The sequence below is a fragment of the Euphorbia lathyris genome, chromosome 1 (assembly GCF_963576675.1).
Source record: "Euphorbia lathyris chromosome 1, ddEupLath1.1, whole genome shotgun sequence".
NCBI classification, from domain to species: Eukaryota; Viridiplantae; Streptophyta; class Magnoliopsida; order Malpighiales; family Euphorbiaceae; genus Euphorbia; species Euphorbia lathyris.
This window is the reverse complement of record NC_088910.1, coordinates 115,952,475-116,024,563: the sequence shown is the minus strand read 5'-3', so window position 1 is coordinate 116,024,563 and position 72,089 is coordinate 115,952,475. Positions and strand designations below refer to the sequence as shown.

Sequence of the window (72,089 nt, the reverse complement as noted above, 5' to 3'; positions counted from 1 at the left end):
AATCCTCTACTGAGCTCTTTAAAGGTAGAGCACAAACCTTTTACAATAGAAAGCTGAGTATACAAGAGTACCTTCCTCTATTCCTCTACTCACTCCTATTTCTACCGCTGAGTACTATGACCGAGTACTCAGCTTCTCTTTTCTATACTTCTAGAAATGATAGGTGTTTGTTTGTCCTAAACAACAATTGCTAAGACACTTTAGATGAATAAGATCACTCTAGACTTTTACACAAGATTGGAATTGGTGTAAGATTTGCTTTGCTTTTCTCACAGAACTTCGAATATCAATTTGGTCAGCGTTTCGACTTGATTGAAGATCTACATCGAATGAAGCGTTTGAATGGCCTTTTTATAGTGACACTTGATGCACCGGTAATTTCGAATTTTGAAATAACCATTGGAGGGAAAAGGCTTCCTGTCGCTTTCACTCAGTACGTGGTCAGCGTCGTTGGCCAATGATATTCTTGCATCTTCTGTCTTCGACAGTACTCAGCAGCTTTTAGGCAGACCAGAATGTTTTCACATTTTTGGCAAAGTCTTCCAGACAACTTTCTGTGTCTTCTGAAATTTACCCAAAGTAGAAATACTTTGTCTCCAAGTTTGTTCAGGTCAGCCGCTGACATGACTTCCTTGTCGCACAACTCAGCAGCTTCGTCTTGAAACTTTTAGTCGAAGGTTTCTCGATCCTTCTCCTTGTTGGGCTTGCGTTTTGTTCTGCTTTAGCTGCGTTTTGGTCTGCTTGGGCCGTGTGGCTTTCATCTGTTCACTTGGGCTTGACTTTCTGTTATGGGCCTTTGGGCCTTACAACTTAATGTCTTATAAATTACTCAACATTGAACAAACACATTAGTACAAATAAATCAAAGCATTTTAAACTTAATGTGTTAGAATATTTTTATCATGGAGATCTAATTTCTGTTAAATAATTTTGTCAAATCAAAATAATGTGGAAAGGTGTTTCAACAAAGGATGGGTTAAAATTATTGATCAATTCATAGAGAATGTTCAGGATTGTATATCTTTTTGGACTACCACCCCTAAGCGGTATGAAAAATTTGAAGAAACGACCACCTAATGAGGATTGGTTTGACCAAAAAGATAACTTTGGATTCTAGGACTAGGTGGGACTCGACATATCATATGCTTAATGTTGCTATTCCATATAAAGCTGTTTTTAAACGCTTGAGAAGAGAGTCTAATTTTCAATGTTGTCCATTAGATGAAGATTGGGAAATTGCTCAAAATATTTATGATAAGTTGAAAATCTTTTATGTTGCAACTGAATTCTTCTCTGGTACTAATTATCCTACTGTTAATCTTTTCCTTCCTAAGATTTGTGAAATTAGAATGAGTTTGAGGACATGGTTGAGCTCTAGTATATCATATGTTAAAGAGATGGTAGAGATAATGATTAGAAAATTTGATAAGTATTGTGATGATATCAACCTTGTTTTGTGTATAACAACAGTTCTAGACCCTAGGTACAAATTCAAGGCATTGGAATGTTAGGTTCCATTGATGCATGGTGAAGTAATGACAAAGTTTGAAATGGAAAGAATAAGAACTGCTTGTTATGAATTAGTGGTAGAATATTAAGTTTAATGTTGTTGAAACTGAAACAAATTTGGAGTCCTCAATTAATGAAGATGCTTCTTATATGGGACATGGTGATGGCTTTGAGTAACAATGTTGGGATTGAATTTGATCATTATTTGGAGGAACGTTTGATGCTAAGAAAAAGTGAGTTTGATTTATTGGCTTGGTGGAAAAATTTCCCTAAATATCCAATAATGCAATTGATAGCTATGGATATATTGGCGATTCCTATGTCAAATGCGGCTTCAGAATTAGCTTTTAGTAATGGTGGATGAGTTATAAATTATTCTCGTAGCAGTTTATATTCTGATACAATAGAAGCATTAATATGCATCCAAAGTTGGTTAGCAGCTCAACTGAAAGGTATTAAATTTAAATACTTTTATTTGTTAATTTCTTTAGCTTTTAGTTGGATGTTAAACTTAAATAGCTTTTATTTGTGTTTTTAGATTCTGAATCAGTTCAAGGTTCGTTGATGCGGACAATTACTAGAGATATGAATGCTCTTCAGGTAATCTAAACTTATAAGCTGTTGGAAATAGGGCTAAGGTATAGCAGCGGAAATATAAAAATTTTAGCCTACTTCCTTTTAACCATAGGATCCGTTAATCGTTATTTCATATAAAGAGGGATAAGAAGAAATACCTTTCGATGATCAATCTACCGTTGCAAACGAAGTGCCCACAACTTCAAAGGAGATGTAAACTGTTTACCAATCTGCCCCTATTCGAAACAGACCTTCCAGACCTACGACAATCCCTTCGGTGGAAACGTGGAAGAATGTGTCTAGAAGCTACTGTCCAAAAATCGCGACGATCCGACGGTTCAATCTCCGGGAATCCTCGAAATAGTGAACTGACCTGATGTAGGCGAAGGAAAGAAAACGAATTCTCCCTTTTGTTTGTTTTTCCTTCTTTCGTGAACACGGTGAGATTAAGTTAGAATCAACCCTTATGAGATGCAACCAAAATAGATTGCCTCTAACAAACCAACACAAGATCAAAGAGAAAAGAGATGGAAGAGATTAATCGATTGACGGAAGCCGTATGAATTCTTGTCCACGAACTTGGGGATGGAATTCTTTCTTTCTCTCTCTAGAAGCAATTTCGAAAATCACATGTAGGGGGAGGGTTTGTGTGTGTCGAAATTCCAAAGGGAAGGGGTTATATATATTAGCTTGTCTCTAAACCGTAGTTAGATAGGAATAAGTTACTTAATAGGAATCCAATTCGGAATAGGATTTCTAATTATTATCTTACTATATATCTAATATAATTAGGATAATAATAAATAACCTAGTTAGATAATAATAGGAGTATATTAATCTAATTAAAACTCCTAACTTGATTATCTCTTAATTAATTTAATTTCACAATCCTAATCAAATTAGGAAGAGTGGAATAAATTAATTCCTTCCCCTAATATACATAAATTTTGACCCCCTCCTATATGTGGGCCTTATTGGGCTCAATTGGGCTTCCATCTATTAATCATATCCATCTCTCTTTTGTTTCCAAGTCTTATGTGTGATCCATTAGGTTCTTACTACTTCTGGCCGTATGCAACTATTAAATTAATTTCTTCAAGAATTATATTTAATCCTTGCATAACGGAATGATGAACAGAGCATGTTATCGGCATGTCCGTAATCATTCGCCAGAGTCCGTTAAGAAGACAGGTTGATTCTGCCATTAACCCTTCCGTATTAGTTACAGTATAATTCGATCCTTTATCAACTACATCCTTGAACTGAATCTTATGACTATGGATGATGTCAAGTCACATATAGCGAGACGTTCGTTTTACTTGTACAGGCCGAGTTAACTCAAATAGATAGGTTAAGTGAAATCTGTATTTCTACTCTTAAGCTATCACCTTGCAAGGATTTAGAGTCGAGTCTTCCACAAGCGATCCTTGGACGTATCTCCCATTCGTCGGGAGTGATAAATGCTCAATCCAATGTATAACTACCCTGACATTACCTCCTGTGACACCCAACCTTTGCAGTTCACACCCCAGAGTCATCTCTGTTAAGGATCGTGGGACCACGCGATCAAAGTCTCACATTCAGTAATTCAGGATGACCAATTAACATTCCTTTGAGTCTGAGGATTATTTATACCTATTAATACCAATGAGATGAACATGTGACAAGGACGAATCTACCCATCTTGTTATCTCAAATCGGATCCCCAATCCTAATGAACGACGTTTCATCGGATCTATGTAACTGTCCAGATATCTATATATATGAAGCTTGTGAGATCAGCTTTCTGTCGGACAGAAGACATTGTTACATACAAGTCTCAACAGTGATATATCAATCCTAAACATATCACTTGACTTGGGGTGGTTTTAAGTTTATTAGTTTATTATAAAGTTTTGTCTCACTTCATGCTTGTATGAACACTTTATAATCACTTTAAACAAACTTACGGATTTCCTTTTATTAGACTTTATTTAGTGCTTTAAAAGGGATTGCCTTTATATAGTTATAAAACATATATCTTATTAAAACAAATGATATAAAGAACAATTCATTTACAATAAGTTTGTATCCTGCAACAATTGTCTATAGGACACTAAACCCCAACATACTCCCACTTGGACTAAAACCAATTGTTTCTAAAACTTATCCCAGTAGAAGTTAAATGACGATCATGTACTTTCTGGGCAAATGGCTTTGTCAACGGATCTGCAACGTTGTCCTCGGTAGGTACTCTTTCTATTCTCACATCTCCTCTAGCCACAATCTCTCTAATGATGTGGTATCGCTTTAGGTAGTGCTTGGATGCATTATGAGACTGTGGTTCCTTTGCTTGCGCAATGGCTCCATTGTTATCACAGTACAGAGTAATGGGATTGACAATGTCAGGCACCACTCCTAGTTCTGTAATGAACTTTCTAATCCAAACTGCTTCCTTTACTGCTTCCGCAGCAGCGATGTACTCTGACTCGGTCATAGAGAAAGCTACGCTTCCCTGCTTGGAACTTTTCCAACTGACCGCGCCCCCATTCAAGATAAACAGGTATCCTGATTGGGATTTAAAATCATTCTCATCTGTGAGATGACTAGCGTCTGAAAATCCTTCAATTTTCAGATCTCCTTCTCTGTACACTAGGAACATATCTTTAGTCCTTCTCAAGTACTTAAGAATGTTCTTGACGGCAATCCAATGCTCATCTCCCGGATTCCCTTGGTAGCGACTCGTTACAGATAATGCGAACGCTACGTCAGGTCTAGTGCATAGCATAGCATACATAATCGAACCGATCGCGCTGGCGTACGGGACAACAGCCATGCGTCGTTTGTCATCATCAGTTTTAGGACATTGATGATTGTTTAACTTTACTCCATGTACCATGGGTAAGTTACCTCATTTCGATTCAAGCATGCTAAACCGATTTAGCACCTTTTCAATGTATGTAGCCTGTGAAAGACAAAGCAGTCTACGCGATCTATCTTTATAGATCTTTATACCAAGTATATAGGCTGCTTCACCAAGGTCTTTCATTGAGAAGTTACCGGATAACCATACTTTCACCGATCGTAATAGAGCAATGTCATTTCCCATTAATAGTATATCGTCCACATATAGTATGAGAAATGCTATAGAGCTCCCACTTGCTTTCTTGTAAATGCAAGCTTCTTCGCAATTTTGTTTGAAACCAAATTGTTTTATGGTTTCGTCAAAACGCTTATTCCAGCTTCTAGATGCTTGCTTGAGTCCATAAATGGATCTCTGAAGTTTGCAAACTTTATTTGCATCATTTGATATGAAACCTTCAGGTTGCATCATGTATACATCCTCAAGCAGGTTTCCGTTTGGGAAAGCTGTTTTCACATCCATTTGCCAAATCTCATAATCAAAATGAGCGGCAATTGCAAGCATGATTCTGATTGATTTGGACATAGCAACGGGAGAGAAGGTTTCGTCATAATCAACGCCTTGTTTTTGACGATATCCTTTCGCTACCAACCTAGCCTTGTAGGTGCTAACCTTTCCATCTATGTCAGTCTTCTTTTTGAAGATCCACCTGCACCCAATGGGTTTTATCCCCTCGGGTGGATCAACCAAAGTCCACACTTGGTTAGTATACATGGAATCCATTTCAGAATCCATGGCCTCAAGCCATGCTTTAGAATCTGGACTAGTAAGAGCCTCTTCGTAGTTTTCGGGTTCGTCGTCTAACACGGGAACCTCATCATCATCTCCCACTAGAAAACCATATCTAACTGGGAGTTCACGAACTCTTCGTGATCTACGAATAGGTGCCACTGGAGTCTCATCTAATGGGACTTCTTCGGGTACCTCAACCGCTTCTGTTGTTTCATCCGGTGTCTCTTCCCCTTGAACTTCGTCGAGTTCAATGACGCTTCCCTTTTGCGTTTCTTCGAGAAACTCTTTCTCTAATAAGGTTGCGTATCTGGATACTATTACTTTCTGATCATCTGGATGATAGAAGTAATACCCTATGGTCTCTTTGGGATATCCAATGAAGAAACATTTATCAGATTTAGAATCCAATTTGTCGGACGCAATGCGTTTGACATATGCTGAACAACCCCATACTCTCATAAATGAGAATACGGGTTTCCTACCAACGAACAATTCATATGGTGTGGAACTAGCGGATTTAGTTGGTACTCGATTTAGGGTGAAGAGGGCAGTTTCTAAGGCATAGCCCCAGAACGTCTTTGGAAGTAAGGCCATGCTCATCATGGACCGTACCATATCTAATAGGGTACGGTTTCTCCTCTCGGATACACCATTGTGTTGTGGTGTATAGGGAGGTGTCCATTGCGAGCATATCCCACATTCAGTTAGATAATTCAGAAAATCATCTGAAAGATATTCGCCACCTCGATCGGATCGAAGCGTCTTTATTTTCTTTCCTAATTGATTTTCCACTTCATTCTTGAAGCATTTGAACTTGTCAAAAGCTTCTGATTTGTGCTTCATCAAGTAGATGTAACCATATCGAGTATGGTCATCTATGAAGCTAATGAAGTATCTGAATCCTCCTCTTGCTTGGACTGACATAGGACCGCATACATCTGAATGAATGAGTCCTAGAGTGTCTGATACACGCTCACCTTTATTGCTAAAGGGTGTCTTTGTCATTTTACCTTTTAAACATGATTCGCATGTTTCCAATGATTCCGAATCAATTGAATCTATAAGCCCATCTGAATGTAGCTTTAGCATGCGTCTCTTGTTTATATGACAATGCCACAAGTAAGTTGAATTATCTAGCTTATGTCTTTTGGTATCAGTTGCGAAAACAGAAATCAACACATAAATCCCATTTTGTGATATTCCTGAGAAATAGAAAATCGAATCTCTATAAAAATTGCAATGTTTGTTCTTTATAGAACATACCAGACGTTGGAGTACCGGCTTTTCCCTTCTGGAGGGTAGCTCGGTACAAAGAACAATTTCTCTTCCAATGCCCCACGTCACCACAATAGTGGCACTTTCTTTTAGGCTTCTTCACTTCCTTTCCCTTAACTTTAGTGGGCATGGCTTTCTTACCTTTCTTGGGATGTTTAGGATTGGGAGAATTCCCTTTCCACTTCTTTGATCCCTCTATGACAATAGCCGGTATTGCCTTGTCTTTCTTCATATTGGGCTCAACTGACTTGAGCATGTTTGCAAGCTCTTCAAGAGAAGTTTGCAAGTCATTCATCTGATAGTTCATGATGAACTGTGAATAACTCTCTGGGAGGGATTGAAGAATCAAGTCTATACTTAATTCGTTGTCCATCACAAATCTAATACTAGAAAGTTTGGTAATGTAGCCAATCATCTTGACACAATGTGTCATTACAGATGTGCCCTCTTGCATCTTGCAACGATATAGCAACTTGGATATCTCGTAGCGTTCACACCTGGTCTGTTTCCCAAACAGTTCCTTTAGGTGCATGATGATGGAACAGGCATAGTTGCCTTTGTAATTCCGATGTCATCGATGCAAGTATGATGCATCCGGCATGATCGTCATCAACCTTGTACTTCTGGTAAGCATCGATTGGGAGCATCATCCTCAGGGATAGGGGGTATCGATGTATCAAATACATACCCTATTTTATCGAACTTCAAAACAATTTTGAGGTTACGAAACCAGTCGGTGAAGTTTGAACTATTCAACTTGTTATCGGTAAGTATATTTTGCAGATTGGTGTTAGTCATGATTTTAAGAGTGTTTAATTAAACTTGAGAGTGAGAAAGAGTAGACGTATGTTATTCATTTGCTTTAAAGTATATCAATCTAAAATTATAGGCCTTTTAATTTATTTCAGATTGCTCCCACTATTTTGCCAAATTAATAAGCCTCCATCTTAATTCGAAGAATTTCACAAATCCTTTAGTGAGCTAGGATCCTAACTCCTGAGATTTCACCTTTAGCCAACAAACTAGTCTCATTCGTTAGGTAGATTCATTCAATCAATCATATCTCGAATGTGATTCCTAGGTTATTGGGTTACTAACCACATTAGTAACTAATATGTCATTCATATTAATCCCAACCATTTTGCCCATTAGTGTATGACAACATGAGTTTGCCCATCCAATTATCATACTCTAATTTAAGTACTACCCCATATTCATGAAAGAACTATTTTCGATAATCCAGGTGTTACCATAAGACCCCGAGCTTGACTTTGGCCAACAACCCAAAGGCCCCTAGTACTGCCGGCTGAATTATAATATTAGGGAGGGGCAACCGATTTTAATAACTTATTTATTTACTTAACTTTTTAATGAGGGATTTTTATTTAAGTCTCATAATCTAACTTAGTCTTGATTTGCTTTAGCATACATCAGACACACATTCACACATACATTGGCGTTATGGACATATCATCTAAATTATTCCGTCGAGCCAGAGACGGAATAAAAGGGCAAACCTAAGGAAATACTAACTATTACATATTTCTCTTCAGGTCCTCCGTCTTCTCCATGGCGCTTTGAAAATTACATATTAATTTTCTATACTACTAAAAGAAAACTTCAATTGAATTGAAGGGAATCAGATGAGAAGAGAAATTACAATAGATAGTAGAAAGGCAGGACGCGCAGGCCCTATTTCAAAAATACCAAAAGAATAAAAGAGGGTCCAAATATGTCCATAACTCCAAACATGCAAAGACTCAATTAAATAAATTTAATTGGTTGATTACATAACTGATTTATGTAATATTTATGTTAATCACATTAACTTATCAAATTAATTTCATCCAATTTTACTTCTAATCGTTTTGTATCTTTATATTAATTCTTAGATTAATATAACCATATAAAACGTTGATTATGCATGTCCCAATTATTTTTGATTTCAATTCATTTAACGCTTTGATTTACAACTTGATAAAACAAACTTTTAAACGAATTTTTATTCGATAATCAAAACAGAAAACTATTAATTTCCGAAACATGTATATATATATATTTTATATTCAAAACTAATTTTAAAGTACATATATATATCAGATTTTCAAAACGGTTGAAAAGCGATTTTCAGAAATAGGAAAAACTACAATAGATTTCCGTTTTATCTTTAGAATCAATAAAACTAATTTTATTAATCTAACCATAAAACTAATAGATTTTATTATAATGATTATCAACCGAAATAATTAGGAACATAAGCATAATCGGTCTTAATTAACAATTAATCAAAACTTTATTTATCTTTAGAATTAATCAATCAATACTATTTGTCAATTAATCCTAACCATAAATATTTATTCAATCCTATTGAAAACTTCTATATTTTCATATATGAAATAACGGATTTAACGATGGCTCTGATACCACTGTTGGAAATAGGGCTAAGGTATAGCAGCAGAAATATAAAATTTCTAGCCTACTTCCTTTTAACCATAGGATCCGTTAATCGTTATTTCATATGAAGAGGGATAAGAAGAAATACCTTTCGATGATCAATCTACCGTTGCAAACGAAGTGCCCACAACTTCAAAGGAGATGTAAACTGTTTACCAATCTGCCCCTATTCGAAACAGACCTTCCAGACCTACGACAATCCCTTCGGTGGAAACGTGGAAGAATGTGTCTAGAAGATACTGTCCAAAAATCGTGACGATCCGACGGTTCAATCTCCGGGAATCCTCGAAATAGTGAACTGACCTGATGTAGGCGAAGGAAAGAAAACGAATTCTCCCTTTTGTTTGTTTTTCCTTCTTTCGTGAACACGGTGAGATTAAGTTAGAATCAACCCTTATGAGATGCAACCAAAATAGATTGCCTCTAATAAACCAACACAAGATCAAAGAGAAAAGAGATGGAAGAGATTAATCGATTGACGGAAGCCGTATGAATTCTTGTCCACGAACTTGGGGATGGAATTCTTTCTTTCTCTCTCTAGAAGCAATTTCGAAAATCACATGTAGGGGGAGGGTTTGTGTGTGTCGAAATTCCAAAGGGAAGGGGTTATATATATTAGCTTGTCTCTAAACCCTAGTTAGATAGGAATAGGTTACTTAATAGGAATCCAATTCGGAATAGGATTTCTAATTATTATCTTACTATATATCCAATATAATTAGGATAATAATAAATAACCTAGTTAGATAATAATAGGAGTATATTAATCTAATTAAAACTCCTAACTTGATTATCTCTTAATTAATTTAATTTCACAATCCTAATCAAATTAGGAAGAGTGGAATAAATTAATTCCTTCCCCTAATATACATAAATTTCGACCCCCTCCTATATGTGGGCCTTATTGGGCTCAATTGGGCTTCCATCTATTAATCATATCCATCTCTCTTTTGTTTCCAAGTCTTATGTGTGATCCATTAGGTTCTTACTACTTCTGGCCGTATGCAACTATTAAATTAATTTCTTCAAGAATTATATTTAATCCTTGCATAACGGAATGATGAACAGAGCATGTTATCGGCATGTCCGTAATCATTCGCCAGAGTCCGTTAAGAAGACAGGTTGATTCTGCCGTTAACCCTTCCGTATTAGTTACAGTATAATTCGATCCTTTATCAACTACATCCTTGAACTGAATCTTATGACTATGGAAGATGTCAAGTCACATATAGCGAGACGTTCGTTTTACTTGTACAGGCCGAGTCAACTCAAATAGATAGGTTAAGTGAAATCTGTATTTCTACTCTTAAGCTATCACCTTGCAAGGATTTAGAGTCGAGTCTTCCACAAGCGATCCTTGGACGTATCTCCCATTCGTCGGGAGTGATAAATGCTCAATCCAATGTATAACTACCCTGACATTACCTCCTGTGACACCCAACCTTTGCAGTTCACACCCCAGAGTCATCTCTGTTAAGGATCCTGGGACCACGCGATCAAAGTCTCACATTCAGTAATTCAGGATGACCAATTAACATTCCTTTGAGTCTGAGGATTATTTATACCTATTAATACCAATGAGATGAACAGGTGACAAGGACGAATCTACCCATCTTGTTATCTCAAATCGGATCCCCAATCCTAATGAACGACGTTTCATCGGATTTATGTAACTGTCCAGATATCTATATATATGAAGCTTGTGAGATCAGCTTTCTGTCGGACAGAAGACATTGTTACATACAAGTCTCAACAGTGATATATCAATCCTAAACATATCACTTGACTTGGGGTGGTTTTAAGTTTATTAGTTTATTATAAAGTTTTGTCTCACTTCATGCTTGTATGAACACTTTATAATCACTTTAAACAAACTTACGGATTTCCTTTTATTAGACTTTATTTAGTGCTTTAAAAGGGATTGCCTTTATATAGTTATAAAACATATATCTTATTAAAACAAATGATATAAAGAACAATTCATTTACAATAAGTTTGTATCTTGCAACAATTGTCTATAGGACACTAAACCCCAACATAAGCACACAAAATTGTAATATAAACTTATAAGCATAGAAAATTGTATTTCATTTATTTTATATGTATCTAAACATTACGTTTTGTTTTGTATCTAGATTGATAAAAATTGGGGATTGGGAAATTTTTTAAGTTTAGTTTGGGGGATTGGGATTCCCTGTTACGCGTGGGGAACCATGCGGGCGGGTGTGGGTTTTAAAAATCCCTAAATATTATTTTGGGGATTCCTCGAAACCGCTCCCAAAAATATTGGGGGCGGAATGGGGGATGCAAAACCACCATCGCCCCTTCCCATTGCCACCCCTACATGTTGAACATAGTTGGCATCTCTTTGTGGGATGTTCGTATGCGAAGTAGTGTTGGGAAGCAGTTCAATTACCAGCTCCTGCAGCTGAATGGGAGCAAGTCGAAGATTGACTTATTGATTTGTGTGAAGCAGCGGATCTGGGATCTGTATGTGTTTCTATAGTAGTTCTCTGGTCGATTTGGACATAAAGGAATGATCAGATTTGGTCGAGGTCATGTCAGGACTCCAGCGACGGTGTAAAAAGTTCAATGCAGTTTTTACATGATTAGCAACAAGGATAAAGGACCAATATTGAATCTAGGTTGACTGGGGATCAAAATAGTGAGCAGAGGTAGAATTTTTAGAGAAAAACAATAGAAGGGCGGGTGAAATGCAACGTAGACACAACTATTTTTCAGACCTCTTCTCGTTTTTGTATGGGTGTTGTTCTACGTAATCACGAGGGCATGTTTTTAGCTTGTTATAACTCGGTCTCGAATGGCTTGATATCTTCCAAGCGGGCTAAAGCATTGGCGTTACGAGACAGTATTACTTGGACGTCTTCCTTAGGCTACACAAATATCGATTTTGAAGTTGACACATAAGGAGTGATGAATAGTTGGTGTTCGAGCCACAAGGATTATATAGAGTATGTTGGAGTAGTTCAAGAGATAAAAAAAAACTTCTTCAAAATCGCCCAACTTCTTCGGTAGCATTTGTTTCTCGATTAGCGAATAAAATTGCTTGTGAGTTAACTTGTCATTTTTATCCCAATACATTTGTTTCTCGATTAAAGTGGGTGTTCTCCAACTAAAATGTCTAAATAAATTTGCCCTCCATTGAATTAACAAGAAACATTATCTAAAAAAAGTTTCCAAATTGTAATTAAATAACTAAATAATAATAAATTTAAAAAAATTACTTTACCCGCAGGCCACTAAAAAAAGTGGATTACTAAACCTAGCCACTAATTTATACTTCTAGCCCCGTGAATAGACCGAACTACCCTTTGCACTAAATTTGAAAAAAACCGAAAACCTCTCAAGAACCCTATACGGTTTTTGCTCAAATCCGGACAAATTAGTGAACCGAATCATGGATGGTGATAGAAACCGTAAAGGAAAAGCTAAAGTGGTAAGATTTACCGCTTTCTTTCGTTGAATTTTAGATCGAAATAAATTTGTGGGGTGTTTTTATAAATTCGCCGGAATCGCAGTCAGGCGTATGAGAATCACGCCCGATCTGCGGTTCGGGCGTATGAGTATCACGCCCGACCAGTGGTGCGGGCGTGATAGCCACACGCCCGCACCAATGGTAGGGCGTGATACGCATACGCCCGAACCTCAGGTCGGGCGTGATGCTCATACGCCCGCACCACTGATAGGGCGTGATGTTCATACCCCCGACCAGTGGTTCGGGCGTGATTCCCTTACGCCCACGTTGTTTTTTTATAAAAATTTATATTATTTAAAATTTTAGTAATTTAGCGTAATTTTATAATTTTAGTTTAATTTTAGTATAAATTTAGTATAGTATTAGCATGATTTTTACAATTTTATTAATTTAGGGTAATTTTGTAAATTTAGTATAAATTGAGTATAACTTTAGTATAATTTATTATAATTTGTATAATTATAGTATATTTACAATTGTATTAATTTAGTAGTATTTTAGCATAATTTTATAAATTTAGTATAATTTACATTGTTTACAATTTTATTAATTTAGTGTAATTTTTTTTGTAGACGGAGCGGCCTACTAGGGGTGGGAAATCCATCCCGTCATCTGCTCGTCGTCTAGATATGGACGGCGAGGATGATACACCACGACATACGAGATTGCGTGGTATTGATATTTTCGGTCGTAGGCGGAGAGGGGCTGCGACGGACCAGTTGAGGAGGGGATCGATTGTGGAGCAGCCCAATATTGATGGATCGGAGGGGGCGACCGATTTTGATGACAGAGAGCCTGATAGCGATTCTTTTCAGGACTACCTGGATGTGGCAGCCCGGGCAGTGCGACGGTCTGCAATTGCACATGATCGCGAGGTTGAGGAGAGCGATGAGCAGCCGACCCCGGGGAGACAGCCGATCCAGCGCGTAGGAGGTCATTTTGCGAGTACATGTATTTTTTATAATTTTAGTACAATTTTAGTATATTTTAGTATATTAGTATATTATAGTATATTTATAATTTTAGTATAATTTAGGTATATTTTAGTATAATTTAGTATAATTTAGTATAATTTTAGTATATTTTAGTATAATTTAGTATATTTTAGTATTTTAGTATAATTTTAGTATAATTTAGTATATTTTAGTATTTTAGTATAATTTAGTATAATTTAGTATATTTTAGTATAATTTAGTATAATTTAGTATATTTTAGTATAATTTAGTATATTTTAGGATATTTTAGTATAATTTTATAACTTTCAGGGATAAGCAAACGTCCCAAAGCTAGTGAGGACGAGAGCTGGCTAGTTACTGCACCGGTGGATGGTGGCTCCGTTGATGGTTCCGTGATTCCTAGTTTTCTAGGACATGTTCCTCACGGATGTTGGGAGGAGAGATTCAGTCGTTTCTGAAATGCTACAACAGATCATCAGCATGCCGAGATTTGTGTCAGTGGTTTTCTGGTGCGTCACCCGAGGTAAGAATAATATAGTGTGTCAACATTTATTGTAATTTGTATTTTTAACTATAAACATAAAAAACATTCAGTAATTGTATAAATTGTATATGTGTCATTTTACAGCTGAGGGAGATGATCGAGAGGACTAGTTTGTCTCACCTTCCATATGCCATGTTTAAGAACCTCGACACTCCGCTGTTGACTGCGTTCGTGGAGCGGTGGCAGTCCGATACAAACTCCTTCCACATGCCGTTCGGGGAGATGACTATCCAACTGCATGATGTGTGACAGATTCTTCGGATCCCGATCGACGGTTCGATGGTGTCCGAGTCTCCCCCTACTGACGGGCTTCATGTCATGTGCATGATGATGTTTGGGGGTGAGTCAGGCTGAGCTTCTGTTGCCGACCCGAAATTTATGGGGTGGTGGAGGTGTATTTGTTGGGGTTGTACACGGACTTCTCAATGAGGGGAGGGATGCCGCTACTCGGGCCACAGCGTGGATGTGGCTTATGCTTGGATCCACTCTGTTTGTTGATAAGAGTGGAGATAGGATTAGGCCGGCCCATCTTGCCGAGGTTTACAGCGGTGTCAGCGGGGCAGCTGGACTATCATGGGGGTCTGCTACACTAGCCATGTTGTACCAGCAGCTAGGGATAGCGAGCAGAGGAGACTGTTCAGGTATATCCGGATGTTTGACCCTACTGCAGGCATGGATATACGAGTATTTTCCGGTGTTCCGGCCGCATAGAGGAGCTCACTTGATCCCAGCTGACCATGCCCGTGCACTGAGATGGGAGGTCGGGGTACCAGGCAAGACGACCATCCGACTAGATACTATACGCGGACAGCTGGATCGTATGACGACGGCAGAGGTATTTTATAAAATTTTAGAATTAATGTAAGTATTATTTATAGTATATTATTATTTTTTATTGAGTATTATTTTTTTTCAGGTGACGTGGTTGCCTTATGGTCCTGTCCCCGATGATGATCGGCTTCGAGTGTCATACGTCGGTTGGATACGGTGTAGAGACATCGTCGAGCCGTATATGCCCGATCGAGCGCTGCGACAGGTCGGAATACTCAGCCTATCCCAGCTGAGCGTATTAGACCTGTTAAATCAGTACGACCATGGAGATCTATAGCGTATAAGCTCACGCATTCCTTAGTCACAGTTGAGGATACCTGGCGGAGATTTCCATTGGCTCGGGGCATTGATCGGAGGAGATGCCGACCAGTTGGATACGATCCCACTGCCTGTGATCCTGCTTATATGGACTGGTATAGGCGACATTCGCATCCCCATCTCCTTCATGCACCACAGGCTGGACCGGTACAGCATGCTCGCGCCAACAGCGAATTTGTAAGTTTATTATTATTTAATATTATTATTTAGTATTAGTTTATATGTGTTTAATTGTTAATATTTATTTATTAATTTTTTTTTTTGCAGTGGGTTAGCTGGTTGTGGCGTGTCACCCAACTATCGGACATCCACCGATCTGACGAGGATGTTCCACGCATTAAGAGGGAGATGGATGAGTTTATGGATGCGTGGCGTCGGGCGAGCTGAATTTTTGTTGTAGAAATTCATACATTTTAACACTTTTTGTTGTAGATATTATATTTACTCTTTTACGTTTATAAATGTTTATGTTTATTAATGTTTATTTTAATTTTTATGTTTTTAAATTTTATTTGTTAAGTACAATTCTGTAGTTACGGGCTTAACGGCCTATTTACGGGTTTAACGGTCTATTTACGGGTTTAACGAACTATTTACGGGGTTAAAAAGCTTTTTTTTTTTGCCAATCCGACACGCGGGCGTGTGGATATCACGCCTCACCGCGTGGTCGGACGTCATAGACACACGCCTCACCGCGTGGTCGGACGTGACAGCCAACTGCCCGACCTTGCGGTGAGACGTGAGGCGATCATGCCCGACCACGCGGTGATGCGTGTCTATCACGTCCGACCACGCGGTGAGGCGTGATATCCACACGTCCGTGTGTCAGATTGGCAAAAAAAATAGAAATTCCCCTTCCCAAAACCCATGAAAGGGCATTTTCATCCTTTCATGGGGTTATGGGTGGGAATTTGGGGCTGGATTTAAGAACACCCTAAAAGAAAAATAAAAACAAATTTCCCTTGTTGACGATTGTAACCTCAGAATTGTCCAATAAAAAGATGAAAAATTGTATTTTTATTTATTTATTTATTGAGTGGGATTATATTGCAGGCCCCAACAGTGACAAAGGTGGTCGGTCAAGGATGTTTTTTTTTTTAAATAACCTTTTCCAAGAATTTCAGTTAGTAATATTATCCTCTAAGGATCTATTCTGTGTCCATCCATTTGTCACTTTTTCCTCTCTCTTTTTCTTTTATGTTTTACAAATATAAAATTAAAAACAGAAGAATATGTATTTCCATTTTCCATTTCAGTGTGAGATAAAGCTTAATAAAGAACAGATTGAGTTGTCAACGCAACTATAATATAATTTCCCCTTTCGGTCCAAATTAGATGGAATATCTCCTAAGTTTCCAACTAGAATAAAGTTTATTTATTCCAACCTTAATTTGTGAATTATGGGTAAAAATGCCACCTAAAATATCAATTTAATCCAAATTTGAAGTTTGTCAATGTTTAAATTAGGCGTAATATCTATTTGGATCCCTAAACTAAAACTTCAAAGTCAATTATGACTATAAACTATCAAAATCATCAATCAGATTTCTGAACTAATAAAAAAAAATCATTAATTGAATGAATCTTCATTCTAAATAAAAATCTTCAGGTGAGGTCTTATCCAAAATCATTCAGTTGAATAGTTTTAGACTTTCTTTCCTAAACCCATTTTGGACCAACATAGAGATTATAGTATTTACCAAATAATCACAATTTCTGATTTTAGGATAGGATGATGACTCAATTGATGATTTTTGGTTAGTTCAGAGACCTAATTGATGATTTTGATAGTTTATGGTTCTAATTGATTTTGAAGTTTTAGTTTGAGAATCCAAATGTAATGCCTTTAAATTAATATCTAAAATTCAATTTGAGTTAAATTTATTCCAATTGATAATTTTAAAAAAAAATTGGACCCATTTGTTTATCTACTATTTGTTGTTTGTTATCACGGTTTATTGTTTGTTATTGGAAAAAACTAAATTTTCAAAAAACAGAAATTCCATGTTTTTGTAAAATGTTATTTTTCCTGTGTAAAAAGTAAACAAGATGTTAGTATCCGAACACCTAAATTTCACCATTTTGGAGTGAAAATGTAAAAAGAAACATGAAAACAAGCAATCAAACGCCTCATTTGTTTACTTCATTTTCTTCAAATATTTACCTTTTTATATCATGAGTATTTTAAATATTTGATCGGTGAACCACTATTATTGTTTTATACATGAAAAATAATTTTTTTCCCAACGGTAAGAAATCTATGCTTTTTGGGTAAGTAGACAACAAACCGTAATATCGAACAACTTTCCAAAAAGTCTTTTTCATCCTTGATTAACAATTCTTTTTTTTTTTTTTTTTGAATTTCTTTCATATTTTTTTAGTTTTAAATTCGTTTTGAGCCACTTTTTGGAAAAAGTCCATCTAGAAATAAGTTAATTCCAATCCATGTCCCACAATTTAATAACTCCTTAAAACCTCTCCATTTAAACCTCATTAACTTCATTCTTTCAAATCCCAAACCCAATAAAAAAAACCCCCCCCAAAACCCCATTTCTCCCTCCCCAATCTCTCTCTCTCTCTCTAAAGTTCATAAACATGGTAGACTTAGACCATTCAAACAAAGTACAACAAGAACACCAACAACATCAATCTAACATGTTAACTCCTCTGCTCCCCAATTCTCCAACATCTCAAAATCCCCAATTCCAATTTCATGAAAAAAAATCTCATCTTTCTTCTTCAATTTCAGAAGCCAAATCCATAGCCAACATTGCCTTTCCAATGATACTAACCGGTCTTCTACTCTATTCTCGCTCTATGATTTCAATGCTCTTCCTCGGCCGCCTCGGCGACCTTGACTTAGCCGGTGGCTCCCTCGCTATTGGCTTCGCTAACATCACCGGATACTCCATTCTCTCCGGCTTAGCCATCGGAATGGAACCCATCTGCGGCCAAGCTTTTGGTGCTAAAAGATACAAACTTCTCGGCCTAACTTTACAAAGAACAATTCTTTTACTTCTCTTAATCTCAATCCCCATCTCTTTTCTATGGTTAAACATGAAAAAAATCCTTCTTTTTTGTGGCCAAGATGATGATATAGCAACAAAATCCCAAACTTACATTCTTTTTTCACTTCCTGATCTAATTTTACAATCTCTTCTTCACCCACTTCGTATATACCTCAGAACTCAATCCATAACTCTCCCCCTAACTTTCTGTGCAGCTCTTTCAATTCTTTTTCACATACCCATTAACTATTTCCTTGTCTATGTTCTAAATCTTGGAATTAAAGGCGTTGCTTTAAGTGGGATTTGGACAAATTTCAACCTTGTTGCTTCATTGATCATATACGTTTCAATCTCTGGGGTTTATAAGCAAACATGGGTTGGGGTTTCATTAAACTGCTTAAAAGAGTGGAAATCTCTATTGAATTTAGCAATTCCAAGTTGCATTTCGGTTTGTCTCGAATGGTGGTGGTATGAAATCATGATTTTACTTTGTGGGTTGTTGATAAATCCAAGAGCTACTGTTGCTTCAATGGGTATTCTAATCCAAACAACATCTTTGATCTACATTTTCCCATCTTCTTTAAGTTTTAGTGTCTCAACAAGAGTAGGTAATGAATTGGGTGCAAACAATCCCAAAAGGGCAAAACTTTCTGCAATGATTGGTCTTTTCTCAAGCTTCTTTTTGGGTATATCAGCATTGTTCTTCTCAATTACAGTGAGGAATATTTGGGGGAAAATGTTCACATCAGATTCAGAGATTATCACATTAACATCAATGGTGTTACCCATAATTGGGTTATGTGAAATTGGGAATTGCCCCCAAACCACAGGCTGTGGTGTGCTGAGAGGAACAGCTAGGCCTAAAATGGGAGCAAATATCAATTTGGGGTGTTTTTATCTTGTGGGTATGCCAGTGGCTATTTGGTTAAGTTTTTATGGTGGGTTTGATTTCAAAGGACTATGGCTCGGTCTTTTAGCGGCTCAGGGCTCGTGTGTTGTGACCATGTTGGTGTTTTTGGCTCGGACTGATTGGGAATTGGAAGCTCGGAGGGCTAAGGAGCTTACGGGAGTTGTGAATTGCAGCGATTTTGATGATGATAATGATGACGATGATGAGAAATTGAGGAATGACACGAAACAAGTGTCCTGCACGTTAAATGAGAATGAGTTATTGGTTTGATTCGTTGATAAATAGATAGAACAGATTAATTTGATTTATGGGATAGACACAGATTGGGAACATTTGTAAAGAAAAGGGATTAAATAGAATTTTCATTAAAGTTTAGGGAGGAGCGGAGGCTGTTTTAAATTAATTCCTTTTTTTTATTTTGTTTTGATTCATATATTAAAAGAAGGATAGAAAATTGGTAATTTGACGACAAATATATTGTTTGGAATTTTTGTTCAAGTTTTGTACACTTGTGTCGTTGAATTTTCAAGTGTTGTGTTTGGGAAAGTTATTTCAGAATTTGGAGTTCATACAATGGATTCAACCAATTAAAAAGTTATAATATAAGAGAGAAGAGAAGTGATATCTGTTCAAAAAAAAAAAAAGTTATAATATATATCACATCAATAGAAAATGATTAATATTTTTAAAAATTTAATATATATATTTATCTATAAAAAATTGATAACGGGTAAAAATACTTCTAACGGTTATGGTTAGGAGTATTTTTATTCTTAAGCTTTAAAATAGTGCAATTTTACTTATAATATTAGCGGCTAAGAGTAATTTTATCCATAATATTGAAGTTGAGTTAACTTCTGATATTATCATAAAATACAGATATTTTTTTTCTTTATTCTGCACTAATTCCATATCGATCTGTTCTAAAAAAGATTTCATATTTTTTATGATTTATAATAAAATTGAAGATTAGTATTTTAAAATTCAACAAAATTTTTGAATTTTTTTATCAAATCTTACAAAATACAATATATATTTTAATTTTTTTCCACGTCAACTTGTATGTTTGTGATATGTTATTAGTGAATGATAAAATAACGTATGTGGAAGTATAGATGGTAAGATTGATGATTGAGAAGACAATTTGATTAATTATTTCTTAAATTGACCCAACTTGTTAACATTATGGGTAAAATTACTCTTGACTGTCAATGTGAGAGAAAAAATTACTCATAGCTATAAATGTTAAGGATATTTTTACACATTATCCCAAAAAAAATAAACATCCTACTTTGAAAATGTTTTATTTACTATTTAAACTTGTGTGATTTCTCTTCAAAAAAATTGTGTGATTCATCGACTCTTTGGAAGTGATTTATTTAGTTCTATTTATTGGCCCTTAAATTTATTTAAAATGTAGGTATTTCAATTTATCCGAAATCTTCCTTTGTTGTGTCAAGTGGATTTTATAAATCAATTTGTCATTTTAAATAAATTCATAAGCTAATATGATATTTTTAATGTATAAAAGTCAAATTATTTTTCTAAATAAGTACATAAGCTAGAAAGTATTATGTTTAAAAAAAGTTGTACGCTTTTATTAGTATTTAAGTTTGTAAATGCGACGGTTCTGTCGATGATTCGTTCCAATAGAGATGGAAAATCTTTATTTATTTTTCGTACTAGAGTGGGGATGAGAAATAAATTCCTCTATAGATGGAAAGTGGACAGAGATGGAGACAGGTCTCTGCACCTCGTAGAGATCTTCGTCTCCATACAATTTATATGAATTTTTGAAAACTTAAGGAAGAAATGAGAATTAATTTCTGTATATATCAATTGATTAAAGAATTACAACAGCAAAGTTTCCTTTATATACAAGAGAGAAAGGGAATGAGCTGTTAACAGCTGGCTCTAACAGAATCATGGTTAATGACCATAATACTCCTTAACACCTCATTTGTTTATTTCATTTTCTCCAAATATATCTTTAGTGTTATGTATTTATCTATAAAAAATTAATATATCTTTAGTGTTATGTATTTATCTATAAAAAATGGATAACGGGTAAAAATACTTCTAACGGTTATGGTTAGGAGTATTTTTATTCTTAAGGTTTAAAATGGTGCAATTTTACTTCTAATATTAACGGCCAAAAGCAATTTTATCCATAATATTGAAGTTGAGTTAACTTCCGACATTATCATAAAATACAAATATTTTGTTATTTATTCTGCACTAATTACATATCGATCCGTTCTAAAAAAGATTTCATATCTTTTGTGATTTATAATAAAATTGAAGATTAGTATTTTAAAATTCAACAAATTTTTTTATTTTTTATTTTGTCAAACTCTTACAAAATACAATATATATTTTAATTTTTTTCCACGCCAACTAGTATGTTTGCGATATGTTATTAGCGAATGATAAAATAACGTATATGTGAAGTATAGATGGTAAGATTGATGATTGAGAAGACAATTTAATTAATTATTTCTTAAATTGACCAAACTTGTTAACTTTATGGATAAAATTACTTTTGGCTGTCAATGTGAGATAAAATTGCTCGTAACTATAAACGTTAAGGATATTTTTACACATTATCCCAAAAGAAATTTAACGTCCTACTTTGAAAATGTTTTATTTACTATTTAAACTTGTGTGATTTCTCTTAAAAAAAAAATTGTGTGATTCATCAACTCTTTGGAAGTGATTTATTTAGTTCTATTTATTGGCCCTTAAATTTATTTAAAATGTAGGTATTTCAATTTATCCGAAATCTTCCTTTGTTCTGTCACTTGGATTTTATGAATCAATTTGTCACTTTAAATAAATTCATAAGCTAATATGATATTTTTAATGTATAAAAGTCAAATTATTTTTCTAAATAAGTACATAGGCTAGAAAGTATTATGTTTAAAAAAAGTTGTACGCTTTTATTAGTATTTAAGTTTGTAAATGCGACGGTTCTATCGATGATTCGTTCCAATAGAGATGGAGAATCTTTATTTATTTTTCATACTAGAGTGGGGATGAGAAATAAATTCCTCTATAGATGGAAAGTGGACAGAGACGGAGACAGGTCTCTCTACCTCGTAGAGATCTTCGTCTCCATACAATTTATATGAATTTTTGAAAACTTAAGGAAGAAATGAGAATTAATTTCTATATATATCAATTGATTAAAGAATTACAACAGTAAAGTTACCTTTATATACAAGAGAGAAAAGGGAATGAGCTGTTAACAGCTGGCAATGAGCTGTTAACAGCTGGCTCTAACAGAATCATGGTCAATGGCCATAATACTCCTTAACTATCTTATGAATTACAAAGCTAACTTTAACACCCCCTCCTCAAGTTGAAAGTATGTGAATTCTTTCAACTTGAAGTTACATTAGTTCCCATTGTTATATGCATTTCATGCAATGATGCTACCATATGCTGTCCAGTCAGGGGTTTAGTGAGTAAATCTGCTAGCTAATTTTGTGTATTGATATATGGAGTACAAATGAACCCAGATTCCATATGTTGCCTAACTATATGGCAATCAATTTCCATATGTTTCATTTGCTCATGAAAAACTGGATTTGCAGCTATGTGTATTGCTACTTGATTGTCACAATAAAGAGAAATAGACAATTGAGGCTGGTAATGGAATTCTGATAACAAAAATGATAACCATTTCAACTCACACGAAGCTGTCGACATGGCTCTGTACTCTGCCTCTGCTGAACTATTGTTCACAGTTCCTTGTTTCTTAGATTTCCATGAAACCAAGCATTTCCCAATAAAAACACAATAACCTGTCACAGATTTCCTGCTAATCTTACACCTTCTCCAATCTGAGTCACAATATGTTGTCATTACTCATAAATCCCCTTCTATACTATAGAACAACCCAACATGATCAGTACCCTTTAGATACTTTACAACATGCATTGCAGCATCCATTTGAATTTTAGTTGGACTAGTCATATATTGACTAAGCTGTTGAGTAGCATATGCTATGTCTGGTCTAGTGAAGCCTAGGTACAGCAACCTTCCAACAAGTCTTCTAAACTTCTCTGGCTCCTTACAAACTGTAGATTCATCATCAATCTTCACCCCCATTTTGAAATGGACTGGATACACTGTGTGCATTATTCAAACCAGTGTCTTGAATCAAATCTCTAATGTACTTTGTTTGAGATATGAGCAATCCATTTTTTGATCTTGCAAGCTCAATACCTAGAAAATACTTAGCTTCTCCCATATCTTTTATAGTGAAAGACATGTGCAAGGCTTGCTTAACTTCATTGATCAACTCCATAGACGTACCTGTAATTAGTACATCATCTACATACACAATTAAGGCCAGAAAATGATTATCTGATGTTTGTTTTGTAAACAAGCAATAATCATGAATAGATTTTACAAAACCAAGTTGTATGAGCCTTGTTGTGAAGGTTTTATTCCACTGTCTCCCAGCCTGCTTCAGACCATATAATGATTTTTCCAATTTGCAGACTAATCCTTTACTAGCATAACCCTCAGGTGCTTCCATGTATAACTCCTCCTCTATTTTACCATGTAAATAAGCATTGTTAAATGTCTATTTGGTGTATTGGCCAACTATTTGAAGTTGTAATAGCTAGAAATACTCTAACTGTTGTAACTTTTGTGACAGGAGAGTAACTGTCATGATAGTCCACTCCATACCTTTGATTGTAACCTCTAGCTACAAGTCTAGCTTTGTATCTAGATACCTTGCCATTTGAATCATATTTCACTTTGAAAATCCATCTAGATGTGATAGTAGTTTTACCTTCTGGCAGTGGTACTAGCTTCCATGTCTTGTTCTTCTCCAGTGCCTTTATTTCTTCTTTCATGGCTTGTTCCCATTTTGGGTTACCTTATGCTTCTTTGTAAGTTTTAGGTTCCTGCTCTTTGTGTATCTCTGCAAGATATGAAGCGTGATTTTTGCTAAACAGAATAGAACTTTGACCATCATGTGATACATGATTGACTACAAAGTCTTTCATCCATGCTGGTTTGCTGTGTATTCTTGTAGGTCTTTCAACTGGCACAGAAGAGCTTGGTTCCCTATTTATTGATTGACATGGAAAATCACTATCATCATCACTCTCTGCATTTTCTAACTCTGGTTGCACCAGTTGCTCATTTGATACTGGTTGTATCTCACCGATATCTTGTATGATTGGTTAATCTTCAATCATTGGACTTAAATCTTCTGAAGTTGCATCAGCATATAGATTTCCTGCATTTGTTAGTTTTCCATTGCAATCCTGCAGAAAAACACTGTCAGTAGCATATGGGAAACATTGTTTCATCAAATTTTACATCTCTTAATGTAAGAATTTGATTGGTATTGATGTTATACATCTTCCACCCCTTCTGACCAGGTGATATACCTAGATACACACAGGGAAAAGATCTGTCATCGAACTTTCCCTTCTTTGGACTAACATTGAGGACATACCCTTTACAACCAAAGATTTTGAGGTCTTCATAAGCAGGTTCTTTTCCATACAATACATAATAAGGTGTTTTCCAACCTAACACCTTTGTGGGAGATAAATTTAGTAGAGTTGTGGCATGTAAAATGGCTTCCCCCCCATAACTTGATTGATAAGTTCCCTTCTTTCAATATTGCTCGAGCAATGCTTGTCAAACTCCTATGCCTTCTTTCCACCACCCTATTTGGTTGGGGTGTGTATACACAACTCCTCTGATGCATTATACCTTGATTATGTAGTATAGCTTGAGTAGCTTGTCCCATAAATTCTTTACCATTATCTGTTCTGATGCATTATACTTGTTCTTTGAATTGTGTTTTGATCATTGCTATGAAATTCTTAATCAATTCAGGCACTTGATCTTTGCATTTAAACAATACAGTCGATACTGCTCTACTGTAAATTATCCACAATCGTAAACATATATCTATCTCACTCAATGATATCTGTTTATATGGTCCCTAATAGTCTATGTGAATCAATTCAAATGCTTTTATTGATTTAATAGAACTATTACAGAAAGATGATCTTACTTGCTTAGCTTATACACACCACATTGTTTGAAAGATTTCAAATCTATTGAATCAAACATGTGTGGTAGCTTTTCAGCAGACATGTGTCATAATCTCTTATGCCAAGTATGCATATCTTGCTTTGCACCAACTCTAACATTCATAGCTACAATGGTGCTTTTATTACAAGCATTCTCTATAGGAAAATACTGATGTGTATTTTCACTGTTATTTATTCCAGCTATTGTATCTTTACTAAAAGAGTTTTCATCCATATAGTATAATCCATTTCTCACTTTCCCAACTGCAATGACTCCTTCACATTTCTGGTCCTGCAAAGTGCAATACTTAGACCAAAACTTTACTGTTATATGTTGATCTACCATTAGTCTACTTATAGACAATAAGTTCTGCTTAAATGTTGGGACATGTAGCACATTTTTCAGAATAAAGAGCTTCAAAAACTGAACTTCTCCTTTGTAGCTTACTATATGAACTTCACCTGTTGGCAGGAAAACTCTTCTAGGACAATCTAATTTAATAACATTTGTCATTATGCTTAAATCAGATGTCAGGTGTGTTGTTGCCCCTGAATCAATTATCCATTCTACCTTATCAAAAGTTGAATGATTACCTGAACATGCACCAGCAAATCCAGCATAAGCAGAGAATTCTTGCTCCGTGCCCTTGCCTTTCAGAACTCTTTGAACTTCTCTTTGTATCATCTCTTGCATTGATTCTTTTCTGAATGTGTCTCCTTCATTCTAATCATAAGACAGAGGTGATTCCTTTTCATCTTTTTCTTCTTAAGTCATGTGAGCTTGATGTTTTGCTGGTCCTGTGATTCTCTTCCCTTTGAACCATTCCGGATAGCCTTTGAGTCTGAAACAATCAGCCCTCTCATGTCCCTCCTTCTTGCAGTATGAACAAAATTTATCTGATTTGTTCTTACTTTTGTAGCTTCCATCTCCTGCATTACTATTAGATCCACTTCCAAAATTACTGTTTCCAGCATTGTTGTTCTTTCCTGCATAACCTGAACCTTTTCCACTAGCAGTGTAGTTAACAAAATCAACAGAATTATTGTTAACATTTGAACCAAATCCACTCCTCTGCTGTTCAAGCTTTATCAATATGGAAAAAGTTTGTTGACAGATGGTAAAGGCTTTGTCATCAGTATTTGATCTCTGATGTGATCATACTCAGAATTCAAACCAGATAAAAACTGCATTAATTATTCATCTTCTAACTGTGCTTGAGACATTTTTCTAGACTCTCCACATGTACAATTATTTAATGGTTTTAGGATAGCATACTCATCCCACATCATTTTCATATTATTGAAATAGTCAACCAAGGACATACCTCCCTGTGTTAAGCTGCATATCTATTTGCGTAGCTTGAAAAGGAGAGGACCATTGCTTTCTCCATATCTTTGCTCAATTTCCTTCCATAGAGCCATCGTTGATTTTGCATTAACAAAAACAGCAGCCAATTCCTTTGTGAGTGAGTTTAGGATCTAGGAAAACACCAAATCATTTTGCTCTTTCCACTTCAGATGTGCAACTGCATCATTTTCATCAGGTTCATCATCTTTTATAATGAAGCTTGTCTTGCGCTTAACACTGATTTCCAGTAACATAACTCGCTTCCAAAGCGTGTAATTCTTTCCATCTAGGATGATACTCACGATCGCAAGCCCTGGATTGTCATTGCCCTGACTTTGTGAAGAATTTTGTGTAGACATTGTCAATTCTGCAGTGATTTGCTCTGAATTGTTGAGATATGTGTGATTTGTGACCTTGTTGCGATTATCGCAATCTTGATCTTCAGATTCAATTGATTATGTGGAATCACTCAGATCTTCTCCTTCTTCTTCAATACTGGAACTTACAATCTCAGTGTACGACCTAGAGAGTTGTTTCTTCTTTCTCATTCTTCGCCCGATTCATCGTCTGATCGCCGGAAAAACTACTTGCTCTGCGAAACTCTGATACCATGAAAACTTAAGGAAGAAATGAGAATTAATTTATGTATATATCAATTGATTAAAGAATTACAACAACAAAGTGCCCTTTATATACAAGAGAGAAAAGGGAATGAGCTGTTAACAACTAGCAATGAGCTGTTAACAACTGGCTCTAATAGAATCATGGTAATGACCATAATACCCCTTAACTATCTTATGAATTACAAAGTTAACTTTAACCATTTTTAAATGTTTATTTGTATATTTTGTTTATTATTATTTATTTATTTGTATTTGATAAATTTATGTATTATGTTATTGAGAATGGAGATGAGATTGAAAACCCTTAGGCAATTCTCATAAAATTGAATAAAACCAAAAGCATAGAATATGTGATTGAGGATGTATATAGTATGGTATGGTATGATACATGTGAGCAATTGGGAAAGGAGCGTGAAGTAGACGTGCCGACAGATCGTGTGGATTGGATTTTTGGCGGTCAAGTTTTGCAACTGCCGACTCCGTATACGACTCCCTCCCTCCCTCCCTTCAAGTCGTTATTTGGATCGGGTCATCGGGTGTGCCCTTTATATCTCAAATGTACATGCATATCAAATTATGTCTACTATCAACTAATTAATACTTTAATTTAACTTTATAAAAAAAAATCCTTTAATTTAACTTTTTTTAATTAAAAGTGGAGGACCAATCCTTTAATTTAACTTAATTTTCTAAATTGTAACAATTAATTATATGTAATATTAAATAAATCGGGTCATCGGCAGAGGCAGAACTAGGGGGTTGGGGTAGGCTCGAGCCTCGGTAGGCCATTGGAGAATTGAGAATTTTTTTTTTTTTGTAATGGTGTATGATAATATTTTGGCAAGAATTATATTAAATCTATGTAGTATTATTTCAATATTTATAAGTAGATGAGATAGTTTGAAATAGTTAAAGATGTTTACTTCTATTTAACAGGTCCTATAAAAAGTTTTTATTTATTTTAATTTTATTTTTCAATAATTATAAAAACATGTTACCACTATTGATTAATTTAAATGGACTCTTTATTTTTATTTTGGTAACACTTTTGAATTCATTTTTAAAATGTCTTTATCATTAAAAAAAAAAAGTAAACATATTTAATATTCATTTTTATTATGTCTTTACCATTAAAAAAAAAGTAAACATGTTTAATTTTCTATTAGTTCAATGCTAATTTCTAAAAAAGGATAACATTTTTACAGTTTTAACGCGTTAAAGGTTAAATTTTTTTAACCCTAATGGGATGGACTTTGAAAATTTACCATCAACCACACGGTTAAAATTAGCCCTCCCAAATCTTAATTTCTGGCTCCGTCATTGGTCATCGGGACTCAAGTTGACTTGGTGTTTTATTTTTATCTTATATTTTTTAAAAATAATTACAAAAATGGTGAAAAAAAAAGTATAAGAAAAAAATTTCTCTTTTAGGATGGCAACGGGTACTGTACCCGACTCTATCCAATCCTAACGAGACTACTTGTACTTTGTATAAAAAGGTATGAGATGGGTATGTGATCAAAACCATTACCCGTGACTATTATGAGAATACTCTTAGTGTAACCCCCATCCCGGATCACATTAAAAACACACGGAAACCTAAGCAATTATCATAATTTCACACAAACATCAATATAACCAAATAAAGTCTCCTTATTCATTATTACCTATCAAAAACCTATAATCAAAAGACTAAATAATCGATAAAACAATTTTAATCGATCAATAAAAATTCACTTAATTTAAACAAAATAATCCAGTTAAATAATATATTAAATCTTATTGAATGTCCATAAGATTTGCTAATGGGAATGAGACGCTTGTACCGGCCAACTCGAATGCAGAATGCAACTAAGAAACTAGCAAATATGAATCTTCTGAACCTAGCCTGAAACGCGGCAAGAGGTGAGTTGTCTACTCCATAAACATAATTACTTTATATATATATATATATATATATATATAGGGGTGAGATCCAGCGTGACAATGGTTTAAGTTGTGACAATGAGCTTATTGTGTGACATAACAAAACTACGTAGTTTTGATGATAATTAAAAAGGGCAAGGTGGCAAATTAGTAAATAAAATGAAAGAGAGGATAGAGAAAATTGTTTTATTTCTTTTCTTTAAAATACATTTTCCCGACATCTCTAACATCGTTTTTCGAAAATTTTTATACTATTAGACTCGTCTAAATTAGACGGTCATTTTAAGATCCCTGAAGCTCAAGTAAAAAAATTTCCGGTGAACGGAATCCGGGTGGGCATTTTCCGGTGAGAAAAAACGTGTCCAGAAAATTCTCAAAAAATTTCAGAAAATGTAAAACATTATTCTAAGAAACTTTAATTCTTGGGTCGAAATAGGATTTATTACGGTTTAGTCCCAATAAAATTGTTTCCTTAATTTTATCCATTTTACATGCTTCAACAATTTGTTGGGACTATACCGTAAGAAATCCCGCTTCGACCCAAGAATTAAAGTTTCTTAGAATAATGTTTTACATTTTCTGGAATTTTTTGAGAATTTTCTGGGCACTTTGTTTCTCGCCAGAAAACGTCCACCCGGATTCCGTTCACCGGAATTTTTTTTTACTTGAGCTTCAGGGATCTTAAAATGACCGTCTAATTTAGACGAGTCTAATAGTATAAATTTTTTTGAAAAACAAGGTCAGAAATGTCGGGAAAATATATTTTAAAGAAAAGAAATAAAACATTTATCTGTTGGAACAATACAAGTATTATGTTGGAACAAATGGTACACTGAAAAAGAAAACCTAGAAAACCTAAAAGAGATGGCGCCGCCTAACCTAATCGCCGATTGAAGCCGCCCCGCCTGCCGTCTTGTCGTCTTCGTCTTGCTCAGCCGCTGTTTCAGATCTCGCACCGCCTTCGTTGGGTTAGGTGCTAATAATGGCTCTGGTAGGTTTTTGGTTTTCTCCGCCGCCGCTCCCGTCTCCTCGCCATCTCTGTGTTTAGTCTCGAGGATCTGTTTCTCCCGTCTGTCGCCGGTGTCTTCGCCACCGCCTTACCGCTGTGTTTCTGATATCAAGATCTGTTAGGGTTTGGTTTCTCTCCGCCGCCGCTCTCTCCTCGCCGGTGTTTCCGTGTATAGGGTCGCGGATCTGTGTTATCCCGTCTGTCGTCGAGCTTTCGGTGCCGACTCTGCTCTTGCTTCACAGATTTGTTCCGGAGCTGATTCCGGTCTGATATTATAATAGATAGTTCATGGTTTGTTCCTGTGGTATTTTTTTGGTCTGTGGATGATCCCTGCGTTTGTTTATTATTCGCTGCTCGCGGTTCTGTTTCCAGCGCCGGTCCAATAGCTCAATCTGTATATTCCTCAACGATACCATTGACATTGTTATCTACAAAATTATTTGAAATAACTATAATGAATCCTCCAAAAAAAAGAAAAAGTTGTCAGTTTGAGCTTTATAAAGTAAATAACCTAAAATCAAAATAAGCCTATTAGTTTTATTAAAGTGATATTAAGGGGTGGTTTCATTGGTTAATTGGCTATTAATCACTTTGGATTCAAGAGTTGTCACTTTGGTTTCAAGAGTTTGATTTAAGAATCTCTCCCGTATGAGGAGTTTTTTCCGGACAATTTTACTGTAACTTTTTCCGTGCTCAGATCTAGTCTTTGTATTCAATTCAATGGCAATTCCAAATAATCATAACATGATTGATGTGGTGGATAGAAGTTTATAGTTGGGTCTTATGCTTGAAGCAGATGATGTGGTTCAAACAATGCCGATTCAACGATGGAGTTTTCTTGGGCGTTTTTTGACGGAGAGGAATATAAGAGCCCAAAAAATGCCGAGCGTTTTGGCTGATATCTGGCAACCGGTAAAAGGGTTGACGGTGGAACCATTGGGTCCTAATCTGTTTCGGTTTGATCTATATCATCCATGGGAGCGTGAACGGATCTTAAAATAAGGCCCTTGGACTTATGACCAACATCTTTTAATCATGTAGAAACTTGAAGGGGATGTTGTTCGTGGTGATGAAGAACTTATGTTTACGGAGATGTGGGTTCAAGTTCATAATTTGCCTAGTGGTTTTATGTCAGAAAGGGTGGCTGTTTTGATTGGGAATACTTTAGGGAGTTTTGTTGAATCGGATCCGAATAACTTCAATGGTGTCGGCAGAACGTATATGAGGGTTAGGGTTTCTCTTGATGTTCGGAAAAGCTTGTGTGCTTCTATGCCTATTAGCAGAGCGGGTGAGACCCCGCAAACCATTATGTTCAAATATGAACGTCTGCCTATATTCTGTTTTTTCTGTGGTTGTTTAGGGCATGCTGAGAGATTCTGCCTGAAATTGCTTGATGTACCTGATCCGGCTACTGTCATACGACCATTCTCGGTGGAATTGCGTGCTTTGCCCCGCAGGTTGCAGCTCCCTCCTCAGTCGAAGTGGCTCTTATCAAAGCCGCCTGAAACGGCTCGTCCGGTGGAAAATATGGAGGCCCCGGAAAGTTCTAATGGAGGTATTACGAACCAAGGAGTTGGGACGAAGACAGTGTTGAATACTGTTTCCTTGTTTGAAAATAATAAGGGGATGGCATCTAAGCAAGGAGAAAAGAAGGATAGCCTTGTTGTAATGGAGTCAAAGAGGAGAAGAAAGGAGGAGGTGGTTGAGAATAAAACATCTGATATGGTGGTGGATACAACGCTAGTGATGACTGGTTCAAAGAAATTTCAGCAGGTGGGCTCTGGTGACCAGACCCGCCGAGGAGAATGAGTATGTTAAGCTAGAACTGTCGAGGTATGGGCAACCCTCGAACAGTTCGTATGTTGAAGAACTTAGTTGCTAGGTTCAAGCCCAATTTTATCTTTCTGATGGAGGTGAAATGTAACCGCGAGAAAGTTGAGGTAATAAAGCGTAGCCTTTCTTATTCTGGTCTCTTTTTCATTGATCCTATTAACCAAGGTGGAGGTTTGGCCTTTCTTTGGAAAATTAATGGTTCAGTCAGTTTGTTGCGGGCTTCTAGAAATTTTATTGATGTCAAAGTCTCTTTACTGGGTTTGCCGGAGTATCGATTAACCGGTTTTTATGGTTTTCCTGAGCGTTCTAGAAGGTCAGCTTCTTGGGAGATGATCCGAGATCTGTGTAGTAATTGTTCTTTGTCTTGGGTAATTATTGGAGATTTTAACGACATGGCTTTACAGAGTGAGAAGAGTGGTGGTCGCAGACATCCTCCTTATTTAATTAATGGTTTTTCTGATGTGATTGAGCATTGTAATCTATTCGAGGTCCCAATGATTGGACATGCGTTTACTTGGGAAAGAGCAGAGGCTATCATAATTTTGTTGAAGAGAAGTTAGATCGGGGTTTAGCGTCATCCAGCTGGCTTCAATTGTTTCCTTCGGCCAAAGTTATTAATGAGGAAGCTTCGGCCTCTGATCATTCAGCTCTTGTGCTGTGTCCGACCTCCAGTGAAGGGGTGTTTGTTCGCCGGTTCCGATTTGAAGTTGCTTGGACTCAGGAACCTGATTTTCGTGAGCGGATTGTAAGTTCCTGGAATGGGAATGCCTCAGAGGAAATTTTGGTTCGACAGGAGCAGTGCGGGCAGGCGCTGTATCAGTGGGGAGCTGAGTTACGCAGTCGGTTTTCTTCCAAACTTGTGGATTGTCGAGCTGAGATTAAAAGGCTGCAGAATTGTGCTGACGGGACTAGTCAGTCGTTACTTTTAGAAGCTCGGGAAAAGCTGGAAAATATCCTGTACCAACAGGAATTGTATTGGAAGCAAAGAGCAAAAAAATTGTGGTTGGCTGGAGGTGATATGAATTCAAAATTTTTTCATGCAGCTGCTAATAATAGAAGGAAAAAAAATAGCTTTGCGAGGCTTCGTGATGTTGATGGCGAATGGCGCAGCTGGGGTGCAGGTTTGGATTCTATTATTCTCTCTTATTTTACTCAGCTTTTTACCTCGAATGGTTGTGTTTTGGGGCCTATTATTGAAAATGTGGTGCCAAAGTTGTCTGTGGAAAATTGCGATATGCTCTGTGGTGTTTTTAATGCTGTGGAAATTAAAGAAGCCTTGTTTTCAATGCACCCTCACAAAAGCCCTGGTCCTGATGGTTTTAACCCCGGTTTTTATCAGAAATTTTGGGATGTAGTAGGAGCTCATGTTACTGAAGCATGTTTGTTATGGTTAAATTCTGGATTGTTGCCTGATGAGATTCATGAAACTAATATTGTATTAATCCCTAAGAAATCGAAGCCTGAGATGGTTTCTGACTTGAGACCGATAGCTCTTTGTAATGTGATATACAAAATTGTGTCAAAAGTCTTAGCTAATCGGTTAAAGAAAGTGCTTCATGTTCTTATATCTCCGTCCCAGAGTGCCTTTATCCCTGGTAGACTTATCTCTGATAATGTTATGCTGGCATTTGAGGTGAATCACTATCTCCATCAGAAGACTAGAAGAGTTTCAAGTGGTGTAGCTGCTCTTAAACTTGATATGTCTAAAGCATATGACAGGATGGAATGGAAATTTCTTCAGGAGATGTTAGTGAAACTTGGTTTCCCATCGAGCTTTGTTAACCTATTAATGCAGTGCGTTACTAAGGTTAAATATAGGGTTGTCCATGGGAAGCATGTTGTGGGCCCTATTGTTCCACAGAGGGGGCTCCGTCAAGGGGATCCGCTGTCACCATATCTTTTCATTATCTGTGCAGAGGGTCTTTCTCTCTACTTATCTCGACTAGAGTCAGAAGGTCAAATCCGAGGTTGTGTTGTTGCGAATCAAGCGCCAGCAATCTCTCATCTGTTCTTCGCTGACGATAGTTACTTCTTCTTCGGAGCCAATCGATCAGAAGCTTCTGCAATTAAACAAGCTCTAAATGATTATGAGTGTGCTTCTGGACAGAAAATAAATTTATCAAAATCCTCTATATCTTTCAGTCGAAACTGCCCATTCCAAATGGTGGGTGTGCTGAAACTAGTAATATTTTGGGGGTTTCCGTTGTAGCCCTCCCGGATAGGTACCTGGGTCTACCTTCGGTGGTGGGAAGGAATAAGGCACAGGTTTTTGGCTTTGTTGAGGACATGGTGCGGGCTAGACTGAAGAGCTGGAAGGCCAAATTTCTGTCAAGAGCTGGAAAGGAGATTATGATTAAATCAGTAGTGCAGACGCTTCCTTCTTATGCTATGAGTCTTTTCCTCTTTCCTATGAATATCTGTGATGATCTTGAGAAGTTGATGAATTCTTTTTGGTGGGGATCGGATGTTTCGGGTAAAGGTAGCTTACATTGGAAAGCGTGGGATAAGCTGTGTTGTCCTAAAAAAGCTGGTGGAATGGGTTTCAGAAAATTGCATAATTTCAACTTAGCTTTATTGGCCAAGCAAGGTTGGCGGCTTAGCTCAAATCCTGAGTCTCTTGTGGCTCGAGTTTTTAAGGCTCTTTATTATCCGAATTGTTCTTTTCTTGATGCATCTTTATCTGATGGGCCTAGCTTCATTTGGCGCAGTATTATGGGCGCTCAAGAATTGTTAAAGTCGGGTATTCGAAAATTTGTAGGGGCGGGTGGGGAGGTTCGGATTTGGGATGACCCGTGGCTCCCTGACGATCATTTTCCATATATTGTAAGTGAAAAATTGGATGGGGTAGGGGTGGAAGTGGCCGCTGGTCTAATGGAGGAGGGTCAGCGATCTTGGGATGTTGGGTTAGTTTCGGGCATTTTTGCTCCTCGAGATGCAGATCTTATTCTCCGTATCCCCTTATCTGATCGGGTTGATCAAGATGTGTGGTATTGGAGGGATGACCGTCGGGGCAACTATACAGTTAAAAGTGGGTACATAAAGCTTATGTCTGGATTTGGAACAAATTGGTTCATTGATTCTCCTCTATGGAATAAAGTTTGGAATCTTAAAGTGCCCCCTAAAGTTAAGAACCTCCTTTGGCGGGTTCTTGCTAACTGTTTCCCTTCTAAAGTCGCGCTGAAAGCCCGAGGGGTTCCTATCTCAGATTTATATGAGCTCTGTCATGGGGCGGTGGAAGATTCGTATCACATTTTTCTCAGATGTACTATGGCTCGAGCTATTTGGACTATTTCGCCTATTGGGGATGTGGGAACCCAATTTCAAAACATTTTTTATTATTGGGGGTGGATCTTCTCTAAACCGATGGAGCTTGTAGCGGTCTTATGGTGGATTATTTGGGGTTATAGAAATGACATTGTGTGGAATCGGAAGGATTCACAAGCTTCGATCTTGTTCCATTCGGCTGTTTCATTCCTACAGGCCTGGAAGAAAGCGCAGGCGTCGGTTTCTCCTTCAGGTAGTCCGGCTGTGCCAAGCCTGAAGGTGTGGCAGCGTCCTCCAATTGGATTCCTAAAATTGAATGTGGATGGTGCGTTATTTGCAGACAAGAATGTGGCTGGGTTTGGGTGTATTGTTCGGGATGAGTTGGGCCGTTTTGTTGCGGCTAAAAATGGATCCTTGCAGAATTATCAAGATGCATCGTTCATTGAAGCGCTATCGGTCCGAGAGGCTCTTAGTTGGATCAAAGACCGCGGATGGAAGGATATAATCATTGAATCAGATTCTTTGATCGTGATACAGTCTATGGCCCGCCCGTTACAGGTTTCATCTCCTTTTAACGCCTTAGCCAATGATTGTCATTTTTCTTTGAACGAGTCTTTTAATTGCTCTATTCGTTTTGTCTGTCGTTCTGCAAACTCTGTTGCTCATTTGTTAGCTAGAAGTAGTATTTTACCTTTACACCGGGGTGAGTGGTTTTATGTACCCCCTGATTTTATTTGTAATATGCTTCTTCTTGATTCTTAATATATGCTATTTGGTTGTCAAAAAAAAAAAAAAAAGGTACACTGATTTGGAACAAATGGTACACTGATTTGGAACAATGTAAGTAGGACAAAAAACGTGCCCAGAAAATTATCAAAAAATTTGAAAACATGTAAAACATCATTTTAAGAAACTTTAATTCTTGGCTCAAAGCGAAATTCCTTACAGTTTTGATCCAATAAATTGTTGAAGCATGTAAAATGGATAAAATTAAGGAACAAGTTTTATTGGGACTAAACCGTAAGAAATCCCGCTTCGACCCAAGAATTAAAGTTTCTTAAAATAATGTTTTACATATTTTGGAATTTTTTATAATTTTTTGGGCACTTTTTTTCTTGCCAGAAAACGCCAACTCGGATTCCGTTCACCAGAATTTTTTTTACTTGAACTTCAGGGATCTTAAAATGACTGTCTAATTTAGACGAGTCTAATAGTATAAATTTTTTTGAAAAATGAGGTTAGAAATGTCAGAAAAATATATTTTAAAGAAAAGAAATAAAACAATTTTCTGTTGGAACAATATAAGTATTATGTTGGAACAAATGGTACATTGATTTGGAACAACGTAAGTAGGACAAAAAACGTGTCTAGAAAATTATCAAAAAATTCCAAAACATGTAAAACATTATTTTAAGAAACTTTAATTCTTGGCTCAAAGCGAGATTCCTTACCGTTTTTACCCAACAAATTGTTGAAGTATGTAAAATGGATAAAATTAAGGAAAAAGTTTTATTGGGACTAAATCGTAAGAAATCTCACTTCGACCCAAGAATTAAAGTTTCTTAGAATAATAGTTTACATTTTCTGGAATTTGTTTAGAATTTTCTGGACACTTTTTGGCTTACCGAAAAACGCCCACCCGGATTCCGTTCACCGAAATTTTTTTTACTTGAGCTTCATGGATCTTAAAATGACCGTTTAATTAAGACGAGTCCAACGGTATAAAATTTTTTGAAAAACGACGTTGAAAAAGTTGGAAAAATACATTTTAAAGAAAAAAAATAAAACAATTTTCTCTTTACTTTTATTTACAAATTTGCCACGTCCTTTTGGTTAATTACAAAATTAGTACTTGTCACACAATAAGACTTGTCACACCATAAGAGATGTGTCACACTTGATCTCTCATATATATAAAAGATGCATTTAATTAATCAAATAATCAAACAATCAATCCATCAAGAATAAATATAAGCATATTATCTCGTATATGATTCGATTTACTTCAATAAAACTATAATTTATTATGTTTAATTTAAGGGCCCAGCTAGACCTAAGTGAAATGTACCAAATGATCTCATGGTTAACAATATTTCAATGTAGATGTACGCTATCGCCCTCAATTTCAGGACACATACCCTTTTAACCTCATAATGATTATCTCAATAATACGGTACTACTATCGTCCCAGTTTCAGGATACAATACAAGCTCAATTAGAGCAAAATAACACTCTATCGCCTTCATAATGATACATGTGACTGTGATCACATTTAACAAGTCATCCTCCCATCTATGTTTTAGTGTTAGTTTTCTAGCTTCACATTTGCATTTCCTTTGCTTTTAGCTTTAGCTAGTTTGAAATTTATATATCTTGTCGTATTTATTTTTCCATTAGATCTACACCTGTTAGTTATACTTTTTTCATTTATACTTGGTTCGGGTTTAGCAAGAGATGAAAGGTTCATCTTGTCCGTAGATCTATATATCTGCATAGTTGTAAAAGAAAGGACTTAGATCCCAATGTCCGGAAGAGCCTAAATGATAAAGAATGGGTTGTAGCGAGTTTTCAACGAGATTTGACTGGCGATATATATATGATTTATATTTTCTTTGCGTTTGTTATTACATTTTATAGTTTTTATTGCATTTGTTGCATTTTTTTCTTCTCTTTGTGGTTCTTGTACTGGCTTTAGGCTGTATAAATGCGATATTTTATTTCTCCTAATTTTTACGTTGTATTTATATTGATATATGACATTTTTATAAATAAAAAATAAAATAAAAATTACCCCAAAGTTTTAATAGTTTTTTTCTTAAAAAAAAAAATACCCCAAAGTTTTGTTGGTGATTTTAGACATCCCCAACCAACGCCGAAGCTTCATATATATATGAATAATGTTTTTTTTTTTTTTGAACTAATATATATGAATAATGTTAATTTTAAACTTGTCCACTTCAATTATAATAACCCTAATTCATTTCAACATTTAAACTTGTCCACTCAATTATAATATATACTTTATAATTTAGTATTATTTATTATTCATTATTATTTATTATAATTATAATTATTTATATATAATTTATTAATTATTTATTATAATTATAATTATAATTATATATATATATATATATAATATACGGTTTATCATTATATATATATAATTTATTATAATTATAATTATTTATATATAAATTTAACATTATATATATAAATAATTTATATTAAATTATAATTATTTAGTGCAACTTGTTTGTAAATTTTACGAGAAGTAAATAAATATTATATCAACATGTGTACGTTACAATGCTCTATATAATTAAATGTCTCAACTACATTTTAATTTTTTTAATCATCTCCTTCAACTGCATCATCATTGTCATCTTCATTCTCCGCTCGCACTTCATTCTCTGGTAGCCGTGATTGTCAAATTTATTGCGTTATACCATTTCGCGTTGTTAACATGGCGACTTTACGATTTATATTAAATATATCTGTGTCATGTCTGTGTCCAAAATTTATGGAGTTTATAATTTAATAATTAGATTATAGATAATTGATTAATTATTTGGATAGTAAATTAAAAGTTTAGGGTAAATTTTAAAATAAATTATAGGTTAGAAGGATGAATATAGATATTTTCTATTTTATATAAATACCTACATATATTTATACGGTGGAAGTGGTAGTATTTAATATTAATAATAATAATGATGATAATAATAATAATAATAATAATATTAATGATAACAATTATATGTGAAACATCATATAATACTAAAAGGGAGGGAAAGTTCATCTCTTCACTAAACCGAGTCTCGATTTGGCTATCCCTTCACCGTTGGCGAATGGTTTTTTTGAAATTCCATTCGGTTCATTCAATTCGCAAATAAATAGCAGGGTCAGTTCAATTTGATCCGATCTCGGGTGCTGAGGACGGGAATGATCTTGTTTAAACTCAATATTCGTGTTCGGTAGATAAAAAGGAAAATTCTTAATTGTCGTTTAATGTATCTGAGACAGTTTTAGATTTAGCTTCCGAGTCTATTGTGGCGGACGTACGGAGAGTGTTTTTTTTTCCTCCGAGCTCTTAACAGTTTGATTCTGATTCCCTATTTGAAATTTGAGTCTGTTTTAACCTTTTCTCTTATGTTGCGTGGCCTGTTTTGATCGATAATCACTTTGATGCTGATCTGCACTTTCTTTTTCTACTTATGAAATTATTCTTTTTGTTTCCTTAAATTGAATCAAATGTGGATATACGTGAATTTACGTCTAATTTGACCGATATATGTGTGTGTGTTTGTTTTGGAGTGGGATTTGTTAAAATCTGATTTTACGGTACAAGAGACATATTAGGCTTGGATTAATGTGTTGGTAATAATGATTCTTTGAGTAAAAGAGTCTTGTTAGACCTTGTGTTAATTCGTTTGTTAAAAACGGTTTGTTTGGATAAAAATAGTCGGGTTAACTAGACTTTGAGTTTGATTTGATTACCGGTCGTTTCAGAACGTAGAGGAGTTTGAATCGGGTCTTTTGGTAGAACTACGTGGCTTTGATTCCCGGTTTAAATATGAATAGACATTCGGGATACGTAGGAAGCTCGATAGACTTATCGAGTCCAAGCCAAATAATTAAATAAACTTTAGGTAGTCCAAATAATAAATTTTTAATCGTAGAAAATTGGTTCGCCTTCTAGATTGTTCGAAGTTGGTTATCCTGTTTTCTGTTCATACCCGATGCCATTTTGGGTCGGGTGTGACAATCTGAATCTACCATTCCATTAACATTTGGACCATGTTATATAATTGGTATTCCAAGCATGCATAATCTTATGAAATTATGAAGCATGAAAGTAGAAACAATGATCGATATTTGATACTTTTTTTTACATTTAAGGCATATTGTAGAGCACTTTTCACATTTTCTTTAATTGTCCAAACGCTATTTTTACTTTCATTCTCAACAACGAATGTAGATGGTTGTAATGATCTTCCATTCTCCTAGGTTTTCCACACCTAAACTCTTGGCATATTGACATCTAATTTTGGAGTCTCGAATTCGGGATAAATATCCAAGAGTATTTGGATATCCTGAGTCCACCATATAATTTAAGTTAAGTTCAGTAATATTCAATTCAATTCAGTAGCATTCAGTTCAGTTAATTTAATTTAATTTAATTTCAATAAGAAAAAGAACATGGCGTAAGTCTTGTGTGGGTAAATTCTCTTCCCTGACATTTAAATTATATTTTATATTTAGAATTTATAATTTACAATTTAAGATTTATATTTTAAGATCTAAAGTTTATATTTTAAGACCTAAAATATAATTAAATATAATTAATTAATTAATTACATGTAGAAAATTAATTAAATTATTAATTTATTACAGCATATCCATGTAATTTCGTATAACCCTATTTTGGGGTGTACATCGGTTTAAAATTGAGTCAAACTGAAAAATCGAATACCGAAATGGTTAAAATAATTGACACTGATGCCGAACCGAAATATTCGGTTCGGTTTTAAATCGAATAACCGAATTAAGTTAAAAAATAAAAAAACAATAATTAAAAATCACTATATTTTCTTATTAAATTTACTTTTAACAATCAATATTTTCTTATTAAATTTACTTTTAACACCAAAAAATTTGAAGATTATTATCTCAGCAACAATAAAAAAAAAATTACTTTTTAAAATCAATATATCAGACTGTTGTTTTCTTTTAGTTTTTATTTACAGTAAAGCATATTAATTTGACTGGAGTATAATCATCCCCATACTGCACATTAAATGGTTCCACAACTTTTTCTTTGATATGGAATAAAACTAAAATTGGATTAGAAAGAATAGATATACGAAAATTGTAAAATACATATGAAAATTGATTGGTGGATTATATAAGTTTTCAAAAGAAAAATATATAGTAAAATATATGTAATTCGATGCGGTTCGGTTTTTTTTTTTTACCCAAAATGTACTTAAAATTAAAATCGATGCCGAACCGAAATGTAAAAAAAACCGAATCGAAAATCCGAATTCAATCGGTTCGATTTGATATGCGGTTTAAACAGAAACGATCCATAAAAGATTACTCATACCTGGCAATTATCATGTTCGAGTCGTGTTCATGTCGTGTCATTTCGGGTTCGTGTCAAAAAGAGTAAATCCAAACCCAGCCCAAAAACTTTCGTGTCAAAGTCGTGTTAACCTGTTCGGGTTAGTGTCGATTTCGTGTCATGTTTTCGGGCTATATGTAATTTTGTTATGCATATATATTAATAATAACTCTTAAAAATATAAGAAGATATGGTACTGTTTTTAAACATTTTATATCATTTTTAGATTAGTATGTTAACAATAATTATCGAAAAGTTCGATAATATCATGTTAGAGGGTCATGTAATGTGTTTATAACAATTTAGGAAATTCAAATAAATATTTGCAATTAATAATTATAATTTTATTATCTTTATTAATAAAGTGACATAAAAAAAACACGAGAGAATATAACAATAATTTTCAATATCCGTGTCATTTCGTGTCGTTTTCGGGTTCACATATCAACACTAACCCAACCCAAAAATTAGCATGTCAGTTTCGTGTCAGCCCAAAAATGACCCATTATCTATTAAGTTCAACACTAACACTAAAAATCTGTGTCGTGTAATCAGGTCGTGTGTCATTTTACCACCTAAATGTTCTAAAAAAGTCCAAGAAAGAAAGGCATGGGATGGGATCTATATACCTGAATTTGGCTTTGTATATATATTGATGTGTTAGGATTCATTTCATCATCATCAGCCAACTATAATTGCAGTTTTCCTCATCAGATTCAACTTCTACCTCAACTTGGAAACCCCCATCATTTATTCCCAATCCACCCATTTGCAAATGGATTTAATGATTAAAAGGGTTTGGATAATACCCGTCTTGCAAATGGATCGGATCAACCAGCAAATAAAACGCACCGTTTCCAGTTTCTTCCTATCAGCTACGATTTAGATTTACCTCCTTCATCTTCCTCCGCCGTTTCTGACATTCCAATTTGGACTTCAGAAGGTATAATGCCGGGATTGGTTTCTTCTTGAATGGATTTGTGCAAGACGACAGCTTTCTGGGGATGGTTTTCCATCGCAATCGGCTCTGTTTCTTTTGTGGGATTTCTCTTTGCGGCAATTATATCCAAGCTTCTCCCTTTATCCGATAATCCTATCATTTCAGCCATACAAAACGACAGGTAATTCATGGCTCCCCCCTTCCTTACATTGCCCTTGAAAAGTGTAGGATTTCTTAGAACTGGATGAAATTTTGGTGTTTCCCCTCATATTTGGTCTCTTTTGAGTGGAAGGTGAGGATTGGCTAATTGGGGAAAATCAAATTGGGGGAATGGGGGGGATGAATAAAGATTACTCTCAAAATTAATTCGCAAAGGGTTTTTGTTGACTTATTATACTGGTTCATAGAGTGGCAAGTTGCTTATACTTTCATAATCGTGCTATGGAATCTATATATTTCACATGGCCTCTAAAACATAGTCTTCCAAAGGAAATTGAAACGGATAAGGATACAGACACGAAATGCAGAAATGTTACTAAAGAGTAAAGAGGAGTATTCGTGCAACATAGTTTTGTAAATTATATTATCCTATCAAAATTGCTAGTCCAATTGATTCAGTTCTCTCTTATGGCAGGTATTACTGTTTTCTTGTACCTTTGACACTTCCTATACTTGTGGTTGCTGTATACTTTCATTGGCTTAGTATGAAGCTGTTCAAGCATGCATGATATTCTCTGCATCAATCATGAACGAGAATTGGAACAACAGCAGAAGAAGCAGAAAATTTTGAGAGAACAAGCAGGTTCCTACTAATCTTTTCCCCGGATTTGGTAAATTGCAGACATGGTGAATAGAAATTTATATCAGTGAAGCTGAGTAATACTGAATCTGTGCCATAGAATTTGTATCATTGACTTGCTATTTGAATGAGAAATATGTATGATCTGGATAAATTTTGTTGCTTTAACAATGGTTATGATCTCAATTTAGTATTCTAGGTCCTTGATCTTTAAGTATTGCACATTGAGTATTTGTTGAAATGATGAAAACTAACTCCATTGGCCTGTTCGAGCAGACATGGATGCCAAAGTCACCAACTACCACATATATATCTTTCAAACCATGAAAACTAACATCTAAAATGAAAATCAGATGACGTAAACAGTCACCGTAAACTCATAACAGTACCTATTCTTGTTGGCTCTACCAGACTTTTTCTCTTCGTTCCGTTTTCTGTCTTAGCTCCTCGACAGCTTCTTTTCACTCCGAGGCAGTCCAGTCCATTGCTGTCACTTTTCAACGAGCCTCTCTGTTGCAGCAACTCCCAACAATTCAATTAAATAGATGTCGGCTGAAACTTCTTGATCTTGAGGTGAATTTTGTCTCATTACCCTTATGTTCATGGTTATGTGCTTTGTTTATCATCGAAGCCAGTATAGTGATAATTCTGCTTGTTCCTCTCGCCAATTTTTATGGTAAGAGTTTGAGGCCATGGCTCTTCCACTCGCCAAGTTAGGCATCCTTGTTGGTGCAGGTCCGTACAATTTGTCCCTTCTTCCTTTGATCACGTCTTATGCTTTTGTTACTCATTGATTGATCATTTTTATAAAACACCTAGGTTTGATTTTGATGTGCGTTTGAATGCTTGGTGTGTGTTACTGTTTTATTTGGTATTTTATATATCAGCTGTTTTAGCTAGCAGTTTTTCTGTTTCTGATCTGCTTACTGTTTGATTTGCATTGGTGCTTTGGTTCAAAATCCTAAAGTAGTTAGAGCTGGGATTGATTGACTGGGATGACATCTTCTTCCTCAGTAGGTCTCAGGCGGGCGATGTCAGCAAGGCACACAGCCTTATCTTGCCTTGCGCCTAGAATCAAGAAGCGCCTAGGCTCTCTAAGCGCAGTTTTAAGGGGTTTTGAAGGTTTTTTCAGAGTTTTTTCAACTTTTAATCATAGGCATAGGAAATCTGTAGGATTAAGGGCTCAGACTAAATTAGAAAGAAAAAGGGGAATAAAAGAAAAGCAGTTGTGACCCTGAAGGAAAAAACGCTAAAGTAGCAACTTCTTTTCCCTCGAAGCTCGTGACACTATTGATCCCATTTACTTACAAGATATAGACGATGCCAATGAATGGTTGATGGGTAGATTGGATGGAGAGGGGTCGGATGAAGATGAGTTAGTGTTCCCAAATGAAAATTTAACATGGGCTGTTGGAGCTGAAGAAAGTGCTTATCATACTAGAGGAGTAGGAAAAAATGTTACGAGTGCCTCTAGTTCAAGTGCTAGGTCAAAAGATAAGGGTAAAGTACCTTTATTTATAATAATATATGTTATTTTTTTTTGTGCGCCTTGGCGCGTGCCTGAGCCTTGCGCCGAGGCTCCAGGACCCCTTTGCGCCTTTCAAAACTATGAGCTCGGTCCTTCTAGCAAATGAAGGAGCCATAAATATTAATGTTCTGATTTTTGACATAAAGAATAGTGGATTTGTGATAGGTCCAATGCAATATCTTAAATTGTGCGAAGTTATTGTGATATTATCCTCTTCTTCTTATCTCTTTACCTTTTCATTTTGCTTTTTATTTTTGACAGGCTCATACTTGTAACATACCTAAGATGCACCAAATCCGGTACGGGATTAACAGCATGTTTCACCAGAAACTAGATCTTTTCAATCATAGGCTGAAGTCAACATTATCAATTCTTCGAAACTTTTCACTTTGGTCCATGAAGAAGGATCCTGATCTGGAGTCAGCTCTCTCTCGGAACCATAGATGGATTGTTAATAATCAAATCAAGCACATCATACTTAGATGCCCAGATCAGGTTGCATCTGTCAAATATCTGCAGAAAAAGTTCAAGACTCTTGATCTTCAAGGAAAAGCAATGAATTGGCTTAAGAAGTACCCATGTTGTTTTGCAGTCTATCTCGAGAATGACGAATATTATTGTCGATTAACAAAACCGATGATAGCTTTGGTGGAAGAGGAAGAATCTGTAAAAGAAATGCAGGAACCCATATTTGCTGAGCGGTTAGCTAAATTATTGATGATGAGCATGAATCAAAGGCTTAATGTTGTCAAACTTAATGAGATCAAGAGAAATTTCGGATTTCCTGATGATTACTTGATCAGAATCCTACCGAAATATCCTGATACGTTTCGACTCATTAACCATAGCGGGAGAAAGAGCTCAATGCAGATTGAACTTGTATCATGGAACCCAGACTTCGCAGTTTCCGCAATTGAAGCATCAGCTCAACAGCGTGGCTCTGAGCCCTGTTATTCATGCTCCTTGCCTTCAACTTGGGTAAAATCGTGGGAAAGATTCCGTGAATTTAATTCTACTCCTTATATCTCACCTTATATAGATCCTAAAGATATATTGGAAGGTTCAAAAGAGATGGAGAAAAGAACAGCGGGTTTAGTACACGAGTTGCTCTCGTTGACCTTATGGAAGAAGGTCTCAATTATGAAACTTGGTCACTTTAAAAGAGAGTTCAATCTGCCAGAGAAATTGAATGTGTTTCTTCTCAAACACCCTGGAATCTTTTATGTCTCAAACAAGTATCAGATTTATACTGTTCTTCTGAGAGAAGGTTATAACGGATCAGAATTGATTGACAAGGATCCACTTGTTATGATTAAGGATAAATTTGGGGAACTGATGCAGGAAGGGCTCCATGAATATAATCGGCGGCGCTGTTTAGCCAATATAGAGAAAAGGAAGAAGAATGGAATGGTAAGGTCTGCAAAAATGGATGATAAAGATAACAGCATTGAAATGCCGGAAGAAGAATGCGGGAATAAGATGGGAGGTTTGTTTGATCCTGAGGAAAGGAAACGATTCTATCAAGTTCTTTTCAGTGATGATACTCCATATAAATAACCATTTATAACACTTTTTTCTTGTTTTAAAGTTTATGCATGATGAATTTGTGTATAGTCAGTTTAACCTACTATGGTGCGGCTTCACAAGCATGTCGTTTTTGCTTTGTTGGAAACAAAAGTGAGTGGTACTTGTGCGGAGAAGTTTGTTCATAAATTTGAAGAGTAGAATTGTATTCGATCAGAGGCTTTGGGTCTGTTTGGGGAATATGGTTTTTCTGGCAGGACCTCAAATTTCAAATTGAACTTATCCAGCTGTATCATCAATTCATTCATTGTAGAGTTGAGCAAAATGGGAAATTGATTTGCCTCCTCTGTATGGTGTATGCCTCTCCTTATATAGCTGATACGGAATGTGCTGTGGGAGAATCTCAATCATTTTAGCATAAGCTTATAGTTAAGGCTCAGTTATAGATCTTATATTAATCTCTGACACAGTGGAATAAAAATTTCTTAGGCAACATCAATTGCTTAATTCCCTGTCCAGAGTGCAACGTTCCTTGTTGTCTAAGTATGAAGAGAGTGTTGCCAGGCTTACAGAATGAGTTAACTGTGATTCTGAGACAGGAAGAGCTTTTTTAGTTTTAGAAATCTGGGAATTAGTGGATTACTCAAGGAGACTGGAACACTAAATTTTACCGTTTATCCACTGTCAATTGATGCTATCCAAGACGAGCAAGGTAATTGGATCTATTGCCTTGAAGATATTTGAATTCATGCTATCAATTTTTATATAAACCTTTTTCACCAAGATCAGACCCCTTCATGAGGTCATGCCAACCTGATGAACTCATTTCCTGTGGTGAACCGAGCTGATTCAATATCTATTTTCAGGACAGACACTACCGAAGATGTAAAAAATGCCCTATTCGATATGAGTCCTAACAAAGCGCTTGGGGAGGATGGCCTGCCAGTGCCAGCCTTCTTTTACCAGAAGCACTGGGAAATATTGAAGGACAACTTGTACAAGTTTGCTTCGGGGGAGTTCTCGGGTATCAATACTGTTGCAACAGTTAATCAAACTGTATTGGTTCTTATTCCCAAGATTTGGTTGTGTAAGCTTTTTTCTTCTTTCTATGGTATACTTCCATATGTAGCAGAGAATTAGCTACAATAATTCAATCTTTTAATCTATTTTGTTGGTTTTTTAGACTTCAGTGTTTGATTTTAGGACGAGATTTGTCGAACTGAAACTTAGAAATCATTATGGTTTGATTTAAGCTTGGAAAATTTATGATCTTGGTCTGTTTAATCTTATTGATTTTTGCTGATTAAACTCAATCTTTTAATTTGATACATTGACGAATCCAATTGAGGGGATTTTTGTTGATTTAGTAAATTTTTCTCTTAATTTTTGTAACTCGGATTGAAATCTGACCATGTTACTTGATCTATTTCAGAACTCTGAAAGCAATTTATCATTTCTTGATGAATTTGCCAAAGAAATAGGGATTTTGAAATGTTTCATCTTAACTTTACATTATTTTCTTGAAGAGATTCCTTCTACATTTGTCCAGAGGAAACTTTTGGAAGTAAAAAGGTTGCAAGACTGATTGAGCATCTTGTGAATTTTTTGCTGTTTGATAATTTAAAAGTGTGGCTTCGCTTGGGGATTGTAGAGTTGAACTCCAGTACATCTATGGAAGGGTTAGGCTATGCTTAAAATGATATCGATATTAACATTCCGAGGTTTATTTATCAAAATGTTTCTTAATATCCTACCTATGCTTTTTTACATATAAATTTCTGTTCTATAATTTTTATTTTAGGTAGACACTAATCATTACTTTCTGTTTTTTACCATTGGATGATGAGCTAGAAAATTAATCCAATGAAAAGTAATGGTTACTTTGTCAAAAACAAAGTAACCATAGCTTGCACCTTTATTTTATCAATTATATAATATAATTATAATCTATGCTATTTAATTACATAATAAAATTAAAAAATGCCTCCAACAAATCCATGTGATATCTAAAATTTTGTTATTTGTTTCATATGGTATTATTTGATAATATTTATTCACATAGGTGACATTTAATCTAATTTAGATAAAAAGCTGCTTGATGTGTTAAACTTTGACATATAACACAATTTTTTACACGTGACATATAAATATAATAATAGTTTTAAAATTTTTAGATAATTTTTTCATATAGACTTTTTTTTTTTTTTTGGGAAGAATCCATATAGGCTTAATATGTGATGAGAAAAAAATTAATTCTTTATTATCCACGTATTAAATCTATGAAATAAAAAAATTAAAACAATTGTTATGTACATATCACATGTAAAAAAATTATGCTATTTGACAAAATCTAACAAATTAGTTAATTTTTTATTCAAAATTGGCACCTATCAGAATATTTTAGGACATAAATATTTAATACATAGATTGGATACCACAAATATGATTTAATCCAATCTTTGAACCCAATAGAACATTTTGATTTTTAAAATTACTTTTTATCCAACACAAGCATGAAATATGAAGAATCAAGACAAGATAAATCATACACGGATCCAAAAAAAAAGATAAATCATTCACGATCTCATATGCAAACACACGTCTTTGATTCAACACACACATAAAACGTGAAGAATATCTTTAAACCCAATTGAATATTTTGGTTTTTGATTATTTTTTTTTTGTCCAACACAAGCATAAAATAAGATAAGCATCCGGACAAGATGAGATATACACGAGCTCATATGTGCACACTCATCTTTGATCCTTATAATATGATTACTAGTATGACATATACAGTTAAATCTCGATTAATGAATGTTCGATAAAGTAATAACCTCGTTTATTTCGGTCCTGATTTGGGCCAATGGACTAAAGTAATAACCTCGCTAAATGCATTAAGTAATAAAAATATTTAAATCCTTAAGGATCCAATGAAAACATAAATTAATAATTATTAAATTACATACTATATATATATATATACCAAAACCTTTCAATCAATCAACTAGAAGTCATTTTTTCTGAAAAAATGCATCTATAGTTGATTGTTTTTTCTTTCCACCTAAACCAAAATTAACACCATCAATAAATGCATCTATAAAATAATACATATTGATTTATCGATAAATAAATAATTTATTAATTTATCGATAAATAAATAATCTCGTTTAATGAATATTTTTTTCCGGTCCTAAGGATATGCATTTATCGAGGTTTTACTGTAAGATATATTGATTTATTACTAAAGAATTAATGAATCTTTTTTCTACCTACTATTATTAGGGTAAATTTCAAATAAAACCCATGTGGTTTCACTAATTTTCAGATAAAGGACTGTGGTTTACTTTTTGTCAAAACGAGGATTGAGGTTTCACACTTGGATTAATGCTATTAAAACTATCTTTAACGACATTAAAATGAAAATTTTCAAGAATTAAAGTTGTTCATTGTCATATTTTCTATGGAACTACATTTTCGATTTTCGAAAATCATCTTTTTTGGAACTTTCTCTCTCTAAACATTAACTTTCTCTCCATTTACCAAACTTCATCTAAATGATCTCAAAATAAAAAAGTTGAAGAATTAAAGTTACTTAGAATATTAGTAGTTCATAAAATATGTCATTTTTGAAGTCGTCAAGGATGATTTTAATAGTATCAATCGAAAAAGTTCTTATTTTGCTAAAGTTGAAAACTTGAATCCTCGTTTTGACAAAAAGTAAACCACAATCCTTTATCTGAAAATTAGTGAAACCACAGGGATTTTATTTGAAATTTACCCCTATTATTATTGTTATTATTATTATTGAGGATTGAGTTTGAGTGTAGTGTTAATGAAATACCCATTTATTCATTTTTTTTATAGAGCAGAAGATGTTATCATAATAAATTTAGGATATTCACATTATAAATATATAGAAATTGTTTTCCAAGTGTCTTTTTGTTTCCCCCTTTTTAATTTTATATTAATTAATTGCCACATAGAATTAAAGATGGAAACATCATCAAAATTGTTGCACCATGTGGAGGTAAATATGCCTTCCTGGCTGCTTGGTCCTATTTGATGTGACCTGTTTTTGGGGATTATATTATGCAATTTTTATTTGTCATTACACAAAATAAAATATCACACAATTCTAAATAATATTATATTCACAAAAAATTACAATTTTATCTCTGCCATTTTAGCTAATTTATTATATGACCAATTTCCCATGAAAATGCAAAGCATATGTGCTGTAGGGTTTCACACACACATATATATATATATATATATATATATATATATATATATATATATATAGTACAACAATATTCCATGTTTTAATTTGTTACATATATTATATATTTGGAATTTTTATTTTTTAAAAAAGAAAGAGCTATAGGATTTTGTTTCTCCCATTTGGAGAATCTGGTCATGCTACTTTGAGCCAAGAGGAAAATGCTAAACACAGTTTATGAAAAATTATTGATTAGTTCCAAAAGTAGTTAGAATTGATCTGTCAATTAATTAATAATATTAGTCAAATTTGTTTCAAAAAAAAAAAATTCAAGAAATTTTGAAAAGGAAAATATTAATTTTACCTATTTTGATTTGGGATAAGGTGTAAAATACCCTTACATTAACATGTAACAGCAATTTTACTTCTAACATCTAAAATGATGCAATTTTACTTTAACGTTAGTTGTAGTAAAGAGCAAATTTACTCATAACATTAGCAAATTGGGTCAATTTGAGAAATAATTCATCAAATTATCTTCTCAGTCATAAATCGTGTCATCTACATTTCACATTTATTTCATTTTATCACATATTAGTAATAGATCACAACCATATGAATAGATGTGATATATATATATATATATATAATATTTTGTACGGCCTGGATAAAAAAATATTTCGTCAAATTTAAAAATATTAATATTTAATTACATTATTAAATCATAAAAAAGGTGAATATTTTTTAAAAACCAACTAATAGACAATTAACGCGGAATAAGGAACAAAATATATATGTCATTTCCTTTGTAACGATGTATGGAATTGATCCAACTTGTCAACGTTAGAAGTAAATTGCTCTTGGTTAACGTTAGCGGTATAATTGCATCATTTTAAACGTTAGGGGTAAAATTGCTCCTAACTATCAACATTAAAGATATTTTTACATCTTATCCCATTTTGTTAAATGAAAAAAGGAAAAAAAAAGAAAAAGGAAAAAGAGGGGCCATGCATGCTTTGTTTCTTTACTCCAAAGAGAGACAGTGAAGAAGCATATGAGACTGACATAAGTTTGAGAAGCTTCACATTTCCAAACATTTACTTTACTCATCACATGCAAAATTCCTTATGTTTCTTTATATATTCTTTCTTTCTCATGTTCTTTCCAATCATCATTTTGATCCAACCAACTTGTTATGCCACACTCAAATTATTATGGTCCGGTCTAGTATCATGTAGATATGATTTGATCTAAGACTAATTCTGTAGGAATTACGGTTTTAAAACACATAAAATAGACATTCTGATTCATGGGATTCGTTTGGAGGAATAAAATAGACTTTCTGCATGTTATTAATTCAGACATTATCTATTGCATGTTCATTCTTTAATTTGCATTTAGATAATTATGGGTGTTTGCCTTGATATCTTGACCTGAAATCGGGTTTAGTATCTAAATTGTATATATTATATTAAAATGGTCTTTGCTTACTAAACTTTTAGAGTTTGATTTAGTTTACTGTGTTAATGTCGAACATTGTTTAGTTCACTGTATTGTATATGTTTGCTTATACTTTATTTGGTGTGTTGAAGGAGGTTCAGTGCTAATGGGGCTAATCGTTGAAGGAGGTTCATCGCTAGTGGAGTTTATAGTTTTGAAGGAGCTTAAGGATACTAGGACACAGAAAGGTATGTGATTATTTAGTGTTGTTTGTTTGTTTGATGTAGAAAGGTATTTACTTATGCTTTTTTTTATTCAATTTGAAATGCTTGATCGTATATGTTGAAGGATTTATAAGATATATAGTTATTAAAAAGTTTTTTTTTTTTTTTGCGGTTCAATCACATTCTTTGAAGCTTGTTGTTTTTATGTACATACAGTTCGTTTATTTTTGTCCTAATGAACATATATTTCTTATATGCAGGGGCGGATCCAGCCCAGAGCCCGTGGGGGCCGAAGCCCCCACGGCCATCGGCTCCGCCCTTGAGTGTCGTTATTTTTGTTCCGTGTAGCCATCCCAAATATTAGTATATATTTAACCTATGTAGTATTATCTCAAAAGTTTAAAGTAGATGAGTTGGTTAAGAGCCTTGTTTTTAAAGTGAGAGGTCATGGGTTCAAACCATACCAAACTCATTTTTTGTTTTTATATGAAGTTATTTTTATTATATCTCTTTTTTTAAGAATTTATTATCTCTTTTCTATAAAACAAATCAATTTCTTATTTTCAGATTCAATTTAACTTAATTTCTAAATTAAATTTTATGAAAATTATAAAAAAAAATTATAGCTAAAAATAAGAATTTTTTTTTAAAATGTTACAATTTTTAGCTAACATACCAAAACCATAAAGTTTAAGTGTGCTAAAAGCTTAAGCCATTGTTTGAGAGGAGGTTAATGGAAGTAAATGAGAGTAATGGAAGGTTAAGTATTGAGTTAACCTTATTTGGGAGTTATGTTTTGAGCGTAAATGGAGGTTAATGGGGTTAAATGTTTACTTCCTCTAACCTCCAAAATCTAACCTCCAAATTGGGGGTTAATGGGAGTAACGTAAACTTTTTTTAAAATTTCTTGTCTCTGCGGAGTAAATTTAACTTTCCTTCCCCTCCATATTTAAACTCCCAAACAAGGTTAAACATTTAACCTCATTTACATCCTATAAACTCCCAAACAAGGTTAATTGTTAACTTTCCATTCCATCACTTCCCTTCCCTTTCCATTACCTCCTTTAACTCTCCCCTCCATTAACCTCCAAACTCCCAAACAAAGGCTAAAAAAAATTTCCACCCCCAACAGACTGGACTTCGAAAAATTACTCCCAATAATCGGACTAAAATCAGCCCCCTCGGACGTCGATTCCTGGATCCGCCACTGCTTATATGTATAGCTGTTATCATGTTATTCATATGTCCAGTCTTATATAGGTAACATTGAGTGTCATACATTTATGTTTATTCAAGATGGATAAATCATGGATGATGGCCGATAGAAGATCATTACAATTTAGAATAGGATTAGAAGAGTTTCTAACGTTTGCATTTGATAATGCTCCGAATCCGAACTATATTTTCTGGCCTTGCATAAAATGTTGTAACATGATAGTATTAAGGTCATTAAGGATCATGTAATCTGCAATGAGATTATGAGAACTTATAATAATTGGATATGACATGGTGAATGTTCTATTGCAGCCTCAAATAATTTATCTAAGGGTTTTGAAACAGTTGAAATGAACCCTGAGTTGGGCATAGGTTTAAAAGAATCGGATGAGTGCTCATCAGAGTCAAATGAATTTATGCATTTTGTACAAAATTGAGACAAATCTTTGTATCCTGGTTGTACTAAATCAACTAAGATGAATGGTGATACAAACCTTTCATCTCAAAGACAAATATGGTCTTACCGAGTCTTGTTATATCGACATTCTATTGTTGTTTCATACCCTGTTGTCTGATGGGAATGAAATACCAACTCGGCCAATTCGACCAAAAAATACCTTTCAACTTTAAGGATGAAATATGAGAAAATTGGTGAATGTCCTAATGACTGTATTTTGTATAGAGACATTAATGGGAGTGCTACAAGATGTCTATCTTGTAATGCCTCAACGTGGAAAGTATCTAGGGACAATTTAGAGAACGTAGGGATGGCATCAAAGATATTGTGATATCACCAACACTTCTAGTCATTTGGGCTTCTTTCTCTATAACAATCTACTCTTTGATGATCTATGGCTACTTAATTATTATTTTTTGGCTGCTTTCGGTGACAGTGGGTGCTCAAGCCTCCCTTGGATTTGTCATTGCGTATAATGTCATCATCGAAAGATCTTTATTCTTGGCATCATATGGAGCTATCTCCATGCAACGCCTAGTATGTCAAGTACCTATTGAGGGAGGAAGGTCGACTACTCAAGGGAATTAGATAATCACTAAGGAGACACATGTCACCTCACTCCAAATGAAGCCCAATGATGTATAGATTCGGGATGAGGAGAGAGAAAAGGCATAACAAGTTAGGGAGATCGAAACAGTTTATGTGGCCGAGGGAAAACTAGTAAAAGTAGCAGTGGAGTTGCATGGAAAAGCAAAAGAAAGGATACACAATTCCAAAAGAAAATATTTCTATATTTTCATGGTGTCCTAAAGGCGTCATATGAGTGGAACTAAAAGTCACTATGCACCCTAGATGTATATCTACTGGCAGAATCAGTTATGCAGAAAAGAAGAAATCATGGATTGGAGAGACAAAAGCTCATCAAAGTGGAGATTGGCAAATTGATCGCTTACGAGCACATTGAGGCAATACACTACACCCCATGGCTATCGAACGTGGTTCTAGTAAAGAAGGCCAATGGAAAATGGAGGATGTACGTTGATTTCACTAACCTCAACAAGTTATGTACAAAAGAGTCATAAACTCTTCCATGCATCGACATTCTAATATACTCCATAGCATGCTACACTATTTATTCCTTATTTGATGTTGTTGTCGCATATCACCAGATCCCTATGTCGAAGGGGAAAAGAGAAAACAAGCTTCATCACTCTAAAGGGGACTTATTATTACAAAGTAACATCATTTTGCCTGAAAAATACAGGAGCAACCTACTAACGGCTGGTAAATAAAATCTTCAAAGACTTGATTAGAGATAAAATAGAGATCTATGTGGACAACATCGAGCAAATGCATTGAGGATCATGTTTCGAACCTCAATATGGTCTTCCAAAACTTAAAAAAAAATCCAATCTCAAACTCAATTCGAAAAAATACATCTTTAGTGTAAGCTCCGACAAGCTCCTGGGTCACAGATCCAAACTATTACCACCTCCAAAGAAGATCAACGATCTTAAAAAAACTCAGCGATAAGATCTTTGCAGCGAAAGACCGAATCATCATGACTTTCGTATTACCGGTCATGCTACAATTACATCGAGATTAATCGGGAGAGAAAACGACAAATTCACGAACTAAGAGCAATTGCACGTGAGAGAGAGAGAGAGGGAGACAATTTTTTATGTATCTCAGCTTACTTATGTTATTAAGGTTATACATTGAGATGTCTATTTATAGGGAGTGGCTAGGGCAAAATCTTAGCCTCCTTCCTTCTTAATGGATCACATTCACAGACGTACTTTATATTTGACCCGCACCCGAATATTTCCAACAATCCTTATTACATACATGTTTAATAAAACTTAAAATTGAGCTATAAAATTTCTTAATTCGTATAGAGATAACCCCGAGTCCATTTTTTTATAAGAGAAGTAAATTAATTGGCTCGGGTACTAGTGAAACATTTTTAGGTGGTTTATTTATCAATAAAAATTTGTAATAGAATTCGAAATCTCCAATTTAACGATTTGATATTAATTTTTGTGGTATTTTTAATTCAATTGTTGTATCATAATAGATTTTCTTTCTTTCTTTCTTTAAGGAAAGAGCTCTTGGAGAAAAAATAGGATCTTGGAGAAAAAATAGGATCTTGTGATAAATCCTCTTGGCGATTAACCTTGCGATCGTCGTTCGGTCTCCCAATGGAGACCCTTCAGCCGCCCGTCTTTGGCCGACCGCCGGCTGACCCCCCGAATCCATTTTCTTCTGATCCACAGGGGCCTTCAGGGTCAAGATTGAATCCTGGTGCGGAGCCACCATGCAGGAACTGGAGAGACCTATTGTTGAATAAAGAAGTGATACGGGATTCCAAGGTTCGTGAAAACCTTCGTGAGAATGGGAAAGTGGTGATTACTATTGATGAGGCAAATCCTTTATACCCAAAGGTATCGCTTGACTCATCCCTGAAACAACAATTAACAACTCAATGGAATAGTGCCCTAATCATTAAGCTGCTTAGGAGAAAGCTGGGATATATTGCCTTGCACAAGAAGGTTTCAGATTTGTGGAAGCCGATTGCCAACTTTAAGATGATGGAAGTTGGGAATGGTTTTTATGTTGTTAAATTTGATGACCCCCTGGACAGAGAGCATGTAATACTGGATGGACCTTGGATTGTTGAAGGAAATTATCTGACAGTTCGTACCTGGTCCCCCACGTTTTGTCCTTCAGATTCCCTGATTGAATCTACCCTTGTGTGGCTTAGGTTCCCTCAAATACCATTGTTCTATTATAATCAAGATGTTCTTTTGGCTATTGCCGAAGCTATTGGAAAGCCTATTAAGGTCGACGATAACACGGCCTTTGCTGATCGTGGTAAGTTTGCAAGGGTCTGTGTTGAGATTAACCTGCTGAAACCCCTTATTGCTTATTTTGATCTTGATGGGATGGAGCAGAGAGTAGAATATGAAGGTTTACATACCGTGTGTACTGGCTGCGGTCGTTATGATCATCTTAGACAGGTTTGCTCCTGGCCTAATGTCAATGAAGTTTTGTGCACAAGAGTGACACGAGCTGAGAGTGATACAATGGAGCGGACTAAGAAGCCTATAATGTACCCTATGATTAAAGGAAACAATAGTGAGTCAATTCCGATTCCCGCTGCTACTATTTCAAGTCGGGAGGAGCATGAGTATGGACCTTGGATGGCTGTGCCCCGAAGGAAGCAAGCTTCTCGTGTCAGAGTCCCTTCTAAGCCGTTGTTGTTGACCCTGGGAATGTTGATGTGAATCCCTTTGAGGGAGTCCATTCAGATTGGAGCAAGAGTAAGGAAATTGGTAGCAAGGTCTTTGCTAGCTCAGGGCTAAATGAGGCTGCTGCGAGTCGAAACAAGAAAGGGAAGAGGTTGAATGTGGTTATAAGTAGCAGCTCTTTTATGAGCAAGAACTCTTTTGGGGACTTGGCTGGTCCTGAGTCGAATGAGGCTAACAAGGCCTTGAAGTTGGCTCCAACTGGCTTTGATGCAAGGAAAAATAAAGGTAAATGGATTCGGTTGCAGTCGGATGCTGGGGGACAGACTAGCTGCCTCCATCCTAGTCAAAGTGGATGTTTGGCTACTGGTAGGATATCTGAGGAGTTAGAGAACATGAAAGTAGTTGTGGAAGAGAGGTTGCACCTCCCTTGATAAGCGTTGTTGGTGCTCTTTGCTTCTCTTTTTGTTTTTCCTTTAATGCGTTTTATTATTTGGAATTGCTTTGGCGCTGGAGGAAGGGTCTTCCCGAGGTCGATGTTTCATCTTATTAGGACCCATCGTCCTTCTATTGTTGTTCTTCTTGAACCTAGGATTCCTGGCTCCCGTGCTGACCAAATTCGGAAAGGTATAGGGTTTAGTTCTATGGAGATTGTGGAAACTGATGGCTTCATAGGAGGGATTTGGATGTTCTGGGACGCTGCTGAGGTGCTAGTTGATGTTCAATACAAAAATTACCAGTTTATTCATGCATGTGTCACTATCCTGGTTGGTAGCTCAAAGGGAGTTAGTTTGAGCTTACTGCTGTTTACGTAAAACCCCAGGGCGCTGCTAAGAGTCAGTTTATGGCCGATATGGTGAGTGTGAAGTCCTCTGTCAGACTTCCCTGGGTTATTGCAAGAGACTTCAACTGTATTAAATCCGCTGAGGAAAAATTAGGAGGCTCAAGTGTTTCTACTTCTCGTTGTGCTTCTTTTTCTAAGTGGATTAACTCTCTCTAGCTCATTGATGTGGGGTTTGTTGGCCCCTCTTTTACTTGGTTCCGCGGGTGCTCCCCTCGCACTCGTGTTGCCTGTAGGTTGGATCGGGCTCTGTGTGATTCTGGATGGAGGCATTTGTTTCCTAACGGACTTGTTTGGCATCTCCTGAGACACAACTCTGACCACACGCCTATTTTGATTGATGTAATGGATGGTAGCCCGAGGCATAGCCGCACTCCGTTTAGATTTCAGGCTGCTTGGGCTGAACACCCTGGTTTCGCTGCTGTCCTTAGAGATAACTGGGATGGGTCGAATGGGTTGGTTAAGGGCCTCCAGCATCTGGCTTCTAGTCTTCAGAATTGGAACTCTAGCACTTTTGGTAATATCTTCTATAGAAAGAAAAGGCTTATGGCTCGTCTTGATGGTGTTCAAAAAAGGTTATGTCAGGTTAATGAGGGAGGCCTGTTTAAACTAGAAAGACGATTGTCTAATGAGTTGTCGGCGGTTCTTTTACAGGAGGAACTTCTTTGGTTCCAGAAATCCCGTGTTCAATGGATTAAATGTGGTGATCGGAACTCCAGGTTTTTTCATACTTCGACCTTGATCCGTAGGAGGAGAAATCATATTGATGGCCTTCAAGATATTAGGGGTGAGTGGATTTAGGATGATAGTCGTCTGAAGCAGCTAGCAGTTAGCTACTTTCAGGGGGTGTACACGGATGACGTGAGGGGTAGACCAAAGCTCAGGACTTGTCAGAGTTTTCCGAATTGGAACGCTACGACCATTGATGGTCTGAACAGGTTGTTTTCTACTGAGGATGTCAGGAGAGCAATTTTCGCTATGCCCCCTTTTAAAGCGCCTGGTAAAGATGGATTCCAGGCTTTTATCTACCAGAAGTTCTGGGACATCCTCGGGCCCGCTGCTTGCACTTGTGCTCTGAAGGCGCTCAATACGGGAGTTTTGGAGGAGGGTTTAAACACAACCCTGATTACCCTTATTCCTAAAGTGGCTAATCATGTTAACCTGACCCAATTTTGGCCCATTCGCTTGTGTAACGTGCTGTATAAGGCTATCACTAAATGCTTAGTTCTGAGATTAAAAGAACAACTCCAGTATCTCATTGGCCCGTGTCAGAGTAGTTTTGTTCCGGGTAGGCAGATTTCTGATAATGTTATTCTTATGCAAGAGGTTGTGCACTCCCTTAAACGGAGATCAGGTAGAACGAGAGTCATGATCCTTAAGCTTGATCTGGAGAAAGCTTATGACCACATTAATTGAGATTTCCTCCGTGATACGCTGGTGCTTCTTAATATTCCTCCTCATTGGGTGGACTTGATTATGACTTGTGTTTCCACTCCGCGTATGTCAGTTCTGTGGAATGGAGAAGAGTCTCAGGAGTTCAGCCCGAACCGTGGTCTTCGTCAAGGGGATCCTCTGTCCCCTTATTTGTTTGTGCTTTGTATTGAGCGGTTGAGCCATCTTATTGGTGATGCCATTGGAAATGGGAGCTGGAAGCCGATACAGGTGTCTAGAAGAGGTCCTAAGCTCTCTCATTTGATGTTTGCTGATGATATCGCACTGATGGCGCAGGCGTCGGTAGATCAGGCCATCACGATGAAAGGCGTCCTGGACAGTTTTTGTTTTGCTTCAGGGCAGTGTGTTAGCTTCTCCAAATCGAGGGTCTCCTTCTCCTCTAATGTTCCGGAGTGGGTTGCTTCTAGGATTTGCACGGTGTTGCAAGTGGCACCGAGTACGAACCTAGGTAAGTATCTAGGAGTGTTTCTCTTCCATAAACGAGTGGATCGCAGTGACTTTCAGCATGTAGTGGATAGAGTGTAGAACAGGCTGAATGGGTGGAAGAGTCATTGCATATCCCTTGTATATGGTAAAGCTGGGGAATGTCAGAAAGCCTTTTTAGATGAGCAGCGCATGAGAAATAGAAGTAGAAGGACTGTCATGGTTAGTTGGAAGCCCCCGTCGAAGGGCTGGATCAAGGTGAATAGTGATGGCGCTTGTAAGGGAGCCCCGGGTTCGGCAGCTGCAGGGGGCATTGCTCGGAATGACAATGGAGTTTGGGTAGGAGGGTTCACTGTTAACTTAGGTATTTGCAGTGTTGTGCTCACGGAGCTATGAGGTCTGTACTTCGGGTTGAAGTTTGCTTGGGATAGACATTTCCGTAGAGTTGTATTCGAAATGGACTCGCTTGTGGTTGTGGATTTGGTGAAGAATGGTAAGGATCATAGGCATAGATTCTTTTGGCTGATTGATGAGTGTCAAAGATTATTAAGACAGGATTGGGAAGAGGTTAGGTTGATTCATATTCTCCGCGAAGGTAACCATGCCGCGGACTGGATGGCGAATTACGCAGGAAGTTTACCCCTGGGTCTTCACGAGTGTGAGGTGCCCCTGCAGGCATCCTGGATATCTTATTTTCTGATATTTGTGGTACTTGTCTTCTTAGGATGACTAGTATCACTTAGCTTGTTTTTTGTTGTGCTCCGGAGTTTCATCCCCTCCAATAATTCAGTGGAAGATATTAATTGATTTTTTTATCTAGTTGTTTTTCAATTATAACATAACACTTTCATATCTACTACAAGTTTTAAGTAAAAATAATAATTTTTTTTAAACCCCCCAAAAAAATACTTAATCAAAACTAATCTTTAATTAATAAATAAAATACCCAAGACCAGAAATGTGTGGCAAAACTACCAGAATTTATTTCCTTTGGCATCTACCACAGTGTAATCAGTTAGCTTTACCTGCATCCTAAATAAAACAATATTAATATTGTCAGCATTAATTATTAATTAATATTCAACGCGTATATTATCTCATCATTATTATTGCATCCCAAAATTTTCATAATTACATTATATTTATTTATCATGCAACATTTTATTTCCTAAAAAAAATGATGTGCTGGAAATTGAATTTTTTTTGTTCATTAGGTATATAAAATAATACAGCCAATTTCCAGAGCATGATGGTTTGTTAAATCATTAATCACTCTCTAAAGTCAAACCTAACTTTCTATGTCAAACCTAACTTTCTATGTATTATTTTCGCATCATTATTCTCTTTTTATTATTATTATTATTATCATTTATTTCAAATTAAATGTAGGCTTAAAACTCAAATTCACCCTCAACCTATTATTTATTCATTTGATGATTTGTATTTGAAATTATATTATTTATGATTTGAAATAATTTTTTTCTCTAAAAATTACTTTTGAACGGTTAAAAAATTTAGTTTTAAATATAAATAAAATGAATAACACTGTTATTATTATTTTTATTTTTGTTAAAATTAACTTAATGATCATCAAGAAGAAAAAAAATTAACAAAATCAAAATAATCAATGCTTTTCACCAGTAAATTTACTTATCCACTGTATGACATCTGCATACATAATAATATAATTAAAGGCCATAAATGATTAAAAAAGTTAGAATTGATTATGAGAGAAATATTTTATTTATTTATTTATTTCATCATTAAATTCCAATCAATTATATTAATATGGTTGTCTGTCTGTGGTCCCAACCTATACAGAGTCAACACTCATTCTTCCAATAAAAATATAAAAATTATATTTATATTTTCCCTAAATATAAAAATTCAACAAAGTTAATAAAATAAAATAAAAAATTGTATCCACCATATGTTGTATAGTATTATTATCCTATGTACAATTTGCCCACACAAAGTCAAATAAAAAAAAATGTAAACTTGCATCAAAAAGGGAAGAACTAAAAATAAATTTTCAGGAATATCAACTGTCAAAAAACAGAAGAAAAAGAAAAATCTAATAAATATGAAATAACCATAATGACAAAGAAATAATTATCCTTCACTCTTCTTAAATTTTCTAGAATAGTTCGGGACCAGATTAGATCTGAACCATTCAGATATTGACACGTCAATACAATTATTGATATGTTAATATCTGAATGGTCCAGTATCAGTTATTCCGGACTATTTTAGAGTTTCTTTTTCTTATTTAAACCCCATTAATCAAATATTTCCCATTTTGTTGTAACCACAACTGATTCTAAGTGCATTAATTCAATCTCCTTTAATGGCTTATTTGCTTTCACATTATTCTGCTTCTCTTGTTGCTGTATTGGGATTCTGATTTTGGCTTTGGACTTCTTCAACTTCAACATATCAAGAATTTCTATGTATTTCTGAACTCTCCTTACCTTCAATTCAAACAATAAAAAGTATCAGTGACGGATATTCTGTCGTGGGTTTCATCACTAATATAAATACGTTACAAAAAGTTTACGTTTTGGCACATAAACTTCTCTCGGTACATGTCGGGGTCGCCTTTAAATCCACCCCTAGTTATCACTAACAGCGGATTATCACCGAACATATGTTAAAAGCTAAAGTTTTGAAAATAAACACCACCTACAGATATTTCTGTTCAGATTTAACTGTTACAATAAGGTTATGTAAACTTCCTCTTCGTAATTATAATTTTTCTTTATTTCTCCAATATCATAGAGTCAATAGACCCTCCGTGATGTAAGGGGGAGTTTGACCATAGGCAAATTCAACTCTAAGAATTGACAAAGATACGAGAATGTTTAGGAATCGAGTGGCAAATGGGACATATCAACGGGTAGAGGCCGAGTTGTTATAGACAACACTATAGGGGACAGGGACTACCCTGGCGTTGGATTTCCGCCAGCCCCTAGGTTAGTAGTTGGAACTGGCTTAAGCGATCCACCATCGTCCACTAGGAATAGGAGAGTCATGCATTCGTCCTTCGAAAGGACACTATTGGACCGGCGAGAGCCCATAATGCATGCCCATTCTAGGACGAGGTTTAACCACATGGAGACCTTTCGGGACGGAATACCGACAGACGTATTGACAGACGCTAAAAAGGGATAACCCCTTCAGTAGGAGTTGACTGGCCGAGACTTGGAGAAAGTCGAGGCGCCACATGGGGTTTTGGCCTGGCAAAGACCTGGCCCCGTGACACATGACCCCTCGATATCCGCCCCAAATAGGTATTGAAACTACAATTATATGAAAGAAAATTATACATTACCTGAATTTCTTTCTTCAACTTCAATTCACCATCAGCAGAAATTCCATCTAATATCACCAATTTATTCATCAAAATTCCTGTCAAATTATCAATATCTGAATCTGCAACTTTCCCACTTTCTTCCATTGAAATCACCTATGAAGTTTTACTTGAAACTATCAGAAACTAACAACTTTATTAGTCTAATCATATCAAAGTATAATGAACTGAAAATTCACCTCTGGTCTGAGCTTGTCAACCTGCAAACTAATCTGCTGCAACAATTTTGAAACCTTGTCAATTTTTGCAGATTTAAGAGACTCAAGACACCGCCTTTCGCGGCTCGTAATATCCTCAATCATCACCATTTTTGATCCATTTTTCACTCCTGCAACATCTAGAAAAGATTTAGAATCTCTTTCCTTCTTTTTGTATATCAATTTCTGATCCAGATGATGTACTCCTGTTCTTTCTGCTACAATTTTCTTCAATTCCCCTGAAAATTGAAGAAACCCCAAAATTCACATCAGAATTAGCTGAAATCATCAAGAACATAATTTTTTAGATTCTGAGGATTCAAATTACCAAAACTTGCTATAGAATTGATGTAGATTTGGAGGTAAGAAGCACCATATTTGACTCTGACATTAATTTTGGGAATTGGAAGAGCAATTTCATTGGATTCATCAGAGTTCCTCTTCTGAACCAACATTCCTCCTGGTCTAATCTCTAGTTGCTCCACATTTCCGGCCGCCGCTGGTGGTGGTTTGAATAGGTCTTTCATCTTTGACTTTGATGGCTCCATTTTCATGAATGAATTGTTGATTTTGTAAATCCCCAAAAGAAGAATAAACAATAAAGACTTGAACTTTTCTAATAGTTGAAGAAAACCCAGAAGATTAGATCTCTTAAAGGTGAAAAAGAGAGTGATATTTGGATTTTAGCAGTGAAGGGATTAAAAAAACAAGAGCAGAATTTCAGTGCAGAGTTATTAGTTTATGGAGGCAATGGAAGAAAAAAGAAACATGTGGGTTTGTTTTGGGAGAGAAAATAAAAGATTGGGTGAATGTGACAAATAATGATCAGAAACAAAAATAATATCTTTTTAGAGAAAGAACATGTGTTAGAGAGAGAGAGAGAGAGAGAGAGAGAGAGAGAGAGAGAGAGAGAGAAGAAAATGAATGGCCAGCGGAGGAAATGTGTGATTAGAGAATCTATCTTCAATGGAAGAAAAGATAAAAAGATTAATATAATATAATTACTTTTTTTTTTATGGGAATTAGACATAATTGGAGTTTATATTTAATAAAATTAAATATATTCTTCTTTACAGATTTAAAGTAAAATGAATTGAGAAATTAATTCAGAAATTTAAGAAGTTAATGTTAATGTACTTTTTGGTACGATTATTTGAGATGCAATCAAAGTAATAAAGTTTTGTTATTTTACTTTTCAAGGTGTTTTTTTAGTATTATATCATTATCATATGTTGAACATAAAATAAAACTTTGATTGCTTGTTGGGAGGTATAGTATAGTCCTTTATCCTTTTGTTTTATGTTAGAACAAGACTTCAGGTTAAATAAAGAACAAAAAGGTTTTAAAAAATTGTATCATTTTCGGTTGAATAGTTGTATCTTTAACGTTATAAATGGTGTAATGTAGGGTTTAATATTGACAAGTTGAGCTAATTTTGGACATCATTAACCGAGTTATGTGCTCAATTATGAATCTTGTTACTTCTAGTATACATGTTAGTGCTAGATTAAATTAACTTGGTCGGAATTATAACAAAAAGTCGTGTTGTTTATGGAAGAGTTGTGTGTTTTAATGAAGGGTCATTTTAGATTATAAATATTTGAACTGTAATTGAGTAATTTTTTGAAACATTGTAATTGAGTAAGTTGAGAAAAATACAATATATTTTTATTCTTTTATTATTCTTTGTTTATTCTTATCTTCAAAAGTGTCACATGTTATGTTATCACTTAGTATTAAGATATCAAAGACACATGTACATACCTTAAAAAAACTAAAATCATCTCGTGTTTTGTACACTTTGGACAAAAATAATTCATATATTTCTTTAAGGTTAAAGCCACACATTTGTAAAATCTTTTCTTTCTATACAAATTGTTATGCAACTGATGCAAAATACGTGAACAGAGTATGTTGATTCTGGTCCAACTTTTGATTTGACTTCTTTAATTGTTCATTGACCTGCACGCAGGGATGGCTCTCTGGATACACTCTAATGCCATAGTTAGAATCAATCAAAGTAGAGTACATGTTATCTTACATAATGAAGGGATATCGAGTTAGAAAAATGGGTCTTTGTTTGGACTTTGTCTGAAACAGTGTCACCCCTTCTTCCATTCTGAACATTAATGTGAAAAGATAGTTAATGAATTTTGGCCCTTTGCTCTCATCCCAAGGTATAATTGTTGTCGATTGAGGCTTGTGTTATTGTTGATGTAAATTGGTAGTAACCTATAGTGGTAAAAAGGTATATATACTCAGGATGAGTCATTTATTGCCATTTGACATTCAACAGTTCTCGGGTATAAGGCGCAAGGACAATATTTCATTTGCATTTGAAACCTATAGTGAAAGAACTTTACCATAACTAGGTTAGTTTTTTGCTTCGCAATTCTTTGTTCCAAAACTTTTCTTCTTTCAACTGCTTTTGATATAATTCGTTGAGCTTTTACTTTTGAAGATCCATAACTTGCTTTTCTACTTTGGTTCTTGTAAAATTCCTTAACTTTTTTCTTTTTTAAACATTTCTTGGACCGAAGATTCTAGCAAATAAGATAGGAATCCCTCTGTTGAGAAACTAGAGGAATTAGAAGTTGTCACACGATAAATCAGGACATCCTTCCCAACTAAAGCTAAATATACGAAGGGGTTTTTTTTTTGTATCTCGAGCTTTCAACAATGCCAACACGGATCTAAACACTATATAAGGATACAGAGAAAAAACTATGTAAGTATGAAGAGAATTATTGTGGCGCTTTATCTTGTTTTGCTAACAAGTACTTCAAAGTAGAATGGTCAGTGTAAACAATTACTTTAGAAAGCACGAGATAAGACCTAAATTTGTCAAACGCAAAGACTACAGTTAGAAGCTCTTTTTAAGTAGTTGTATAATTTTGTTGTGCTTCATTTAGAGTCTTACTATCGTAGAATATAGATTGACAAATGTTCCCTCTTTTCTAACCTAGACATGCTCCTCTATCACTAGCATCCCACATTAACTCGAAAGGCAAGTCCTAATATGAGCTAATCATAATAGGGGATGTTGCTAACTTATCTCAAAGTAAGTTAAAAGCGTTTGATACACTCTCTTATGAAATTAAATGGGGCATCTTTAAGTAGGTGTTGAGTAAGTGGTTTAGATATCTTAGAAAAGTATTTAATGAAGCGCTTATAAAAACCAGCGTGCCTTAAGAAACTCTTAACCATTTTCACACTAGTTAGGGAAGGTAGTTTGTCTATGACTTCTATTTTAGTCGGGTCGACCCTTATTCCCCTATGTGAAATCTTGTGCCCTAACACGATGCACTCTTGCACCATAAATTAGTGACACTTCTTCCAATTTAAGATTAGGTTGGTGTCTTCACAATGTTTAAGCACTTTTTTTAGATTTTGCAAGCAACCAGAGAAGGATGAACCAAAAATAGAAAAGTCATCCATGAATACCTCCATGAACTCCTCAATCATATCAGGAAAAAATCGCCATCATACACCTTTGGAAGGTGGTCAGTGCATTTCACAACCCGAAGGGCATCTGTCTATAAGCAAAAATGCCATAAAAAGATGTAAATGTAGTGTTCTCTTGATCCTTAGGATCGACAAGAATTTGCAAATAACCAAAATACCCATCCAAACAACAAAAGAAAATATTACATGTCATCCACTCAAGCATTTGATCCATAAACGATAGAGGGATATGGTCATTCCGATTGGCGTCGTTTAATTTTTGGTAGTCTATGCATATACGCCATCCGATGACTTTTCTCATAGGAATCAGTTCTTCTTTTTCATTCATCATACTGTTTGTTGGTCCCGTGTGATTAGTTCCAAAGGGGGGGGGGGGGTTAGGAACTAATATAACTTTTTCTATTTTAATTAGGCTGACTTAATATATTTTCTTGAGTTAGTCAACTCAGCTTTGGTCAGCACGGCCGATTATAGTGTAAGACAGCTTTGGTCAGATGTTGACTAAAACTATTTTACGTATGAGTTGGGAATTGACAGTGTTGTGGCCAGCTTCCAACTCAGCACTCTTATTTACTCAGTGACAGTTTAAGCAATTTTATATGCTGAGCAAATATGACAAGCAACACATACACATACAGATATACATATATATATATATATATTGAGAGAGAGTTAGAAATTACTCAGTATGACTTATCCTGGTTCGGCCTCTCCGCCTACGTCCGGTCCCCAGAATCCCTCCGGGCTTTTTAAATCCAATACTGAGCTCTTTAAAGGTAGAGCACAAACCGTTTACAAGGCAGTTGAATATGCAAGAGTACCTTCCTCTATTCGTCTACTCAACTCCTACTAAGTGCTATAACCAAACACCTAGATTTCTCTACCACTAAGCACTCAACACCGAGTACTCAGCTCAACACTCTCAATAATACAATTGATACAGACTTGTTCTTTTTCAGACAAAGAATACTTTAGATGATTACAAAAATCACTCTAGCTTTTACACAAAAATAGAAGGTTGGTGTAAGATCTCTTTTTGTTTTGATGTGCTTTTTACTTGTATTTTTCTCTCTTGTATTTTCTGTAATTTGGCAATAATCCAAGAGGTATACTTGTCCCTTTATAGTTGCAATCTGAAGATCAAATCATTTGAATTTGATTTGCCCGTCGAATCCAAAACGGCTCTTTTGGGGAGAAAATTCTGGTCAGCTTCAGATATGCAGGCTAATCCTGTCGTCTGAATTCTACAGTCGTTAGGTTTGTCTTCTTCTAGCAGGTTTCGTCTTTTTGTGCTAGTTTGTCTTTTAGCAACGGAACAGTTGACCCATGCATCTCGAAATTGGCTTTTGCATAATTCCAAGGTTCTGGATTGGTGCAGACAGTTGTCAGATCTTGTCTTTTAGCAAACGGATCATTCATGTTGTCCTGAAGATCACACAGCTTGACTTTGATAGCCGCTGTCTGTGATTGTTGCCAATTCAGATATTGAGTTCTCTTTTACTCAGCTTCCATGGTCAGCTTCGTTCTGCCAGACATAATTCTCAGAAGACTTTTCTACTTTTGTTACTGAGCTCCATTCCACTCAACTTCTTGATCTTTAAGCTTCTGTTTTGAAGATGACTTATCTTCTGTCATGTTGAGTTCCTTTCTACTCAGCTTGTGCTGTGATCTTATGCTGACTTCGTCCTGTTTTACTTTTTATTTCTATTTGTATTTATATTTATGCTCGTCATTGAACAAACATATTAGTACAATTAAACCAAAGCACTTAAATTTAATTATCCCTTAATCATGGATTAACTTAAATAATTTTGTCAAATCAAAATCATGTGGAAAGGTGTTTCAACAAACTCCCCCATTTTGATGTTGGCAAAATATTTAATTGATGGAACTCAGCATTGAGATTCCACATGATTGAAATTCTCTTTTATGCTTCTAAAATTACTCCCCCGTAAGGGTTGCATCTATTGACTTGACTTAACTCTAAACCTTCTAAGATTTAATTGAGCAAAGTTAAGACATGCTTATACTGACTTAGTTCAGTTCTAGACCTTCTAAGATCTAATTTAGATGAGCCTAGGTCAGTTTTCAGAAGAGGTCAATATGTGGGATATGTTTTGACTCAGTTTTGATACATGGTTAGTTTGATAACAGAGTTATAGGAAACCTAGAGCAAATGTATCAAGTTTAATATGTACTGAGTATATTCCCTTTTTCATTTATTTGTTTATTCAATTAAGACAGATCAGCATAAAGCACAATACTTAAGTAAGCATCACATAGGATCAATCAATTTTGGAATAAACGATGCATGATTTTATATAGTCAGCAAAACAAAGTACGCCAGATAAGGGAAACACAAAAAAAATACAAGTCAAGAGTAAAAACTAGCAAACTAGCCTAACTATTTCTTTCTATTGACTTGGGCTTAGGCAGGATTGACTTTGCCTTTTCCCTTTTGCGGCTGCTGACTACCCGATGCTTCGCCTGCGTACTGAGTTCTATCAGCTTGTTCTTTCTCCCCCATTTTGCCACTATCGGGCGGAGGAGGAACGAATGTGTCGTTGAGGGCAGCACGAGTTAGCCTCACTAAATAAGCTTTAAGTCTATTCCTGAGATTTCCCAATCCATGTGATTGTGTCAGTCAGCTGGGCATAAGCTTCATGGTACATCTTGAGCAAAGATGAGTCATAAAACTGATATTGGGCATTTGTGTGGCGCACATGTTTGTAGGTGGCTCGGGAGTACTGTAGCAGTTCATTTGTCTTGAGTTGATCAGTTTCCATCTCTTCCTTACTCAAGTTGAGTAGACGGACAGCTTCGCTAATTTGTTCGACCGAACATTGAGAAGTTGAGGGGATTAGCTCGCGAGTGCCGGTCAGCTCAGAGTTTAACTTGGTAAAATATTGATTCAACTCAGCAGAGGTAGCATAGCCCGTGTTGACTGTAGAAAGAGCATTAATTTGGCCTTGAAGGGATGTGATTCACCATCATTAACTGCAATTCGGCCAGCTTGACGATGGATTCCTGCTTGGGTTGCTGTGTTTGGACTGTTGTCATTACACTGACTAAATCTTTGAGACCCTTGATCTCATTGAGAAGCTGAGTGATAGACGAGATTTGTGGGGACTCAACATTGGCATATCCAGCAGAATCGGCATGAGAAGTGTTCAAATCTTGGAGAATAGTTTGAGCGGAGTCAATAATGCGACGTCCGGACTCAGTAGCATGCAAATAAGTATATGTTGCCTCAGGAATGTTCTCGGTTGCCGGAATTCGAGTGGAATTTGAAGGGCCAGCTTGGTTAACAACTGGTCTTTTGTTGGAAGTAGCAGCGGAAACAGGCTGCTCAACATTCTGTGATATTGGATGGGAAGGAGGTGGATCAGCACAGATATCGACATGCTCAGTGTTGGTTTGAGTTGGTGAAGGAGAAGTCAACTTAGGTTGAGCAAGATTTTCCTTAGCATGCTTTTCACCTTGAGCAGCTTGGCCTTCGAGCTCTTGCTCGGCAGAGATTGGATTTTCCGGAGACTTGGCTTGTTCCTCAGGATGAGTAACAGAGGCTTGCTTTTTCTGTAACTCATTTGGAGAAGGCTCGGTTGGGTTGGAGAAAAATTGAAACTGCATGTCCGAGAGATCGGTGATGGGATCCCGGAGAGGAGAATCACCCAAAAGATCGATAACTTGCGACTTCTGAGCCTTTTTCTTAAGTCTTCGCAATTTTTTAGCCTTTGGAGAAGAGGGGTCAGCTTGAATAGAATCAAGAGAGTCAGAAAGTGAATGTACCCCTAGGTCATCATGTTCCTTTGATGTGGGCTCAGCTTGTTCTTCAACTAGCTCAGTATTGATTTCCTGTTCATGTTCAGCACCCATTGTTGGCTCGACATCCACGTTCTCATGTTGCTCAACATTTGCTGTCTCCTCAGCATCAAACTGTCCTCCGAGATTGCCCAATTCTTCTTCATCTTGGTCAGTGGGGATTTTCTCAAGATCAATGCCTTGACTTCGCATAAAATGTGAGTCTTCAGAGATAACGACGTCAAGTGGGGGTGCATCGATAGGACTTAACCCAGAAGAGATCTTCTTCTTCTTTCTCAGTGGTTGCTCAGGAGTGTCCTCTATTTCTTCTTCCTCAGGCTCAGCTTGCCTTTTGAGGTTTTCTGCTGACTTGGGTCCAACCTGACCTTGTTGAACTTGAGGCTTTGTTCCTTTGGACACGAACCGAATCTTTTTCGGTGGAGCGTCAGCGTCTTTGGAAGAGGTGTGAACAGCTTTCCTCTTTCTGTCTTGCTTATCAGCTTGAGTTTTCCTTACTTTCTTACCTTCTCTAGTCAGCATCCCCTCAGTTTCCTTAACACCGGCCCCTTTTCCTTTCTTGGACACAATCGGTTGGTCATAGACCAAGCCGAATAATGCAGCTGCGGTAATTTCAGTCCCCCAGACATTAATTTCCTCAACCAAACTCACTTTATAGTCTTTGAGGATTCTGGTAATGAGAGAGCCTAACCTAAGGGTTCCAGTACTTCTTTGAAAACCACCGATTAGAAAGACTGGCATGTTGATCGGCTGGTAGGTCAGCATGTGCCAGATGAAGCACTGCTCAAAATTCGACGCTGAGGAAGTGGAGTTGACCTTTGGAAAGAGGAATTTGGTCAGTATGTAATGGGCCATCTTTTGATTTTGACCCATGGAGGTACTTGAGATTTCCCCGGTATGACCAGCAGGTTTGCAAAACTCAGTGGGATAGTTAATTTTTTCGTGGTCACCTGTTTTTCGAAGTTTAGCTCCTTCGGTTTTCAGTTTTAGCAGTTTGGCAAGGTAAGGAGGGTTGATGAAGATATCTTTCCCTTGAACCTTGGTGACCATGTAGTCCCGGTCATCATCAGCGGCTCTTAGGTTAGCGTAGAACTCCTTCACTAACTCAGGATAGGTGGCTTCTCGAATCGAGAATAGCTCGGTCCAGCCGTTCTTTGAGATCCACTCATAGAAGGGTTGCTCAGCTTCCACAAATCCCTTCGAGAACCAGCGG

At 35.7% G+C, this 72,089-nt stretch overlaps 3 protein-coding genes across 7 annotated transcripts; 2 read left to right on the top strand and 1 right to left on the bottom strand.

The window, feature by feature from the left end:
- The first annotated feature begins 18,099 nt into the window (after positions 1 to 18,099).
- LOC136210740 (protein DETOXIFICATION 49-like) lies at positions 18,100 to 19,998 on the top strand. The gene has a single exon (XM_066002121.1). It carries the CDS (start codon positions 18,189 to 18,191, stop codon positions 19,779 to 19,781), a length of 1,593 nt encoding a protein of 530 aa, XP_065858193.1. The 5' UTR covers positions 18,100 to 18,188; the 3' UTR covers positions 19,782 to 19,998.
- Positions 19,999 to 42,433: 22,435 nt separating this feature from the next.
- LOC136210738 (protein WHAT'S THIS FACTOR 1 homolog, chloroplastic) lies at positions 42,434 to 47,865 on the top strand. Of its 5 annotated transcripts, none has more exons than XR_010678184.1 (5): positions 42,434 to 42,833; positions 43,287 to 43,454; positions 44,419 to 44,951; positions 45,241 to 47,215; positions 47,375 to 47,865. XR_010678184.1 is itself a non-coding variant. In XM_066002118.1 (4 exons), exons 3-4 carry the CDS (start codon positions 44,907 to 44,909, stop codon positions 46,534 to 46,536), a joined length of 1,341 nt encoding a protein of 446 aa, XP_065858190.1. In that variant the 5' UTR covers positions 42,434 to 42,833; positions 43,287 to 43,454; positions 44,419 to 44,906; the 3' UTR covers positions 46,537 to 47,865. The 5 variants fall into 5 exon arrangements, 3 of the variants coding, with proteins under 3 accessions (XP_065858190.1, XP_065858192.1, XP_065858191.1); XR_010678183.1 differs by having other exon boundaries at positions 47,370 to 47,865; XM_066002118.1 differs by having other exon boundaries at positions 45,241 to 47,865.
- A 14,171-nt stretch (positions 47,866 to 62,036) lies between these two features.
- On the bottom strand, positions 62,037 to 64,480 carry LOC136210737 (BAG family molecular chaperone regulator 1-like). Its single transcript, XM_066002117.1, has 4 exons — positions 63,921 to 64,480; positions 63,575 to 63,831; positions 63,357 to 63,491; positions 62,037 to 62,496 (listed from the first exon to the last, which is right to left on the bottom strand). Exons 1-4 carry the CDS (start codon positions 64,144 to 64,146, stop codon positions 62,305 to 62,307), a joined length of 810 nt encoding a protein of 269 aa, XP_065858189.1. The 5' UTR covers positions 64,147 to 64,480; the 3' UTR covers positions 62,037 to 62,304.
- Between the last annotated feature and the right edge of the window lie 7,609 nt (positions 64,481 to 72,089).

Bases quoted from the DNA above. Each gene is read 5' to 3' on its own strand.
- LOC136210740 (XM_066002121.1), top strand. From the start codon at position 18,189: ATGGTAGACTTAGACCATTCAAACAAAGTACAACAAGAACACCAACAA.
- LOC136210737 (XM_066002117.1), bottom strand. From the start codon at position 64,146: ATGAAAATGGAGCCATCAAAGTCAAAGATGAAAGACCTATTCAAACCA. The intron at 63,832-63,920 runs GTAATTTGAATC...TTCAATTTTCAG, and splicing joins CAATTCTATAGCAAGTTTTG to GGGAATTGAAGAAAATTGTA. The intron at 63,492-63,574 runs GTGAATTTTCAG...AAAACTTCATAG, and splicing joins TTGACAAGCTCAGACCAGAG to GTGATTTCAATGGAAGAAAG.
- LOC136210738 (XM_066002118.1), top strand. From the start codon at position 44,907: ATGTTACGAGTGCCTCTAGTTCAAGTGCTAGGTCAAAAGATAAGG. The intron at 44,952-45,240 runs GTAAAGTACCTT...TATTTTTGACAG, and splicing joins TGCTAGGTCAAAAGATAAGG to GCTCATACTTGTAACATACC.